The 72,089-nt window shown below is 34.5% G+C and overlaps 3 protein-coding genes across 3 annotated transcripts; all 3 read left to right on the top strand.

The window, feature by feature from the left end:
* Nucleotides 1-9,528: 9,528 nt before the first annotated feature.
* LOC130661953 (uncharacterized protein K02A2.6-like) lies at nucleotides 9,529-9,843 on the top strand. Its single transcript, XM_057461092.1, has one exon. It carries the CDS (start codon nucleotides 9,529-9,531, stop codon nucleotides 9,841-9,843), a length of 315 nt encoding a protein of 104 aa, XP_057317075.1.
* A 13,544-nt stretch (nucleotides 9,844-23,387) lies between these two features.
* Nucleotides 23,388-39,953, top strand: LOC130645455 (ELKS/Rab6-interacting/CAST family member 1-like). Its single transcript, XM_057451454.1, has 12 exons — nucleotides 23,388-23,509; nucleotides 24,228-24,342; nucleotides 28,444-28,606; nucleotides 29,349-29,463; nucleotides 30,871-31,055; nucleotides 33,763-33,918; nucleotides 34,313-34,390; nucleotides 35,039-35,122; nucleotides 35,836-35,994; nucleotides 37,322-37,352; nucleotides 39,045-39,181; nucleotides 39,314-39,953. Exons 1-12 carry the CDS (start codon nucleotides 23,464-23,466, stop codon nucleotides 39,548-39,550), a joined length of 1,506 nt encoding a protein of 501 aa, XP_057307437.1. The 5' UTR covers nucleotides 23,388-23,463; the 3' UTR covers nucleotides 39,551-39,953.
* An 8,127-nt stretch (nucleotides 39,954-48,080) lies between these two features.
* Nucleotides 48,081-50,168, top strand: LOC130662279 (insulin gene enhancer protein ISL-1-like). Its single transcript, XM_057461137.1, has 5 exons — nucleotides 48,081-48,316; nucleotides 48,846-49,057; nucleotides 49,201-49,285; nucleotides 49,521-49,569; nucleotides 49,751-50,168. The coding sequence occupies exons 1-5, from the start codon at nucleotides 48,081-48,083 to the stop codon at nucleotides 50,069-50,071; spliced, it is 903 nt and encodes a 300-aa protein (XP_057317120.1). The 3' UTR covers nucleotides 50,072-50,168.
* The last annotated feature ends 21,921 nt before the right edge of the window (nucleotides 50,169-72,089 follow it).

The raw sequence follows: 72,089 nt of genomic DNA on the forward strand, positions 1-72,089 counted from the left end.
AAATAGTAACGTTGTTAAGCAATCAAAAAATGCTATAAATGCTTTCCCTGCTGCAAGGATATTTTCCTGACAAACTTAAAATTTCAAGAGTTTTACCAGTATATAAAACAGGCGAAATGACTAATGTATCTAATTATAGACCAATATCAGTTCTTCCATGTTTCTCAAAAATACTAGAACGCATAATGTACAATAGATTTTACTCTTTTGTAACTGCTAATAATATTTTATACGACAATCAATTTAGCTTTCAAGCAGGTCATTTTACGGATCATGCAATAGTTAAACTTGTTAATGAAATATCAAAAGCGTTTGACGAAAACAAGTACATGGAATTTTTATAGATCTAAGCAAAGCATTTGACACCGTAGATCACAAAATTCTACTAGAAAAACTCAAAAACTATGGTATCCACAATTCCAACATTCGCTGGTTTGAAAGTTATTTATCCAATAGAAAACAGTACATTTCCTTTGACGGTGGAAGTACAAATTACAAAACAATCATCTGTGGAGTTCCACAAGGTTCCCTATTAAGACCACTCTTATTCCTTTTATATGTAAATGATTTAAACAAAGCTTCGAATATTTTACATTCAATTTTATTTGCAGATGATACAAATCTGTTTTGTGCGTACAGTCAATTATGAACTCTCTAAGCTGGCAGAATGGTTTAAGGCAAACAGACTGTCCCTAAATATTTCTAAAACAAAGTACACACTTTTTCACAGGCATAATGAAAAAGATGATATGCCATTGAAGTTCCTGATTTATCTATTAATAATAAAAGTATAAAAAGAGCACAATCAATGAAATTTTTAGGAGTTATTCTTGACGAAAATGTTACTTGGAGAGAACATATAAATATTTTAGAAGAAAAGGTCGCAAAGAATATGGGCATCCTATTTAAAGCAAAATCTTTTCTAGATCAGAATTGTTTAAAAAACATATATTCTTCTTTCATTCACTGCTATCTAAATTATGCAAATATTGCGTGGTGCAGCACCAACGCTACAAAATTGACAAAATTACAAAATAAAAAAAACATGCAATCAGAATTATTTTAAATGTTGACACGTACACTCACTCCAGAGAGTTATTAAAAAAGATCATTGTACTGAATGTATACCAACTAAACATTTATCAAACTCTTATTTTTATGTTTAAGCTTGAAAACAATATGTTACCAAGAGTATTTAATAATATGTTTCAGAAGATACAACATAAATATTCATCCAGATTTTCAATTGACAGTTTTTTTCAACCTAGGATTAATTATACAATCACAAAGTTCTCTATAACTAGCAGAGGACCTAAATTGTGGAATACATTTCTTGATAACGACATGAAAACTATTATATCACTTAACGAATTCAAACATAAACTAAAACAAAAACTATTGACTGCTGACAATCCATATTTATTTTAAAACACACGACAGTTACAACGTACAACATATAACACAACTCCTCATCATCTTCAATGCTAACCTTATATATAGGTTGGGGGCTTGGTGATAAGGCTATTATAGCCTTCTCGGTCCTGCCATTTTTTACCTCTCTAGCTAATATTTTTAGCATATGCAATCCTATCTTTAGATTATATGATATAATAGCTTAAGATTTGTATTTTACTTATTTGAAGATTTGTATTTGTATATTTATATATATATATATATATCATCAGAAAATTTTCTCTTTAGAAACGCAGAAATGAAATTAGCGGGAATTTCATTATCCATAACCTTTTGCAATTGTGCTGCGAACTCAGCTATGTAATACAAAATTACCTTTTGATTTTGGTTAACTGCAACACCATATACAACAACAGAACTTTAGGCATACCAACAAATTTTGAACGTTTTGCACCGCATATGCTTTGATGTTCAATCCGTAGAGTCTCCCCATTCTTTAAAATTTATATTTATTGGTTCAAACAGGAAATTTGTCTGGTGCTCAACGTGTCCATTCATTGGACCAAAAACTCGCATGAACAACGAACCTGCCACGTACAAAAACAACAGTTTTTGAGACTTGGTTTGTAATGTTGAAGAAATTCAATAATTAGGTTCGTTAAATTATTAGCTAAAGACTAAACTTGGTTGCAGTTCTACTAATACTAATTGGTACTCTGCATGTTTGTCTCATATTTTAGACTTTTTTCTTCTTACACAAATTATTTGCTTGTTTTAGGCACGATTTTCTAAACTGGAATAGCCCAGAGTAATTTTTAATAAGAATGATTAGTTTAGAGTTCGACGCTCGTGCTGCATTCGCTAATGTCTAGCCAAACGAGTGTCGTAATTATACTCTCAAAGCTGTCTGCGTCGCTCGCAGCTTTTTGTACTGAATATTTCCGTCTATAGAGTAAACATGTCGCTAAAGGAAGTTATACTCCGTATACGCATGCCTATACGGAGCCGTACTCAGTATAGCTGCGCACTCAGAATGGAACAGATAGATAGAGACAGCGCAGCTAGGCCGGACGTCCGAAACTTATCCAGGCTAAAGCCTAAATCCTCGTTTTGTCAGATTTTTTTCTGAGAACGAGGCTAAAATGAGTTTTAAGCCAATAAGAATCCTAACAGTGCAACAAATTGTTTTATTATCCAATCAACAAAACTTTATTTTAAAGTTTATATGCTATTGAAAGTTAAAGCTCGTGCAGTGTAGCATAAAGAAGATCGTCTTATAATGCGCCATCTTTGATGTTATTAACGTTTCCCTTTAATAATTACGTCATGATTTTGCTCCCCCATATTACTCAGTCCTCTTCAAAGTTCAGCAATATATTTCGAAGTATTACTTCATCATCAGGCTATAAGTATATAAACAGTAAAACTGCTAAATAAAAAGTGTTCACATCACATATCAACATCTACCTACATACACTATACACAAGTTAAAAGGTATTAAATGATTAAAACTCCCATGATGGATAAGTCATAATTAAACTTTTATTACTAATTCACGGCTTTTAAACTCGTCCTTTGTGTTTATTTTAGGCTTTATTTCCCGAATGAAAAGTGCCTCCAGTGTCATTAAATGATATTCCGACTTAATCGATTTTGCTATTATTTCTGCATGATTGATTGATAGTCTTGAAATGACGTCCCACGGCAGTATATTTATGCTCTTTAATACGGGTTAGAAGATGTCGGGTTGTCTGCCCCACATAACACGATAGACATCGTGAACACGTTATTTTTTACACTAAACCTCTTTGCATAGGCTTCGCCACAGGTGCTTTCAATGATGGTAGAACTGATTTTATTTTCCTAATTGTAGAGACAATTTTGCATGGTGCATTGATGCGTTTTAACGAGCGTTCAAACTTCTCCGTCACCTTCCCTCGATATTGAAGAAAAACAAGTTTTCTCTCCGCTTCATTGTCGTTACTTTCTTCTACCGTAGGGGGTTTTGGTCGGTATATCATTTCCAGGGTCTTCTCGATAATTTCTTCGTAAAACGATGGAGGGTACTGGTTATTCTCAAGGAGAGATTTTGCGTTCAAGAGACTTTGATGAAAATTCTCCCAGGTACTACATGCATGTTCCATATAAATGTTTACCTTCAGTAATTTTATACACAAGATTTTTCATAAAGGACTTAAGAAAACGTCAATCGAATAAACTAAATGATAAGTTTTACAGGCTGTCAAAAGACCAAGAAAGGCCGCTTTTTAATGTCAAAAACACGGTTATTTGTTATGGTTTAACTAAACAACCACCAAAATACGTCATCGAAACTTTAACTTTGGGTCCAAAAAACGCAGTGATGCAAAGTTTTGACAAAAATGAGGTGCTCTCGGAGTTAGATGACTTATTGAGATTTTGCAGAAAACAAGAGGTTAGTGAAGAAGTTATAACAGACATTAATGTTAGAACGTTGACATACATCAAAAACTGCAAAAAACAGAAAACACCCAGGAACGTCCAAATGACTCGTAAATACCTGAAAGAAAATGATTTGCTAGCTGCTCCCTTTGATACGGGTATAGGCAATTGCTTAATGAAAACTGATAATACAACCGAAAACTTGACGAAATTATAAACCTTCCACAATTTGAGAGGCATACGAAAACGCGAAAGAACGAGAAACATCCTGTACTAAAAGAAGAGGAAAAGATAGTTCACATGCTAAAGGAACTCAAAGATCAGAATAAAATAACTGAAAAACTCTTTGACAAACTAAAACCAACCGGAAGTCAACCACCCAAACTTTACGGCTTGGCAAAGGTACACAAACCCTCAACACCACTTAGACCCGTCTTGTCGATGCCCGGTTCAGCGTACTACCGCGTGGCAAAACAGGTAGCTGACTGGCTTTCAGTAGTGAAGGAATGTCAAATAAATTCGTCAACACAATCGATATCACAAAGTTTGAAAGATATACAACTAGATGATACCGAAGAAATGATAAGCTTCGACGTTTCGTCTTTATATACCAATGTCCCGGTAGAGGAAGCGATTTACCTACTGCGCTGACATGTTTTTTTTCCAATAGGTACGAAAAGCCACCGGTATCAAAGGAAACGTTTATTCAACTAGCAAACATGTGCAGTCGTGATGTGTTGCTCCTAACACATGGTTACTACAGACAAAAGGACGGATTAGCGATGGGAAGTCCGCCAGCACCAAATATAGCTAATGGCTCACTTAGCAATTTTGACACACGTATAAAAAATGACGCAAAGTTATACTCCCGGTACATGGATGATATCCTGAGAGATATCAATAGAGAACAAAATAATGACAAACTTATGGAAATAAACAACTTCCATCCCAACCTAAAGTTTACCGTGGAAAGAGTACAAAAAGGCAGTATTCCATTTCTGGACATGCGAATCATACACAGCGGCGATAATTTAACATCAACGTGGTATAGGAAAGCTAGTGACACAGGATTAACAATGAACTTCCATTCGCTAGCTATAAAGTTATAAAGTATAAACGTTCCGTAGTACCCAGTCTGGTGTATAGGATTTATTACGCATGTAGTACCTGGGAGAATTTTCATCAAAGTCTCTTGAACGCAAAATCTTTCCTTGAGAATAACCAGTACCCTCCATCGTTTTACTAAGACCCTGGAAACGATATACCGACCAAAACCACCTACGGTAGAAGAAAGTAACGACGATGAAGCAGAGAGAAAACTTGTTTTTTTTCAATATCGAGGGAAGGTGACGGAGAAGTTTGAACGCTCGTTAAAACGCATCAATGCACCATGCAAAATTGTCTCTACAATTAAGAAAATAAAATTAGTTCTACCATCATTGAAAGCACCTGTGGCGAAGCCTATGCAAAGCGGTTTAGTGTACAAAATAACGTGTTCACGATGTCTATCGTGTTATGTGGGGCAGACTACCCCACATCTTCCAACCCGTATCAAAGAGCATAAATATACTGCCGTGGGACGTCATTTCAAGACTATCAATCAATCATGCAGAAATAATAGCAAAATCGATTAAGTCGGAATATCATTTAATGACACTGGAGGCACTTTTCATTCGGGAAATAAAGCCTAAAATAAACACAAAGGACGAGTTTAAAAGCCGTGAATTAGTAATAAAAGTTTAATTATGACTTATCCCTCATGGGAGTTTTAATCATTTAATACCTTTTAACTTGTGTATAGTGTATGTAGGTAGATGTTGATATGTGATGTGAATACTTTTTATTTAGCAGTTTTACTGTTTATATACTTTTACTTATAGCCTGATGATGAAGTAATACTTCGAAATATATTGCAAAAATAAACATATTACATTGTTGTCTTGCATACTATGTTGACAAAAATTGCACAATGTTTTTACCAAATACTCTTTAAAATTTAGTACTTTTTCAGATTATTACTAATGGCGGAAACCATTAAGCCGTAGGGCTTCTTGTTTCATTTCAGATCCATTTAATTGACATGTCAACCTCAGCAGAGGTAGTTTCAAATGGATTGGACATGTTGTTGACCATTTTAGTAAATTTCATGTTCTTTTTCCAATGGAGAAAAAAGAAGCGTCTGAAGTTGCTTCCAATATGGTAGTTCATGTTGTTACGTATTTTGGCCTCCCATACATAATCCATTCAGACAGAGGAAAGGAATTTTTGAACGAAATTATAAGGAACTTAGTGGAGCAATGGCCAGGCAGTTGCAAGTTGATAAATGGCAAGCACGATCTGCAAGGGTGCAAGGATTAGTTGAAAGAACTAATGCCTGTGTCGAGGATATGATATCTTGCAAACAACGGGACCTTCAAAGCCACGAATGGGCGTCTTGGGTACCACAAATTTAATGTAATTTTTTCTTTTTATTTATTTAGCAGTTGGTCAACTTGGTTTGACAATTAGTCTACTTGGTTTGACACTTAGGTCAACTTAGTTTGACCTTTAGTTAACTTGGTTTGACATTTAGTTAACTTGGTTTGACATTTAGTTAACTTGGTTTGACATTTAGTTAACTTGGTTTGACATTTAGTCAACTTGATTTGACAATTAGTCAACTTGGTTTGACATTTAGTCTAATAACCAATGGAACTAGAAAATAAATGCGTTTGTGTGCGTACAAAAATCACGGGTCACTTTCTTATTTCTTAAGCATGGCGTTACGCTAAAATTTACTAACTTAAAGAAAATCGCAAAACGGGGGTTTATTTGTTGCTGATGTTAAAGCCGTACGGGGCCGTTATTGTTAAAATAATTTTGGTTTTACCACCGGTTTAACTGGCTCGCGTCTTATATGAGCACATGCATTTTTTATAAGGTTTTCTACAGCATGGCGAGATCTCGCCTAAGTGGGGTAGCCCGTTAACCGCGCCAGCTCGCCTCCATATGAACAGCCCCTGAGAATACAAGCAGGAGCAGCGACAAAAAAAAAAATAAATAAAGTGAGTTAAAGGTGAGTTAAAAACGAATAAGTAAGTTTAAACGAAAATAAGAAAAAACTCACTGACTTGCGATTTCTTGCGATTTCTCTTTGTCTTACAAAAAAACCAAAACATTCGAATTCGACAGAGATTCAAATTACGAAAAACAAATACATTCGAAAGTTTTAATGGTATATTTACACTTAAAAATTCGGATTATAATACAGAGAATTCAGCCGAAGGGACCTGAAAATTAGCTCAGATTATAGGTTTTCGGATTACAGAGATTCGGATAATAGAAAGTAGATTATGAGAGTTTCTTAAGGAAAATTGACGGTGAGTTTTAATTTGTTGAGATGATAGAAAGATTCGGATAATAGAGATTCGGATTAGAGAGTCAACTGTTCTTGCTTGGCCATCCCAGAAGTAGACGAGCGAAAATAGTATACCAGACATTAAAAAGTATATTGAAGGCAATCAAAAACCCTAACATATTTCGTTAAGCCAGTATTCCTTGCAGAATTTCTCAAATTTTTTGAAATTTTGTCATGAATATACAGTTTGCAACACATACCAAATTCAGCTATTTAATATATCGCATACAATAAAATGTGAAATATGGCTTTGGTGATCTTTTTTCCAACTGGTCTGAGAAAGTAATTTTCGTAGATTTACCTTTTAAATGTCACACATATACTGCGTTATTGGAACCTTTAATTTTGTTGATCATTTATATAATAATGCAGATTGTAAGAGTCGCACTGCTTTTTTTAATTCACGTATAATTGTTAGATGGATTAAATGAGAAATTAGTGATATTTAGGTGTATGACCGTGGAAGAATCCACTTTATCTCATTTAATCCATGTAACGGACACACATACATCAAAAAGTACAAACACACAGCAGTGAGAATTCTAGAATCTGTTTGTACTAATCCATCCAGCCCAGTAACTTAAAGTTAAAAACTTTTACAGGGGAAATCATAACACCCTTGGAATCAGCTGCTGTAAACGTCTATATCGTACCCGGGGAATCTCCTTCATTGTTAGGTCGAGATTGGCCAAAAGTAATCAAGTTAGATTGGGCCAGTTTGTTCCAGGTCAAGCATTCTAGCAATACCAATCTACAGCAAATATTAGTACAGCATGCCGCCGTGTTTACGGAAAGTATGGGATTGCTGAAGGACTTTAGAGTCCATATTCCTGTGGAATCCTCTGTCGCACCAAAGTTTTGCAAAGCACGACCAGTCCCGTATGCCTTAAAGACAAGATCGACACTGAACTTGATAGACTTGTACAAGATGGCATATATGAACCAGTTGAATATTCAAGATGGGCAGCCCCTATCGTAACGGTAAAGAAAGAGGACGGTACTGTCATAATATGCGGCGATTACAAACAGACAATAAACCAGGCTGCACCTTGTGATTCTTATCCAATTCCGCGAACTGACGAACTTTTCGCCTCAATGTCAGGGAGAAAAGTTCACAAAGCTGTATTTGAGTCATGCATACCAGCAATTCGAGTTGGACGAGAAAACAAGAGAATACCTCACAATAAACACACACCGTGGCTTGTACCGCCCTACAAGACTTCAGTATGGAGTACATTCCACCACCGGCATTTTTCAGAGGGAAATGGATAGGCGACTCCGCAATATACCACGTACCAAAGTGCGAGTAGACGATATTTTAATATCTGGTAAGGATGATGAGGAACATTTGAGAAATTTATTGTCAGTCCTGCAAGTGATTGAAAGCTCTGGATTGCGACTGAAGGAAGTCAAATGCGTATTTCTAGCAGAAGAGGTGACTTATCTGGGTTACAACATTACCAAAGAAGGAATATCGTTTTCACCAGAGAAGGTCAAAGCTATAAGAAATGCAGCCCCTCCAGAGAATGTTACCCAGTTAATAACTTATCTCGGAATGCTCAACTATTATTATCGTTATCTACCAAACCTTTCTGCAATGATTGAACCACTGCATCGTCTGCTGAGAAAGGGGACAACCTTTCACTGGAAAACCGACGAGAAAAAGCGTTTACCGAATCGAAAGCTCTACTATATAAAGCACCGTTTCTGACGCATTTTGACCCCCAACGTTCGATCCTTGTGTCCTGTGACGCCTCTCCTTATGGGATAGGTGCTGTTCTCGCCCATGTAATGGATGATGGTTTCGAGAAGCACGTATGTTATATTTCACGGACTCTTTCTCCAGCAGAGAGGAATTATGCCCACGTTGAGAAAGAGGGTTTAGCCATAGTATTCGCAGTCAAAAAGCTCCATCAATACCTTTATGGACAGTCTTTCAAAATTATAACTGATCACAAAGCTCTTTTGGGACTATTCGGACAAAACAAATCAATTCCACCGCTTGCAGCTGCTCGTGTTCAGAGATGGGCGCTCCTACTGTCTTCTTATAACTACGTCTTGAAGTACAAGCCAGGTGTCAATCACGCCAACGCTGACTGTCTAAGCCGCCTTCCACTTCACATGATGGACCTAGTGCAAGCACCACTAACCCCCGCTGATGTTAAGCTACATACAAGTCGTGACCCAGTCCTGAGCAAAGTGTTGGACCTGATATCGGTTGGAAAGTAAACCGAGAAATAGAAATACAACCGTACTTTTCAAGGAAGGGTCAACTCAGCATCGACAACCAATGCTTGATGTGGGGTTCTCGTGTCATTATACCAAGCTCGTTACGACCACAACTGCTTGGACAATTTCACCAGTCTCACACATGGATCACTGGCATGAAAAGTTTGGCGAGAAGTTTTGTGCGGTGGTCAAAGATGGATTCTGAGATTGAGTTAACCGTCAAAAATTGCAAAACCTGTGAGATCCACCAAAAAATGCCAGATGCAGCACCAATACATTCTTGGAAATACCCAAGTCAACCCTGGGAGCGAATCCACATGGATTATGCGGGACTGTTTTTGAACAAAATGTTTTTGATAGTTGTTGATGCTTTTTCAAAATGAGTGGAAGTAATAGTCATGAATAGCTCCACCTCCACTGCGACTATTGAGCAGCTGCGCAATATCTTTGCCACGCATGGCCTGCCTGGAGTTTGTGTTAGTGATAATGGACCGTGTTTCGCAAGCACTGAATTTGAGCAACTTATTAAGCGAAATAACATCAGACACATTTTTTCTGCACCATACCATCCTGCTTCAAATGGACAAGCAGAGAGAACCGTCCAAACTGTGAAAAACAGCCTTAAAAAGATAGAATCGAATGGTCAATCCATTGAGACCAGAGTAAGACGTTTGCTGTTCACGTACCGCATCACACTACACACCACCACGGGCAGGACACCTGCAGAACTACTGTTCAATCGTCAATTAAGGAGTGCCCTCCATTTCGTTAAACCAGATCTGAAACAGACAGTCAAGGGGAAACAGATGGATTCTGTGAATCGAAGTCATCGATTGAAACCGCTGCGGCAATTTCTATATCAAGAGGAGGTACTGATTAGAAAGTTTGGTCAAGGACCACGGTGGGTGAGAGGGAATATTTCGAGAAAGAGAGGACCTGTGACATACGATGTTGAAGTGGGAGAGAAAATTGTTCAACGCCATATCGATCAAATGTGAAAGGGAATCCTCTGTGAAAGGGAAAAAGTGTTGTAAAACATTAAGATCTATCAAAAAGGGATTCATTGATGAAGAACTTGCTAAATATAGTTATATTGCTGGAGGATATTAAAGTTTTTGTCATTTTTAGGAGCTTTTATTGAAAATGTTTATTGTTATAAGTTTTTTAACAGCTTTTTTTAATTTTAACTTTTTCCGCTTTTCACGAGATTTCAAAACACAATTTCTGAAGATCTATAACTCTAATTGACATGAAATTCTCAGGGATTGTTCAGATGACTTACAAGATTAATTTGACAGATGGAATTTGGGAATAAGTCCTTTAAAACTGATATGGCACTTTATATACTATTTTTTGCAAAATTTTGGTGTTTTTTTCAAAAAAAATTTAAAAATGTCTATTATTTTTTATACAGGAAGTGTTTTACACAACCTCAGCCCTTAAAATTGAATTTTTTTACGGCGGCAATAAAACTGCCGACGTGAGATACATTTCAACTGAGTTGCGTCGGCATTTTTTTTTTCGTAGTAAATTTTTTTAGCTGGCAAAAACTTTCGTCATTCACCTTGTATTGGGGCTAGACCTCACATAAATTCGATGTATTGATTTTCTAAGACGATGACAAATGGAAACGGACTACAAGTCCCATGACCTACTTTCCCGATGATGTACTTCGTTAAGTTAATAGTTCACTGCCAACTGGCTTTCTATATGTTTCGAGACGAACTCATTAGAAAGTACGTTATGCACGTGCTATTTACGAACTGAAGGTCAGGGCATTCAATAAGTTATATATCGCAGAAGTCGCCGGTGACATGTTTCGAAAATGCTTGTCACCGGCACAGTTCACCATGAATCAAAACTGTACAGGAGACTCAATATATAGAGTCTTCGCAGAACATCTCTCCTCACAAAACCGAGGGCAGGGCTGACTCATTGCCTGCTGTGTCGTGTGGGAGAGAGAACTACCGGACTTCTTTTTAATACGATATACAATTTTTTGATTATAGTTATTACGAATCGAATGGCACCACGGTATTTCTGTAACGTGAATAATTGTAGTGATAATGACCTAACTTACTGAAAATCGAGTGTAATTATTCTTCAGTCGCAATGAGTGGGGGAAGCTCAAACAATATCACAATTAACATTATTTGATTCTGCTTGCCACAGTTCCTTTCAAATTTTCATTATTTTTGTTGTTTTGATAATGACATCTACAAACTTTGCAAAGCACTTTAGCAATTTCATTAGAGTCATTTTCCGATTCAAACCCTAACTCAGGAAAATTCCACGAAAGAACCGTTTTTTTTCACCATGTTTACTTTTTTATTTTATTTTCGTGAATTCAGGAAATTATTCCATCCGTTTAGTTTCGAATGAAATAAACCACCCGCCGAATACTGTGTGGATTCCCGTGTGCATTCCCATGTGGAGACCTGGTTTCTTTTAGGATAAGGAACTCGAGAAAAATGTATGCCAGTTTTCATATTACGCCAGAGAAAATGTGATGTAAAAATTCACCACAAAGGCTTTAATATTACAAAGAATAACATGCGATCAGTTGAAAAGTTTGTTTTTCAAAAAAAATGGTAGTAGAAACCTGGTTATAATACGTGAGCAGGTACGATAGAAATATACATGATCACATGTTCTTAAAAGTCCGCCAAAATAAAAATTAATTCTTTGTTAATTTATTTCTTCGTGGATGTTGAAAATAAGTTGTTGTTTTTAAAAATTTCACAACAAAATTACGTCGGCAATTTTTTTGCCGACTCAACTACGGTATTTTCTCATTTTACGTCGGCAATCACGTCGGCAGTGCCGAATGCCGACGCTAATTTTAGGGGCTGAAACCTATCTGTTAAAATGTGAGTTAGCCTATCTGCAATAAGTGTGTAAAGTTTTAAGCCATAATCTTAACCCTGAGTTATCATGTTTTGAAATATGGACCGAAAACAGGGTTTTTCGGTCAACTTTCTGCCATTATGGATTATATTTTAGGGAAAAAAATTTTTTTTTTTGATTTTTTTTCTTTCCACATTATGTATGTTCAAATTTCAGTAAGACATTTAGTATAAATACCAAATATAAAATTTTTTGTCATTTTGGTGTTGTGCCACCTTAAAAGATTTACTGTTTTTATATTAAGGGGGTAATAAATTAAAGCTGCTTGTTTAAAAAAGGTGAATATGTGACCTTAACTTGGCAGCACAACAACACGTTATTATTACTTACATTATACCCACAACAACTCTTCATAGAGGTTTATTACAAAATACTAGTTTTTACTTTTATCCTTGAATGCTGAATCATTCATTTTGTGGTTCAGTATTTTTTACGCATTTGCCAAACTGGTGGTTATGCAGAAACAATATTAGATTTTTCTCTACATTGTGATGGCCACGCTTCGATGATTACACTGTTTTATTAAAAATAATTACACAAGTTAAAGATCAAAATAGCAAAAATGCTATTAGTTGAATAACACGACGAAAGTATTTTTATTTTTATTACTGAACTTAGTAGACTAATTCATGAGTAAAGATAAAGAAAATAAAGATTTGTAAACAAAGCTGAAACCGCGATATTGCACGTTCGATTTGTTGTTGAAAGATTCCGGTCCGTGTATTTATCAAATTTGACGCCATCTCATCACAACAAACTTCATCGTTCGAAGTTAGATGTATGTTTTGACCAAGGGAAGTGCGAGTCTGTTTTTTAAGCTCCTCTTCTTTGATGATTGTTACAGTTTTTTGTCAAACGGAAATGTGAGCGCATGTCTACTTTGGGTGGCGCAAGTCCGTGACGAGGAGCAGTAGTTGAAATATGACATGACAAGCGCACTAATTAAAAGGTTTTTTGCGTGAGGTTAAACAAGATGTAATGGTTCTAATTTTAGAATATTTAATTAGTATTTTTCTATTTATGTTATTAATGTGCTCTTCCTATTGCATTGTTCATCAAAAGTTACCCCGAGATATTTAACTTTTTTTGCTCCTCTTCAAAGGAATATAGTTTTTGTTCTCAACTTTTTAACTGGTTTTGCTTGCCGAAAAAGATAGTTTCAGTTTTGTCCGTATTAATAGTCATTTTGTTATTATTCAACCAGAGGTCGACTTGCGAAAGTTCTAATTCGACCTGCGAGACAAGGGTATCCAAGTTTTTATGGGACGAAATAATTATTGTATCATCTGCATACTGATGCAGATCTGATCTTGTGTTGTTTACCGGAGTCAACTGCATTCGGTTTGTTAAGTAGGACTCGATCCAGTCAAAGGCAGCATCTGTGATGCCAAAACAACATAGCTTTTTTAACAAAATCTTATGAACAACAGTGTCAAAAGCTTTTTTAAGGCTAGTTTAGCACCTACACTGACAAAAAATGAATTAAATGTGTTTGAAATTTCTCTTGGGTGAGATAATTCCGTAACATCGTTTTGGACTACTTGCTTTATTGAGGTAGTATTGCCTGACTTATCAGGAACCACTTTTCTAAGGGTTTTCCAATCGATTTTTTTTGAATCGATTTTTGAGACCTATTATCTGGTTCCTTTTTGTTTGAAAGCTTCCCAGTCTATGACGAATTGTGTTTTTGATGCTTTATGATGCTTTTGATGCTGTTTCATCCTCATATCTGTGATCCATATCTGGGATCGCGGTTGGAGAAAGGTGGGGATGCGGAATATGACCCCCTGCATCAGTGTTCACGCCCCTGCGTCTTTTCCCGAGAAACAAAAGCGCCCTTTCAAATTTTACTGAGCCGATACATCGTTTGACATAGTATGTAGCTAATTTACCTTGTAAGTCGTCCACGTATTACTTCCTGAATATGAAGGAGATAACATATTTGAAGCCCCCTTCTAACTTCCGTACCAACGTGAACTTAATGGAGATAATGAATTCTCATTCTTTATTTGCCCAGCTTACAGCACTGTGTAGTATGGAGCCTATTTTCCTGTAGCACACTGTAGTGTGGCGTATCAATGTCTGTTGTCAAGCGTAGCAGCCCTTTTATTCCTTGTAGTAGAATGTAGTAAAGCGTAATTTTTCGTAGCGATGTGTGGTAGAGCGTATTGCTCTGTAGTGAGTGTAGTACCCTGTAGTAGAGTGTAGTAGCGTGTAGTAGACCGCAGTAGATAGTATTTCTCTGTAGTAGAGCGTATTTCTTTGTAGTAGAGTGTAGTAGCCTGTAGTAGAGTGTGGTAGCCTGTAGTAGAGTGTAGTAGCCTGTAGTAGAGTGTAGTGGCCTGTAATAGGGCGTAGCAGAGCGTATTTCTCTATAGTAAAGCGTATTTCTCTGTAGTAGAGTGTAGTAGCCTGTAGTAGAGTGTAGTAGCCTGTAGTAGAGTGTAGTAGCCTGTAGTAGAGCGTATTTCTCTGCAGTAAAGCGTGTTTTTTTGCATAAAAGCAAAGTAAAGTTGCATTTCTTTGTAGCAAAGTGTGGTACGGCGTCTTTTTCTAGTGCTGTGCAACTTAGTCATCCACGTTTAGAATGTGACTAAAAAGCTACTTACAATTCATATACAAACTCGATTTACAAAAAAAAAATAATTATTTACAGACCCAAGAGTATGGTTAAAAAACGCAGGGGCTTACAGCAGTTAAGCTTCATACAAATAGTTTTAAAAAATATTCCAACTATTCAGTCAATGTGAACTGGTGAAAACGGTGTTTAAATGGCTACCATCGCCATAATGGTTTCGCACTATATAAAAACGAAACAAAATCTGGACATGTTCTCACAAAGAGTTTTTTATCAGTACATCAGTTTAGTTGGTAGATAAACAAGGCATAAAGAGCGGTTCGGTAGTGTTCATCATATCACATACAAAGAAGCAAACTTAGCAGACCCGCTTAAAAATTCCTTCTCAATTTTACAACTTGTGTTCTACTGTGCTCACCCAACGAGTTTGAAATACCTAGAATGCACACCATGGCCCTCCAATGCAGCAAAATGTACTAATCCATACATCATCAGTTTGTTTGAGCCTTACGGAATACATCACAAGCAATGTATTTCTTTGGGATCATGAGTGAACCTGAGTGGTCACTATTACGCTAATGTTTATACACAAATCGTCAATTCTTCACAAGTTATTTCTGCGCAAATTGAGTTTCCCCTTTTGAATGTCTCTTTACTGTTTCACAAAAAAGTCAAAATTTCAGTACATTTAAGCCGGAACTTAAAAGATTGCTCTGTAATGTCATCCATACTTCATAATTTTCCACTAAAGTCATTAGAAGTCCGAAAATTGCTCAACAGTTTTTGGAATTTGCAGAAATAATACCACAAACTTCATAGAAAAAGTAAATAGAGGCTTTCAAACGTGGCTTGAATATCATAACGCAATAATGATGATCCTACACGATGATCCTGTACGACACGAAACTAAAGCTGAACGTATTTGTAGCCTAAGAGGGCTATTTTATCAGTAAATCAATTGGAGTTGGTACATAAGTAAGGCATGGAAGGGAGTTTGCCAGTGTTGATTATAATATCAAAGGCAAAAGAAACAAAGTGGTAGGTCGTCCGGGTTGCCTAGTGCAATATTGTTTGTTCGTCGACCAAAGTTTAGTACCCCAAACTATGTGACATATTTACCCATACATTATCAGGCTACAGCAGCCCCTTGAAACAGTAGCTGCATTTGAAACGATGAAAATGGCCATTGTACCTTACCAAAAATGTTTGTAAGGTAAAGCGAACACTATCCATAACGAATGCACAAAGCAACTAGTCATTCATTGTCAGTTTGTACTGAGAGACACAAATGGTAAAAGTGACTTGGAAATCCCAAAAATACAGCAAAAAGAAATAATCCATCCATCATCAGTTTGTTCGAGCCATGATTCTGCATACATAACTTGTATTATTTATTATTATTGTTTATTGCTATTAGCGTTTATTTTGACTGACAAAGCAACAACCTGAAACTTTTAATAATTAAATATGTGGTCTTGAGGACTTTTGGATATCTTAATCTAAGGAAATGCTTATATGACGATTTTTTTATGTGATAGTTTAAATTAAAGAAATTAAATGTTTATCATTCATTTGTTTTGTATGTTAAAAAATAATCATTTGAGGAAACGTCTCAAATATTTGTAAAACATTCACATAACCATTTAAAAAAATGTGCAAATAGTTCTTAATTTCTTAAGTAATTTTGTTTAGGTTAATGTTATAATGCCAAAAGGAAAATACTGGGTTAGGCAACCAATGGTAGGTTTTTATTAAATTTGATTTTCGATGTGAAATTTGATTTGATATTTGATTTGAAAGAGAATATAAAGGTAACTAGCCGGGAAACCCGGCGTCGAATGAGATAGCTAAATGGCTATATCCTCGACATAAAATTTAATGTTGGGTTGGAGAAAAACCTCTTATACCAAACAAAATTAATGAAAAATAAGACTAGCCTTCAAAATATTCGTTCCTAGCCAAAAATCCTAAAACTGGGGCGTTTAACATCTGTACGTAGCTAAAAAACGTGACAATATATTTATCTTCACATTTTAGAACATAAAAAAAAGGAAAGATCAAAGGAATATCGGTAACCCTTTTGAACACACAAAATACGGCTATTATTATAGAGATGTTATATGGTGGGTTGCACGTACTATCACTTTCATCTTAAAAATCTGTAAAGTCAACATGACAGAACACAATTATATCAACTTCTGAGCATATAAGCATATTTCATTGCTATGTTGTGCTTTTTTGTTTATAGAGAACAAACAGACAATATTGCTGACAAAAACGATAGTGAGAGCATTAGAGAACGGAGAATCCTTACAACAAGTGACGGTTAGTCCTGATATTTTTACTGTTTTTATGTTAAAAAAATGCTCGAATGTTTGTCATTATCAATTTCAAGAAGCCCTTTCGTATTAACGAATATTCGGAAGATTTGTTCTATTTTGGTTTATCTTTTTATTTTTAGTGAAGAAACTTAAAGTCGCGATAACCTGAATCCACATCAAGCATGATGATTCGATGGTGGTTCTATGAAATTTAAAATAAGAAATTATTGATAGACAGAAAATTTGTCAACCAGGACATAGCTTTTGCAATCTTGAAAGTTAAAATCCAATAGATAAGAATTAACAATTAGGGCCTACAAAATATTTTCCTGTTCGATTTCCTTTTAAATCTCTTTAATAATAGCCGTTTTTTGTCTGTGTGTCCGCGAAAGCCGCGTCCCGTAACGGAAACACGAATTTTTTAAAATGCGCACCAATACCAAATGCGATATATTTTTATTCACTTTGCTGCGACGGGTTAATATAAAGGACGGGCGACCCCGCGAATTTTCCGCGGGTTAACGACTAGTCTCTATAATAATAGCCGTCGTCTGTCTGTCTCTGCGCGGACCCCCCGCTGAGTTAGAAAATGATGCTACGGAAACACGAATATCAAATGCGATATATTTTTATCCACTTTGTTGCGACGGGTAAATATAATGGACGGGCGAACCCGTGGATTTTTCCAAAGACAACGACTAGTATTTAATATTTTGTGTGGTAGTGTTTGTGAAGGCAAAAAGTTATATATACGTAATAGTTTTGCATGTTGGCAAAAGCTTCCAAATGGGAACAAATCCATACATCAGCTTGTTTTGACTAACCCTCTAAAAAGCTTAAGGATGAATTTCCCGTATCCAAACGCAATCCATACACATTAGATTCAGTTGTTAGATTCAGCACTTCGTTTAGACCAGCCAATTCTTCGTTGATGTTCTTAACTTAAAATATAAATTAGTTTATTTAGACTTTGACCTGAGCAGTGTCATACGGAAATTAAATACATACAGTTTATATTTTTACTCAATGGTGTTTTAGAATTTAGCAAAAAATAATTTTTTGAGGAAACAAAATTTATTCACTTCATATTCAACTGAGGAAGGCGAGTAAAACAAGAGAAGCGTGTATTTCAAATTTTACGTAAAATTGCCAAATACTGATGTCTTGCTGTTGATTCAATCAGTTTTCGTTCCCCAGATACGCAATTCTGTGTCGTTTTCAGAAACTATTTTCATTCGAGTTGTTTCTTTGGTGAATGAAAAACTGCAGATAGCTAGAACATGAAATGTGCTTGGCTCATCAATCTAACTGAACTTTTTATCCGCTGGATGAAGCTGTTGAACTGTCAAAAATCGACGTATTCACGCCCGCCAAACCAAGAATGGAATTTGAGCAGAATGCAGTGATGGTACGCTTATGGGTGTACCCGTGAAAAACATGAAAAAAGTGCGTGTGTTGGTAGAATCCCGACTCTCTGTTCTTGACGTATTCTCTTAAACTGCACGCGTGATCATAGAACGCATCTAATGGGGCCTTTTCTAGATGTTTGTGTAAAAAAGCAGATGCATCTTTCCTCCTTCCCTATCAGGTATGACGTGAAATGCATAGCAGTAGCCCTGTAACGGGCAGAACCAAAAGAACACAAACATCGCCTTGCTTGGTAACTTGTGGAAATGACTTTTGACAAACTTCAATAGGGACGTCGTCGTATTTGCTTGAGTTGCTAGAGTTGACAGAAAATTTCCTGCCTTGCCGAATTTGTTTGTCATGATTTGAAAAATTAAAAGCACGGCTAAACTTAGCAGGATTGTAAGAACCTTCGATTGGAGATGACTGCTCCGGTGGTATGTCAAAGGAATGAATTGTTTTCACAAAGGATGCAAGATACAAAAGTAAATTAATGACATCGTTGCATGGAAGACCATTTAGAGAGTGTTCTGTAGACTTAAAAATTACATATCTTATCTCTCGACAGAAGAATTGTTGCTGGTAACAAAATTCCAGTACAGGCGAGCGAGTGCCACTACCTAATTGACATGCAAATCTAAAACCTATAATAATATCTAATGCACGGAAAGGTATAAGAGTATCAAAACAAGAATCGTAGGACAGCTGTTTAAAAAGGGAAACTATTGCTCTTTTTTCATTTATGTTGAGATCAACAGATATCATGCGGCAATAAAGATCGACGGACATCGATGGCAAATGTGTGTATAATTGTTCCGAATGGAAACATAATGCATCGTCACTCATTTGATCTTTATCTGAGATCTTTCCGAGAATATTTTGACAACGTACCATAAATGGCTACGAGCACAACGATATAATTCCCCATTATTGTCACTTTTTGATGTTATAAAGCAACAGCCAAGCCCTCTAAGAGAAGTAGGAATAACTTCGTCTGCTTGCGGCATTTCTATTGGTTGTACAAATGCCTTGTTGAACTCCATTCAAATCTTCGTACCGTCACATGCAAGCACGTTAGGCTTCCCATCACACTCTACACATGTTTTTCGGAAATCAATCTCATTGTAAAACGCCCAACCAAACCACCATTCTATGAATAATGGAACCGACATGAATTTCGCATTTAAAACACGGCGACAATATCGAGCTTCCATCATTTTTTACAAAGCCGTAAAAAGTCATTTTTTTGTTATTCACTGCTTCTGTAAACTCCAGCGCAGTGTTATCAACTGAAAACAGTTGCCCATTTTCAATAATGAATTGCAGAAACAGAATTAAATGACCACATAATTCGTTTGTATCAATTTGTCAATTTGTTCGACAATATTGCTTTTGCTTCCTTTCCTTGAAGATATAGTACTTGAATGATATTGAACGACCTGCCGCGAGGTTTTTTCAACGTTGAATATTGATATATATTTCGCTTTTAGCTTCTAGCATCAAAACAGCATCAGCACATGTCGCCATGCATTCTTCAAGAAACTGGCAAAAAAATAAATACAAAATGCGAGATGACCCGGGAGTAAATTCCCTTTTTCTAACCAATGTCGAAAAACAAATGTAAACTAGGGTGACATTATTTCAAATACTTGATTTGTCTTTTGATGAAAATTGTTACCGACTTTCATACAGCGCAGTCTGGGCACTAGTAAAGCCACAACTGCATATGTAGCTATAGCTTTGCTGTCTTAATTACGTGATTATCTATAAGTGAATATTAAACTCCACAGACTACATAACTTTATAGTTTAGCATCTTGTAAGATAACTTTAAAAAATTGTGATTGAACGGGATGTCATCGGGTGAAAAGTGAATTAGTAAAAACATTTAAACATCCTTATAGCTACTATAATTTTGTTATTTCGATGCGGACGAAGACGGGGAAAAAGACATATTTTGATCTACAGATTCATCGTCGATCCCATTTAAATTTTAAAAGCTTTTTAAATTTATTTTAACTTTTTCTGGCTGTCTTCCTTTTTATGAGGAAAAGTTTTTTGTGGACGCAGGTAATCTTCGAAAGAAGTACTTTTGACAAAAAACGTTTTCCTGATTTTTTTAGATTTTTTTCTTTATTTGACAAGTTCACAACAAATTTTAAGAGTTAGTCATGTGTTTAAAAGTTATTCGCTGAAATAAATTCTTGTGAATAAGTATAAAGAGAACATTTTCTTATCTAATTTTGCTATGATTTTTTTCCAACCTTATCCCATCACTGTCAGAGAAGTTTGACCTACCATCCCCTTTTAATAGCAGTTTCCTGACCGATTTATATAAACAATATAAAATTTTGGCTAATCTAGCAATTAGAGTTTTTTGCAAGAATTAATTTTTTTATATGTCTGGTATATATATATGATTTTTTTATTTGCTCGACTCTTGTATGTTTTACGAAAAATAATTATCGGTATTTATACATCATTAACTAAAAGATTATATATGTCAAATGTTGATGAAGATTTTTGCATAAAACATTTTTTCTGATCCTGAAGATTTAGTAGAAATCAGTATTGTCAAATAACGAAAACTTTATTGTGGACAAAAAATGAAAAACTTTGTGGTAGAAATTTTTGTGGATAAGAGATTTTAATTATTTTTGTAAATTTAGAGTTAAGGTAGATGTAACTAACAGATAACATAATGATAATATAACAAAAGTAGTTACAGTGATGTTTTCCTTGTTACTGTGTACTGATTGACCAGACTAACTAAAGCTAACTGGCTTAAATAACTACACCTACCTTTCGTCTGCTATCTAGTTAGCTAGCTAGGCAACTGCACTTGCTTACTTTTGAAATATAATGGTAGAAATTATTGAGGACAATACTTTTTAAAGATATCAATAAAAATTAGCCATGTGGTCAACCAATAACATTTCTTTCTGGTTTAACACGTCGGACAATTTGACTTTTATTAGCTAGGCTAACCTTACGACGGAATCAAAAGTTTTTAGTCTTAATAACCTTGAATTCTGTGTTTTTTGGATAGAATACAGTCCAAAAACCATTAACGAATACTCTTCTTTAATTTTAGTGTTATTTTCTGTTAATGTTGTTGTTTTCTTCTAGTTGCGCTACCATTATGAAATAATGTGTCCCTACAAGCGCTTTGCTAGTGCCCGGACTGCGCTGTATGAAAGTCGGTAATAGATTTAATTTAACAAGTACCCTACAATCGACGTATTCAGGTAAATCGTGCTTTGGATCAATGGTACCAATTTCTGAGATTCCCACAATTCCATGCAACAGTCGGCAATGGCAGCAACGATAATCTTCGTTTTTTTCAATTCGAAATGTAGAGTATGTCTTAGAGGTGCACGTATAAACCAATCGATTCGCTACTAACGACACGGAAATGTGAATGTATTAGAATTGCTAGAATAAAAAATATATTGTCTTTAATTACAAGTATTTTGTTTACACGAATGAATTTTTGTCAAATGCAATTGACGAGAAAATTTCCATTTTCTGGGTCATAATCGTTCATTAGAATAATATGTATTCGCGATAAACAAACTCTCCACCTCCACCTCAATACACGACCACGATTAAATAATAATTTTGAACAAATTTTGTTCTTTAATCCATATTTTTAATTATTATCAAGAACATAATAAGAAAGGAAGTATGTTAGTTTTTGCATTTTCTATGGTAAAGTAAGTATTGTATGTCCAGAATGAAGTATGGATGACACTTAAAAGTACTGAAATTTGGACTGTTCTTCCGTGAAACAGTAACGAGACATTAAAAAATCAAGGGAAAACTCAATTTGCGCAGAAATAACTTGTGAAGAATAGTGATCACTCAGGTTCACTCATGGTCCTAAAGAAATATATTGCTTGTGATGTATTCTGTAAGGCTGAAACAAACTGATGATGTATGAATAGAGTTGGTACAGCAATGAATTTTAATTAGCTTTCTACTCACATTCTAAAAGTGAACAATTATGTTACACAGCACAAGAAAAAGACACCATACTACACTCCACTACGAAGAAAGGCATCCCTACTTTGCTTTTATACAAAGAAATACGCTCTACTACAGCCTACTACACTCTACTACAGGCTACTAAGCTTTACTACAAGCTACTACACTCTACTACAAAGAAGTACGCTTTACTACAGAGAAATACGCTCTACTACAGGCTATTACACTCTACTACAGGCCAATACACTCTACTACAGGCTTACACTCTACTACAAAGAAATACGCTTTACTACGCTCTACTACAGGCTACTACACTCTACTACAGGCTATTACACTCTACTACAGGCTACTACACTCTAGTACAGGCTTACACTCTACTACAAAGAAATACGCTTTACTACGCTCTACTACAGGGTACTACACTTTACTACAGAGAAATACGCTCTACTACGGCCTACTACAGAAAAAATATACTGCTACACATCGCTACAAAAAATTACGCTTTACTACATTCTATTACAAGGAAAGAATGGACCTACTACATTCGACAACAGACATTAATGCGTCTCACTACAGTGTGCTACAGGAAAATAGGCTCCACTGTTGTTTAGATTCTAGGCTACTGTGTGCTAAAAGCGGGGCATATGGAGAATAGGAAATCATTATCTCCACAAGGTTTGAGAAAGTACATAGGTCTAGCGCATGTTGAATATGTAATGGAGTATTTTTTTCCAAAACAACGGCCAACGCTTTTTTATGTAATTTGTAATACGTGGACGACTTGCCAACCTTCATGACTTCAAGATGGCGACTATAAACAAATCGAAAAGTCACAACAAAGCCAGATCAGGTAATTTATAGGAGATCAAAGTTTTTATCGTCCTGTTAACATCAAAGTTAATCTTTTTACGTACATTACACCAAGAAAAAATTTCCATAAACGCGTAGCTAGCTACCTCCTGCAGAAAAAAAAGTTGGCTTGATAATGAAAGAGCTTTTTCTGAAAGAGAGAATCATAATGATAATGAAATCAACTTGTATTGGTACTCTAACAGGATAAAATGGCTATTAATAAAAATTAAAGATTTGTAGTGTAGCATAAGATCCAAGTGGAACTGGAATAAAATTTTAATTATATTCTTCTAATTCTTCTTAAAAAATTTCACTAATTTTAAGTGAATTATTTTTTTTTTTGGATAGATTTTTTTTACTGTGGTCTGTTGTTTCTATTTTCTACTTACAGAAATGCTTGTGCATGTGCTAAAAACCGCAAACTTTTTAACTTCTGTATAAATAAATATATGATTTATATAGCTATAGCTATATATATATATGATTTTGCATAATTAATACTAATGCCTTTGATTAATTTTTAGTGGTAGAATATTTTTATTATTTTAAAAATTAATGAAAATACATAAAGAAGAGATAATGACTGTAGCTTCACTTCTCTAATTATAAAAAAAGCTTAGTTACACAAATTTGTATAAGTTTAAATTTTCACAGCTGGTGGAAATAATTGATTTATATATATTGCTTCTTATTTATTTTTATGGCTTTCCGTACAGCATCATCTATTCCTGTGCACAGTCTCCCATATTTAAGTGGCAACATGCATAGTAGTACTTTGTTGAATCATGGACTCAAAGGAAGATCATTTGATACCTGTAATGCTGACAAAAGGTAGGAAAAAAATATTTTTGCAGCTTAAAAAGCACTAAGCAACAAGTTGCTGACCTGCTAAAATCGAAAGCAATTAAAATTTATAGATTTCAATGAACGGGAACATTCTTAATTTTTTCTTTAAACTGCTTTAAAATTTTTTTACTGCTATTAAGAATAGTAGTTTTGATTGATCTATTTTATGTAACAAAATGCAAAGAATATTATGTTTTGATAAAGCTACATCACTATATATATATAAAATGAAATTAGACAATTTTATTAAAGTGTTGTTGGAATGTTCTTTCATCATTTTTGACTATTTTTAGCATTATAAGCCATAGGTGTGGCTAACATTGATAAAGTTGATAAAACTTTTTACCCCAATTGAGTGATTTTTTGTGTATTAACGACTGCGAAAGGTTAATGTCAGCCAGATAAAATCACATTGTCAAGAATAAAAAAATCAATATGTAGGGAACTTAATAGAGTCATGTCCATAACCAGAACCTTTTATGTGTTTTATTTTTCATATCGTTTCTTTAATTTTTAATGGCTTTTATTTTCACCTTTTTTAGTAGAGGAAAAACAATAAAAATGCAATAAATTCTGACAACAATCCTGCTTTAACTTGAAATTTACAATAAAACAAAAATAGCTAAACATATTTTGTAAGGATCTATGTGATTTTATGTGGTTCACATCCAGAAATCATTTTATGATACCTTCTTTTAAATGACATCCACATGATGTCACTTGAAGGTGAGATGTTTTAATCAAACTTCATTAGCAAAAACCTGAAATTATATAGTTTTACAGGATAATAACGTTATTATGTGTATTTCTGTGGCTTAATATGACAATTCATGTTGGTCAAATTTTTCAAACAAATTGTAGTTTGCCTTTTACAAAAAAAAGAGAAACATTAAAGGTTTGGTTTAAACTATAATTTAGAAGTAAATATAGAAGAATGCTGCTGAAAGGTTTGTGTGAAATTTTGTGACTTTGTGATGTTTGCTACTCCCTTGAGAAAAAAAGCAAGTACAATTTATATTCCATAGCACCTTGGTACAATAATGTTCAGTTGGAATCTTAAAGAAAGAATTTTTTATCTGGAAGATAGAGGCTTTTAGATTTGCCTCCTATTGTAAACCAAATAAAAAATGCAGCCACATTTTTGCACATAAAACAAACAGTCATAAAACGAGCCTATGTAGGCCACAAATATAATAATCATAACAAAAAAAGGGTGTTGCAACAATAATAAATTTAAACTTTTGTTTTGTTTAACCACATAACTATTTTACTACACATAATTGGTCCGATTTTCAAAACTAATGAATAATGAGCGCATCGCGCATTTTAGATTTATCGCAACAAATTACCATGAACGAAGATTCAACTGCAAGTGGCCTTATTTTAATAATTAAAAACAAGAGAAATGTTACAAATGTGGCGATTTACCGTAAACAAAGAATCAACTGCGAGTGGCCTAACTAGCTGTCAATATGAAAAGATTAAAATACTTGCATGCTAACAAACTTGTTTTTAAATATTATGCAGCAAGAATTTTTCTTGTGCTGTTTTGAAAGTTATACAGTATATACTTGTGTTGTTTTAAAAGTTATATACAGCAAGTTATACTTGTGCTGTTTAGAAATTTATACAGCAAGTTATTCTCCTTCAACTTAATAATAAAATTCGACCACTGTTAGTTTATTTTATGTTATTATTGTGTAAAGAAAATGGTAATCAAAGTTCGAGCATGTTTTTGAAAGCCCTACACTGGTACACATATTAATATTTTCATTTTCTTTTTATCCATCTTTCAACCTTTTTTGTATCTAAATGTTTTATTAAATTCTGTTTTTACAGACTTTTTACGTTGAGAATTGAATCAAATAAGGATTTTTTTATCTCAAATATTTTTTTTTTATAAGATTGAGTTTAAAATTCAATTTCAAGTTTGAGTTATTACTACCATTTAACGGTAAAAACACCCTAAAAAACCGCTGATACTTAAAATTTATAACAGAGCGTATTCTACCTTGTTTTTATTATTTATCCTAAATGATATCGACTAAGAGTCTTGTCAATATTACATTTTAGGTAGCGTAATTTTGAAGATATTTATTATATGATAATCATAACAATAATATGTCTTTTTTCTTACTTAAATTATTTTACTGATATAAATCACAAAAAAATTAAACTTTTGTTTAAACACGCAACTATTTTTGTGATGATAAATTTGGTGTATAAATTTTTTTTGCTTGTTTTTTTGTTTGAGTTGTCGGAAAACCAGAAATACTACTGTTTATATGAAAATTTTTCGAAAATAATGACTAATTTTAGTTTCATCGCAACAAATTACCATGAACGAAGAATCATTTTCAAGTGGCTTTAACAATAGTGGTCCTAAAGTAATGTTATTGATTCACCTTGTTTAGTATAATTGTAGATTGGCATTCAACTAAGAAAAAATAACCTCATTGATTATCTTCTATTATATTTTTAGGAGTTGGTATGAAAAAAATGTTTGTTTGTTTTTTTGTTGTTCTTTTTCTTTAAAATTTTCAAAAAAATAAGGGTCTGTAGGGCTTGTAGAACAACTAATACAGTTGGAGTCGCTCAATAATTAAAAATATAACCTTGGGTTTTGCAAAGTTTGCTATTGTTTTTACCATAGAAAAATAGCTATATGTATTTAACAATATTGGTTAGCAATAAGAATATAGGTAATAACTATCGCATACATTCAGGTGCTGATCCAGATATTTATGTTGGCCCCTGTGTGTAGCGCTGCAGGCAAAAAAAAATTTCCAGACTTTGTGGAGGGTGTTTAGGTTGGCTAAAATGGTCTTACCTGAAAATTGGAAACTCAAAATATCTCTATAAAACTATTGATATTTCTCAGCCAAAATACAAAATTAATGGCCACCAATTTATTACTGGAAACTATTAATTTTTAGACATTCCTTTCTCGTTTCGACAGATGTCACAAAAATTTACGCAAAGTTAATTTCTTTGATAGAACTAACAAAATTTAGAAGGGCTAGCGTATTCATATCTTCGATCTATATGGCGTTTTGACTGTTTTTAAACAATCTTTTTTGCTATATACGATGCCGTTTTCATAATTTCTAAATAATCTATGACAATTTTTTCGCTTTATATGATCCCCTTTTCATGATTTCTAAATGATCTACGGAGATCCCATTTTGAATTTTGTTAAATGAACCACAGTGATCTTTACATAATTTGATAGTTAATTTCTTTAGAAATAGGGGATGTGTGATATGTGTTATATTAGAATCAACTTTGTAAGGATTTGAACTGGAACTAATTTAACGAAGTGTTAAAACAAATTAATTTTTTTTTGAAATGATTAGGAACGGATGCGAAACTATTTGAAAATGATTATGAAACAAGTTTCAATTCAACAAAGTGATTTGAAACTATGTTGAAATGAATTTAAAAATATGTTTTTTGAATTTTTTTTTAAAATAAAAACGTACATATAGAGATCATTTCAAATAAAATATTATATGAATTAGAATGAATTTTTTTTTAAACAATTGTGGAGACGATCCCTAAAAGCGTTTGCTTGTCATTTTAAAAGGCATAACAGCAAAATGTAAGCTTGGAAGGGAAGAAAAACCAGAAAAACCGTGGTTTTTATGAAATAATAATTTACGTTTATTAAATTTAATTGGTTTTTAATTGGTTTAACATGGATTCAAAATTTATTTAATAATACTTATAACACTGTTACATCATATTACAAATAATATTTTGATTCTATCAAATTGTTTCAGAACTTCTTTTAAATCCTTTTTAAATTGTTTCAAAATCATTTCATTTTTTTAGTCTGTTATAAAATCGTTTCATAAAAAAATATGTAAAATTAATTCGTTTCATGATACGATTATGAAATAATGTAAAAAGGAAATAATGGTATGATTTTCATACAATGAAAATCAATTTAATTTTTATCAAAAATCTTGGGAACTTAAAGTCCTTAAACCTTATGGGAAACGTCAGATTGCTTAAGCTATGTCTACAAAAACAGCCCGTGTAATATCATTCTTAAAGTGCTTTCAATATTTTTTATTTTTCTAGTGTTAATTTGTCTACAGTGGAAAATGAATACATCCGCAACTTGCAGCAACAAATCTATTTTCTTGAGTTGGAATGTGAATATCTTCGTGACCAAACAAAAGAGATCATTGCAGTGCCATCACATTTAACTCATGAAGCAGAAAAAATGATAAAAAAGATTAAAGTATGTTCTAAATGAGAAACTATAGAGTCTGAATGCAGAAAAATCCTTAGACTTTTTATGACTTAAAAGCCTGTAAAGTAGAGTGAAACCTTCAGACATCATACACCTGCTTACATATGTTAAAAAAAGACAATTAGTTTTAAAGAAGACCTCCCACTTTAAAAAAAAAAAATTTAAAAAAGAATCGTGATAGACCTCTGAATTCTTAATCAGTCGTGATTTGAGATTACATCTTGTTGTGTCCAGTAAAATGCTATTCTTAAAGAAAATTGCTAACTTTAGAGTGAAAAGGAAAGGTTGGCAGGCCCCCTTTAAAGCACACTGTTTTAGTGTATAGTTCCCATACATTTTGATTTCTAAAAATTTTTTTCTTTGTCAATCATGTTCCTATTTAGAAAATTAGTGCAAAAATAAAAAAATTGTCTTGATTCCCATAGGAAGTTTAATAACAATAACCAGATTAAATTTATCCCACTTGTGTCTAAAATCTTGTCAAGATATTGAACAAGAAATACAATTTGATTTCACTTGTTTTTTACGGTGTTGTAAGAAATCAAACAGTGAAAAATGTGATCTTTTATTAATAGCCTAGGTAGCATTTTTAGTTGCCACATCTCTTCAAAACTCATAAATTTTCCTTTTGCCAAATTATATTGCTACTATTGCTAACTATATTGTTTATCACTTCTTTTACTGAGGAACGATCCTAATTTCTATTTTTACTGCCAATTTGTTTTTATAGACCATGCAATCCGAGTTGCAACAAAGGAATAAAGAAATTATCACTAATGAAAGCACCATCAACATCTTGCAACATGATAAAGAAGATACTGTTTCCAAGTTACAATTAGCAGAAGGTTTACTTATTTTTGTTTTCGTTAGTTTCGGGAAATTGATGATTGTAAAAAGTAAATTTGAATGTGTTTTTTCTTCACCAGTGGGAAGTCTCTTTTGTTTATAATTTGCTTTAAAAACTATTTTAATCTTCTCCCACATTCCGCCAGTATCTTGTGAAATTTGAAAAATAAAATAATTTGCAGGGACTTTAGTGCAGCCATATTAACAGTAAAGATGCCATTCCAACTACAGGGTCACGAATCCTGAAATAAAATACTATAGTTCTGGTAACTCTGTTCAAACTGTCAGTTTGAAAAAAATCCAATACCCTAAATAATTTTTTTACTGCTAAGTTATATGGCCCAGGTTTGTCTCACAATTTTAAAAGAAAAAAAAAATTTATTCTACCCCTTGTTTTAAGGGGACACCGGATGGGGTAGAAATAAAACCTTATTTATAAAAAGCCAAAAATTGATATTTTGTTTGAATAAGGCCTTTCTTATACAAGAACAACAACAAGTCAGACAATTAGAATTAAATTTCGTCATGATCAGCAATTATGAAAAGTTCCAGTTAGCATTTACAATGATTGTATTGACAATATGGAAGCACTTTTCCTCACATTGTCAGACTGGAAAATGTTTTAACATACAACCATAAAAAATGATTGTATAAATATGAAAGAGGATTGTGTTGTTCAAACAATATTCTATTTTGTTTTGCATATTTAAATTGCATAGTTAAAATCAAGAGTTATGCAACACATGTGAACTTAACAATACAATTTAAAACAAGTAGTTAATCTGTCTTCTTTTATCGCAGGGGTTATACTCTCTCAATCTCTAACATTACAAAATTTTGGCCTGAATTAAGCAAAAGCTTTATCAGTCATTCCAAATTTATTTTTTTATTTCTAATTTTGTGCAATCTAATTTTTGTGCACCATCAAAAAAGAAATGTTTCGTATTTATGAAACTTTCATGCAGCCAAATGCATGAAAAATTTAGTATTCCGTACAACTAATTCTTCTTACAGTGGCTCTGTAAGAAAATTAAATGTGTGCTATAATTTAGTAATTTATAAGGTTTATAAAAAAGTGATATGTTACTGGATGTCTTTCCTATTGCTTTTAAAATTTTCTCTTGGCTGTTTAACGCACATAAAATATGCAATACTAGTCGTTAGCCACGGGTTCGCCCGTCACAGCTAAGCTACCATTTTGCGTGACAGACAGACGGACGGACGGACAGACAGACAGACAGACATATACGGCATTATAATATAGATATGGAAAATGTCTTTGTATAATTGTTATAAAGCAAGATTTTAATTAAAACAAATAGCGCCCTAATTTAACTTTAGATTTAATATAAATACGAACAAAAATATTACATTCAAACTAATTTAGCTACTATAATCTACTTTAGAAACATTTTCATCTGAGAAAAGAGAATTGATAAGTGAGGTAGTCAATTTAAAAAAACAAGTTGAGCGGCATAAGTTGGATGCAATGCGAAGAGTTACTGACATAGAAAAGTACAAATCTGATACTGATACCGCAATGCTGAAGCTAAATGAAGCAGAAAACAAAATTAACATTCTTCGAAGTGAGGTAAAGATATAATAACTCATATCTGATCATAGTTAGCTACATTTGTGTTTGTTATATGGTACATGGCCTAGCGGTTTTGGAGTTCACTTGTGGTTTAGTTCACAGTGAAAACATGTTTAGCAAGTGCCTTTACAAGGCACTAAAATATTGAGAAAACACTCAGTGGTGTCACTTTGTTATTTGAGAAACCGTAGCAGCTTCTCATACAACTGAGAAGTCATGTAATTTACTGCCTTAATATACCCATTTCCACATCATTTCGTTTCGCAAAATATACATACTAAAAATACCAAATAACATGAAAACAAGATTAGTTATGAGCAAACTTTAAGTTTTCAGGAAAGTAGTGCATAAATGCTTTGTTTATATGCATTATTTGCGAAATTAGTTTGTTATACAATCTAATTATTTAAATGGGGTAATAATATGGTATAATAGCATGTCTCCGCCAGAAACTTGGCAGTTTCTATAGTTTGTTTTTCATTCTTCGTGTTAACTGAGCTAGGTATACTGGCTAGCTTTGAATATGATGATATGAGTAGCTGTGTTATTCACTCGCAAATGCGAAATTTCAATTTGTTTATCAAAATTGGTGGTGTTGCTGGCATATCCTGTGTCTTCAGTTATTGAGTGTATCTTTTTTACAAATATCTGCAAAAATAACATTAACTAGGTTTACTACCAGTTGACCTATATTGTAAGGGGTTTTACCCCATTTATTTTTTCCCAAGTAAAACAACAAGGTTAGTTTTAACAGTATTCAAAGCTCATAAATCACAAATTTGTGATATCAGAAATAGCATACTAATTTGACTTTTTTATTGTGATGGGGCAAGTTGGACTTTAAACCCCTTGTTCTCAGTGTTGAAGTGTTACAGCTTTTATTGGGATGTTCTCGCTTTTTTTTGTCACAGTTTAAGCCATTGGCCTAGGTCGTATTTTGAAGGAGAAAAAATTAATTAAAATTCCAAAATATGTCAAAATAAAACTAATTTGTAAATCATAACACAGCGTGATGTTGACAACAGGAGTGATAATGCTAATTCTGAAACTTTGTATTGAGAGAGTTACCATCTTAGTATATTAAAAATATTTAACGTATGCTTAATAAGTACCGCTAAGGTATAATGAGTTAAGTCAAACAATCGAATTAAATGCAAAACTCCTTATAATTTGTTTCGTAAAAAAATATATGTTTTCTACGAGGAGAAAATTATGGAACAAATTTACCAACAAGTTCTCGTTTTTCAAGAAAACAATAACTTTGCTCAGCGAGTTTTAACCAATCAGGAAAAAAATATCAGCTTTTTGCACTGTAGAATGGGAAAATAAGTAAAAATTGCACTCGTTTTTCGGTAGAAATTAAAATATAGTGTATATTTCGCATAGATTAGCCAATCACAGTTTGAGAAAAACTCTAACCATATGATAACTAGTATTATATAAAAGGAACAAAACTAAATACGAACCTAGTCTTTAAGAGCATTAAGGCTGAAATTTAAGCATTTTGATAGCTTTTAAAAAAAGATATGTGCATATATATAAGATAAGTTAGAAAAAACCTTAAAAAATAGAGTGCCTTTTGAGAAAAAAAAGAAAAAAGGCTTTTTTATATGTGGAGATGATACAAATGTACAATTATTGACAGTCAGTAAGAGAGAGAGAGAGTAGTGGCGGAGGGAGTGTGACAGTTACATAATCGCAACAGCCAATAGTTTGAAAATATTAATTTTAAATATCATTTGATGGAACATGTTGAAAATGCATTGTTAATTACTCATTCAACTAAGCTATATAGCTACAACCCTGGAAAAATATTTGGGAAATTGTGATAAGAACATCTTGCTTTTTTGCATTATTCTTGATGTTGCAATCACTTTCCCCTCTTCCCACACACAGTTCATTTTACTTATACTCATAATGTTTCTGAAGTACATATTCCATCTGCAACATTAACTTTTGGGAAGGGAAGAGCTTAAAATGAAATAGCTAGCTTAGCTGGCTACTTGCTGTTTTGCCTGTAGCTATACTTGCTGGTTACTAGCAAGCTAATTGTACTTTTCTGATCTGATCAGAGTAATATAAAATGCAAATGAGCATTTAGTAAGGTGAAAACAACATGAGTTTAAGTTAGGTTTACCTAGCTAGCTAGCATACAGCAGAAGATAATTATTAGAATTTACAATATTTTAACCTTTTTGTCACACCACCACTACCAACACCCTCTTTATAATTGTGTTAACTACGATTTGCGAACCCTAACTGCTAGTTGAAATCTTCGAAAGTCAAAATTTTATTGATACATTCTTCAAACTTGCATGTAAACAACCAGCATCCTAAAATTTGCTAATCTCGTTTTCATGTTATTCTGCACGTTCACAGGCCTATTTGGCAGATTAAAAATAAACATGGAATTAGGTCTATTCTCCGATTTGCAAAAGTTTGATAGCCATGGCTAGTTCAGGCCGTGGCTATCAAAATTTCTTTAGTGGGCTCCAAAGGGCCTTCTATAACTTTAAGGTCAATTTATTTATTTGTTTGTTTGCTGTTTGTTTGTTTATTTGTTTGTTTGTTTGTTTGTTTGTTTGTTTGTTTGGATTGTTTGTTTTATAGTATTTTGACAAATATTCTTACACAAACGTTGTAGATGATAAACAATCTTATATCATTTTTTTTTTATCTGACATCAATTTTTTTCTCGTTTCAGCTCAATGAAAAGACTGAGCAGTTTAACAGAATGCGGGTGGCGTTTGAAGAGAAAAGAGCACAGTGTTTAAAAACACAAACAGAGTTTAAAGAACTCGAAGAACGTTACTTTCATTCCAAAGTCCTTAATAAAGAAAAAGTTGATGGGGGGCTTCAGGTAATACATAGCGAAATTGATATTTACAAAACCAATCTGCCAAAATCTGAGAAATAGTTAATGGAGGAGTAAAAATCAGAAAATATCATTTACCAGTTGTATCCGTCATTTTTTGCTTAGTTCAGGGGTTTTTTATTCACAAAATATTTAATGATAATGTCGCGTTGACAGATAAAAGTTTGCAATAAATGAATTTCATTCAACAAGCCGTTAGGATGTGTTGTAGTTATGGTTTATATAGCCATATTTGCGAATATAATATATAAATGTCTTCAGTGTAATGACTCTCAAAATTGCGAATTTTGCCTGGGATTTTCTGTATTATGACATAAGTACACGCTCCTGTTTAGTGAGGACCCAACTTTATTCATGTCCTTGTGAATGTTGCATCTAGGCTGAACTAAAAAATCTGCGTTATGATGTTCGTGAGAAAGAGTTACAAGCTGAACAAGATCGCACACTCAGGCTGAAAGTAAGTGTTATGTTTGTTCCATGAGAGTGGAATGGTAGTTTTACGCTGTTGGTAACCATACAAGCTTACACTATCGAAAGATTTCTTCAATTTATAATCGGATATGTAAAGCAAACATACAAGTTTTCTATAGTCTTAGATTTGTGACGTGTGTTTAATCCGTCAGCCTTTGAAAATATGCACGGGAATTCGCCTATCGTACATGGTTCTTGCATTATTATTTAACATGTTAACCTGTTAACATGAAGTAACGAAATTACTCTGCGGTGCTTTACAATAAAACTGTTCCGCAACCATTTTAAAGACACAGAGACGATATTAATAAGGGCGGCTAGTCGTTAGCCCGTAAATATATTCACGGAAATTAGCTCGTTTTTTTGCATAAAATTTTTTTGTATCTAATATATCAGTGAACCATATAAAAATTAGCCATAAAGGAAAAGTCTGACTAAGATCTTATTTTTTGCAAAGAAACCAAAAAGCAGAATTAAAAAGTGACAGACAGATCCATTTTGTCAAACTGACATGACACACCATATTAAGTTAATAACTAGGGGTTGGAAAAGGGGGGAATTTGAAAAAATAAAGAATCAGCCTTCAGGGCCAATTATTTAGCACTTATGGTGCATCACTGTACTAATATTATAGATAGCGGATGATTGTGCGGCCCTGGTAAAAGAAAATGCTGCATTGTCGTCACAAGTGATCGAACTTCGAAAGCAGTTGGATTCAGTAAGTAGCTATAGAGAATTGTTTTCGGGTTTTTATATTCTAGTATAAAAAACTCCAACAATTTCATTAGTTACGTTTCATTTTAACTGGTTAATGAAGTAAAGTGGTACTATATCGATAATAAATAACACTTAAAAAATTTAAGCGGCCTTCTCTAAACCTTCTCTTATTTCTTAATGATTATTGGAATTTATTTTGTGAATTTAAAAATCGAACGATCGTGAATTATTCATTTTATTCAAACGTGGTTTTGCCTTGTGGCTTCGAGATAACAACTTAAAAAATTTTCCAATAGGGTTGTCAATAAAGTTGATTTTTGAGATTAGATGCACTGTAAAATACAAAGCTCTCGTTAAACGAGCACACATTTGCGAGCTCCGTCTGTACCTTTTACCTTGCGTTTTGTATTTTACGGTGCAACGATATATATGTGGTGTGTATATACCGTATTCTCTCATCTCATACGAAAAAACATTCTCGGGAGAAACTCGCTGAATTTTCTAAAGATGACGAAAATTTGGTTTGTCGAAAAATTTTTGTTCAAATATAAATTTATGAATAAATGAGACTCTTCATTCTCTTTGTAATAAAGTTAAGGTAGAGTATAAATTCTAACAAAAGCGCTTCTTTACAAAATTTTGCTCCAATTTTTTGCAAAGAGGATTGTCCTTAAGTTCGGAATGTATAGTTTATAGCTATTGGTTGTATTTTAGGAAAGTGAATTCAATGAAAAATGCTCGTACCGCACACGAGTAAACATACAGGAACTTGTGACGTTAAAAGAAGAACGTCGACATATTGAAAGAGAACTGGAACGATGGAAAGAACAAGTTCAAATTGAACAGGAAAAATACAGAAAATTATTAGACAAGGTAAACTTTTTCAGGGTTTTTCCCTACACGACCATCTTTCTCTACGATTTTACATTCGAGCATCCATTTTAAGCAAATTTAAAAACAAAAAACTACGAAGAAGTGACATGCATAAAAAAGCGAGTTATTGTTATAATAACACGCAAAATATGTCCATGCCTAATAGAATAGCAATAACATATACTTTGTTTATATATTTTGTAACTACCAAAAATACAAGAATGCGAGTTAACAATTAACACACAAAGATTTGACTTACAAATAATGTAATACGCAAAAATGCTACTTAACAAAAAAATGCGTGTTAAAAATTAACATGCAAAAAATTTAACACACACAAATGCCGGATATTAAAAAATTCGTGTTAACACTCCCTCGTGGTTGATAAAAATTTTTGAGATGAAGAGCATATGATAAATCATATAAACAAATATGAAGGAGCTATTCCATGAACCGACCACAGTTGGTAAACAATTTCTTTTTATGAAAAACCAGACGTGAAGTAATCTTTTATGATATCTCGACAAAACCATTCCACGTTGCAAGACGAAATATCTCTTCGACAAAAAACAAACACTTGCTTTTCGTGTGTCTCCACCAACAATCATCACCATAAGGTTCCACGTGCGCCGAATAAACGGGTACCTATAAGGAGGAGCGTTGTACCATTTAAGAAAGACACTTAGCAACAATAGTTCCATTCATGAACTCGCACTTATGTGTTAGCAATAACTCGCATTTTTGGTTCTTAATAATAACAAGCAATTTCGCGTGTTAACAATAACTCCCATTTTTGCGTGTTAATAATAACTCGCATTTTTGCGTGTTAAATATACTAGTGAGTGAAATATTTGCGTTATACTGATTTAAATTAAATCTAACATTCTCATATGTTAGTGGTATATTTGCATGTTAATCATATAACTCATTAATATTGTATATTTCGCGTGTTATTATAACAATAACTCGCTCTTTATGGGATGTCACTTATGGACCACGGTAAGAAACCCACGTTTAAATGTTTAAATGTTTAAAAGTAATACAATACTAAACAGATCAACGCGAAAATTCGCGAGTAAAATTAAATCTTAATGCCGACGCTGTAGAGATGTTTCGCCAAAAAACAAATATTCTACCAATGTAAAACTCGCAAAAAAAATTCGCGAAAATTCTCCTATACGAAAAACTTTCATATACAGAATTTTCGTATGCGCTAACTTTCACGAGTCGGAAATTATCTGTATTTTCGCGAAAAAAAACTAGCAATTTTTGTGTTTAAAATGACAGCCTAAATAGGATTGCATGAATTTATTTATTTTTCATTTAGTTTACCTACGAGGAGGACAATTATACGAAAGGTATTAGATAACATCTTGAATAAAGTTCTGCGATTGTGTAATACTTCTAAAAATTTTCCATAGTAAAATATAATATTTCACTTAAAGAATACCGTAAATGCTTGCTTAAGTGCCCACTCGTATAAGCGCCCAACCTTTTTTGTAATTATTTTTATAAGCACCCTTCTTGTTCAAATATCTCGGAAATTAGAAAAAACGACTTTTTACTAAATATCAGCTTTCTGCTTAAAAATATCCACAGCATGAAATTTCATGTCAAAATGTTTTTATCCATGTTTGTTCATTATTACATTGACATAAAGGAGATTTAACAATAAACATTTACCCTCAGAGACATGTTATTTATACTTCTTACATATACAGTACAGTAAAGGAGAGACGAACTGTGCTGTGGCGCGGCTACTCAATAAAAGTTCACGATCAGTGTTAATTTTGAAAACCAGACCTACTTGCATGGTCTGCTCCATAAAATATATTAATCAAATGTTACAAAAAAAAGTTCTAAATAAAGACTAAGAACGTTTTAATATTGAAAATATTCGTAAAGAGTTAAAAAAAAAAATTTAGTTGAATTTTCACCAAAAAACTCTACAAAACAGCAACAGAGTAGACCCAAAAGATAAATCAGTCTGTTCGAATAGTGCTGAATTATGTTCATTTGCCAAACGGATGGCTAAATTAAAAAAACAATGGAATATATTTCTCTTTATTGCAATGGTCACGTGTCAATACACAAATTAATTAAACAAGAAAAAGTTGAAGATCAAAATAGCAAATGTGGGCTAAACAATATGTGACGAAAATATTATTTTATTAGTTTACACTACTGAACTTACTGAACTAATGGTAAAGAAAGTAAAGATTCGTGAATAAAGATGAAGTCACCATATTGCGCGTTCGAAATTTATAAAATGCTGTTGCCACTATAGTACGTAAAATATTCTTGGTTATCTTAAGTCAAAGAACTTATTTTTGATGTTTACTGGTTGGTACATTCAAAACATACTTATTTGTACCCCTTGCAGCCATGGAAATTCTGTAAAACTGTTGTTAGGAAGATATATAGATATTGTGTTGTGAAATATTGTTTTTTTTTTTTTTGTTATTAAAGTAGTTACCTTAGTAGATTTTAGGGTTTAGAAATCTATAAAAAAATCTCCCGCTTAAAATTTATTTTCTGGCAACCACAAAATAAATTTTTGTCCGCCTCCCCAAACAAATCTTCCGGTGCCTTGAATTTGGTCTTATATTATATATTATATTTTGTGCCGGTTAATTCGAACTCTGTTTTTAACATTTTGCTAATTCGAACAGATTTTTGGTCCCTAGATTAAAAAACGCTCGTTAATTCGAACTTTTGGCACTCATAATCTAAAACTTTAATTGAAATAAAGACATCTTTAATCTTTTTAAAGTCAATATTTTTAATCATCGAGCGCTTCACCGAGCATTTACGGTACGCTCGGTTTAGAATTTAACCCCCTAACCTGGGTTCTCTAAACCAAACCTTTTAAACGTTTTAGTTCTTTAATCCGAATCGTTTAAGCGAAAGAAATTATTATTACACGTTTTGGAAATTCTTACACTGTAAAAATGTTTTACGTAAACACAGAAAGCTGTCTCTTTGACCTTTATTTATGAAGTTGTTTTTTTGGAAAACGTATTAATTTTTTATTTTTTTTCAATCGATAGCAAAATTGCAAAGAAGCAAACTAAAAGCAGAGCTGGAGGAATTGGAAGGTATAGAATCAGCTGAAGCCAAAGAAAATGTTCACTTGCGAAGAGATAATATTCTTTTAACTGATCAAGTTACTGAACTAAGAGATAAGGTAACTATATCATCTGTATGTAATTGAGAACTGCGTTTTCAAGGTGATTGCTTGTTTTGTTTTTGTGAGGTTTTTGTTACATTTAAATTACATTTATTTTTAAATGTTTAACGTTTTCATGTTTTGTTTTAGTTACGCTCAAAAACGGAAGAAGTAGAAGATTTACAGGTACAGATGCAGCGCTTGGAATCCAATTGCGATACATTAAAGACCAAGTTAGACTACAGGTCAAGTTTTGATCAAATCAAATGGGAGGAATTCGAGCGTATGGCTGATCATATGAAACAATTCTCGCGTAGTATTTCGCCAATTCGACACAGCGTTTCAGGCACGCCTTTAAAAATTAAGACATTAGAAGTAGATTCTTGATTGTGTTAATATGCTTGTTTTATGTGGTATTTTGAAATAGCTACAACAAACCACGTGATTTGAAGCGAATTTGGCGTTGTCGTCTTTTAAGGCTATAATATTTATTCCAAATTTTCGATTTTGATAGTTTTTTTATTCGTCTAAAAATATATTAATTTGAAATTTGATTCGGTTTGGCGTTTTAAAAAAGTCTTTGCCAAAGTAACGCGAGCCTGCATATTTCCATTACATTCAACTGTGGCGTTAGCAAATAGACAAATTAATTGTCGGTGTATTTCGGGCGTATTTTTTAAAGACGTGTTTTATTCGTGTTAATAATTTTTAAACGGTTTAATTTTGTGACATTTTTCAGGATAACTTGATGTATTTGTAAACAAATCGTAATATATACTCAAGTTTCTTATAGATCGTATTTCTTCCACCATGCATTTTTTCTTTCATTCCAATAGACTAGTGTAGATTGAGCAGAATAACATTTGCATAGGTGGTCATTTTGAACTTCAGATTGAGCGTCCACTGTATTAAAAGAAAAGTTTTGATTAACACAAGTTAATCAAATTGGTGCAAATTTAATCTGTTTATTGAAAGAAGTTTAATATTTATTGAATACCCACTAATTAAATTTCGGTTATTTTAGTCAAATGATGACGAATCGAAGTTTGGCATGAAATTGTGGAGTCGGTTCGAAATGGAATCCAGACTAGGTGAATTTAGACTTTTTCACACAATCCGCAGGAATGTGTGTTTGGTTTAACCTTTCTTCGTCTCGGAATAAATATGAACACATTGGTGAATATTTTACGCGGAGCCAATTCATGTGCGAGATTACATAAGAAACTCGCCGAGGCGGTGAAAATTTTATTTATAAAGCGGTTAATTCTCTCAATTGACATTGATTTTTAAATGAATGTCTTAAGACCTAGTGCTCATAATGTTGTATTTATTATAGTGTAGTTAAGTCTAGCTTAAGATAAACGTATTTCATATTCCTGTACAAGTTACCGACTCACACCTTAGGTGGCTAGTGTTTGGAAACGAAACTTCAGGAAGGAAAAGTTGTTTAATGGCACGCCGTTTAATTCATTTTTGTGCAAAAGGCGCATATTTCGCTTTCCGTACAAAAGTTTGACTGATTTTTTCTGCCATTATGAGTCTTAACCTACATGTGTTGAATGTTGGATGGTTACTGACTGGTTACTTGTCGTGGATTTTATTGTATGTATTTAGTCCTTATCTTAGTCTTTCAACTATGGTTTTACATTGATTTAATATCATTTTGGAGCTTAAAACATATTGATTGCATCAATTAAAAGGAATCGGCGATTCGGTTTGACGTCATAACAATTATTTTGGCAGTACGGCACTTTTTTTCCCCGATCAGGTGAGTCTCACCCGATCGGGGGAGTCTGCAACTTTCAAATTAGTTGAGACTTACCCAGATCGGGTGGGTACTTTTGTGAAAAAAATTGTTTTGTAAAAGGGCAAGCCGCTGGAGGTTAAAAGTTTCCGTATTTTAAGTGAAGAGAGTGTAGAGCTAGACACATTTTGGAGTTTTAAGAACAATGTTAGGAAGTTTGAGCAAAGATAATTCTTCGGAGCAAAATCTAGATAGCTACAATCATGGCCAAAACCTTATGAAATTATACACAATATTGACAAAATCTAGCTAGCCCCCCCTTCCCCCAAGCTACAAAGTTGATGTTGAAACAAGACCAGCTGCTTATCTCAACTTTGTACATGGGGGAAAGGGGGGAAGGTAGATTATGTCAATATTGTGTATAATTTCATAAGGTTTTGGCCATGATTGTCTGCAAAATGTTACTGTGTTGACATATACTAATATCCTTAATAAAAAAGATGAGTTGCCCTGAAAGATAAGTTTTTACTTATTTTCGTGTGAGACAGGGAAGTGTGGGGTGCTTCTTAATCGGAATAGTTCTAAGTGAATAACACTCTAGTTCCTAGGCTTCTGTATATTGTAGGTAAACAAACGAATGTACATGTACATAACAATGATATGAACTTTACTGTATAATACTATTTTCCTTTCCTTTACAGCTGAAAATAAAAATGACAACAAAAACAAAAAATCAACGTGAACCGATGCCACAGGCGGTATCTTTGGTTTTGCGGTACCTTCACCAAGAGAAGGGTGAAACGTTGGCCCACCTACAGACACTGTACCCACAGTACTCTCGAACAACAATTTACAGACACATGAAAAAACCTGTGGCAGCGATTCCCGCTGCTAACATAAACACAACGAAAACTAATTGTGGTGGCCGTCCTCGTAAAGGGACCGACAGAGACGAAAGAAAAATAGTTGCTTCACTATTGAAATTACGGGAAACCAAAGGAAATTTCTGTTCGACTGACATCCAGCATGAAGCGTGTATATCAACTAAAGACATATCAAATAGAACTGTTAGAAGGTATTTACCCGAAATAAGATACACATATGCACAGTGTCGGCGTAAAGGACAATTGTCTAAAAAAGACTTGAGCGAACGGTTGAAGTTTGTTCGAAGATGTAAACGATTACCGTCTACTTTTTGGAAGGAGGGAATCGCATTTTATTTGGATGGCACATCGTGGGTACACAGAACTATTCCCAGTCTACATGCGCGCACCCTACGTTCAAGGACATGGAGGAAACATGGTGAAAGTTTAAGTCGTCATTGCACTGCGAAAGGAAAAAACGAATGCGTTGGAGGCAAAGTAGCAAGATTTATGGTCGCAATTTCTTATGAAGCTGGCACTATCAAATGCCATCACTACACAGGAAATGTAAATCCGTAAGCATTTTCCAAATATGTTCGCAAAAAAGAAGTATGTTATTTTTGCAAGATGGGGATCCATTCCAAAACAGTGCCCTTGCACGTGCTGCAATGGATGATATAGCGTGTAGATTATTTAAGATACCTGCTCGATCCCCAGACTTGAATCCAATAGAAAATGTGTTTCACTTGGTCGTTAAGCAATTGAAAAAGGAGGCAATAGACACTGGCATCACAAAGGAAAGCTACGAACAGTTCTGCAAAAGAGTAAAACGTACCATTGTGAACTTTCCAGCTGACGTGATAAACCGTACAGTTGAATCTATGCCGAAACGTCTGGATATGATAATCAAAAATAAAGGAATAAGAACAAAATATTAGCAGTCACCCCTTGGATAAGACAAAAGTATGTTTGTTTTGTTTTGAAACTGCCCATTTAGAGTTTTTTTTTGTTGTTTTGGAGATGCTGTATTTGTGCATCAACTTCTGTTTTGTACATACCTTTTAATATCATGTTTATATAAGAACTTAACGTATATAACAAAACCAATACAGGATGAATAGCTTTGTAAGTTTAACAGAAACGGTTCGCGGGCGTGAACCGTCGTTATATAAAAAAAATATTTATTTTATTATTATATTTTGACGGTTCACAGGTGTGAACCGTTCACATTACAATGTCAACTGAGAATCAGGTTTGCAAAGCAACAGGGACAAGGTTTGGTTTCTTTTGGGTTCATAATAGGCTTGACAAATTCAAAATACCTCCACCGTGTATCCATCATACCTATCTCAATATCATTCACAACACCACCATCATATTTGCGAATTCGCATACTGGAGGTTGCCAATATCGGTGTTTTTCCGGTCCACAACATGTCTTCTGCGAAGTGTGTCTTTGGTGCCGTCAAATGTACTGGGAGGCCTTCAAGTAAATTTAAAAAATCAGACCATGGCATTAACTTCTCGGTCCACCTAAAATCGTTAAGAAAAATTAATTCCGCGCTTTCTGCTCCCACCCAGGCAAATGTCCCTGTTGCTGGCGAAAGGAAACATTTGAATATTTCTGTGATTGGTTGTAACAGGAATGTTTTTCCACAATTGGATGGACCTACGATTATCACGTTGTTGTTTCTTTTACGACCGTGTTGTATTGCATTTTTTTTTACTGTTTTGAAATGTTCAATGTCTATGTTATTTTCATGTAGAGTTTCTATAGCGTGAATACTCCACTGCAAGTAGCAAACACACTGATTCTCTGTTGCCTTTTCAAGTATTTTCATGTTTGTTTGCTTCAAACGTTGAATTTCCTTTGTTGAATTTTCGATCCGCCATGCCGTTCTAATTAATTCTGCCCTCCATTTGTCTGAAATTTTTAGTACGTACTCTAACAGGTCAATTTTCCCCTCTTCTTTTTGTGAATGAGCCAACACAAATAGTTCGCGTTCGTTATGAATATTATTTTCTAATACTATGTTGTAAACAGTCACTGTGTCAAGCCGCTGTCGCTTCTTATTTTGTTGAGCTGGACGTACGCGCAAATCTTAACCAGAACCTACTACTGTTGCTCTTTTTGCTATTGATGCTTTTTTCGTTTGAGGTGAGTTTGCGAGCATAGGATGGCCCTCTGAAGTAACGTAAACTAAGTCCTCTTTAGTTACATAACTATACGCGTCATAATAATTTGTGTGAAACTCTTGAAAATTGCAAACAATCTCTTGATTACGAATAACCTGCTCCCGAACCATTTTCCATCGCTTCACCCTTATCAGTTTCAAGGCAAGATGATAGTGTACAGCATCATCTTTTTTATCTTTTTCACAGGAACACACCCACTGTTTGACAAGATCCGTGCCAAACACATCAACCTAAATGCCTGCGAATTTCTCTCTGCTATCTACTTTTGCGGGATCTGCTTGGCTATACGTAATCAAGTAAACACTACGTTGGTCTGAGGACAAGGACATTTTTATTCTGTTTTGTTGTTTATAGCTGTATGTAAAATGTAATTTATATATTTGTGGTTATATACTGTACATTATCAGCAAAATCTGTTACCTAGTACCTTTTAACGTGTTAAAGACACAAATTGAGCAGTGAAAGACCCCCTAGTAGCTTTGAACACACGCACCAGACTTTGTTTTGTTTACATCTTTCATCAGAATGAGGCTGGGAATCAAAAAATAGCACGAGAATGAGGCTAATAATCAAAAACATGGCCAAAAACGTATGAAATTCTACACAATATTGACATAATCTAGCTAGCCTCCTTCCCCCCAGCTACAAAGTTGACGTTGAAACAAGACCAGCTGCTTATCTCAACTTTGAACATGGGGGAAAGGGGGAAAGGTAGATTTGACAGAAAATTCCAAAAATTTTGGCCATGATTGTAGCTAAGCATTATTTCCAGACAGATTTTTATTCTGGTTACCTTTCGTTAGCTAATAAATCTTCCATTTTCACATTTTTTAGCATTCTTCTCCCCACGAACTAGGTTTGTTTTCACCCAGCAAGATTTTAAAAATGGCCGATGTTGCACAAATGTGATTTGTCAATTAAGCAAAATGTCAATCAACACTACGGCAACAAAGCTGAAACGAATCACCGAATAGCTATCTAGCTATAGCTAAATTAGGTGCATTTTGGAAATTCATTCTGCAGACTTCTGCAGATTCTATTTTTTATTCCATTTTATTCTATTTCTAAAGTTTTTACCAGTGTTGCTAATGATTTTGTATCTCCATTATGATGATACGATCATCTTGAAATTTTTCATTTCAGATGATTCTTCACCCCAAAAGTCTTGACATCAATCAAATAGAATTGTAAACAAGGTTTCACTTTATTATAGACTTATTTATAGACAAATTTATCGCCAATGAAGTCCAGAATTTTGCATTTGTTATGTTGTTGAGATTTTTCAAATTGAAAAGAAATAAGCTGCGTAGAAGCTTTTATATTAAATAGTATGTAGCTATATGTAGAGCCTAGAGTATCTCACATTGTAAAAAAAACATCACAGAATTAAAACGTAAATCACGAAATTAGGGCGTTTTAGCTAATTCATCTTTTGTTCAACCGGGAAAAATTTCCACTTTGTTTACCTGCATTTTTGCAAGGTTATTTTATGGAATAAAAACCACGAGGGTGCTGATAAGCCGCATACACCGTAAAAAGTGCGTGCATTTTATGGCGAGTTCGGCGTTTTGCAAAAAATTTAAGTATTCACCTGAAAAAACCCACATAGAACCGAACAATGTCCGAACAAAAAAAAAAGATTCACCACAAATTATTTAAAAAAGTATAAAAATTAAAATGAACCATGTGGTAGCGCGAGTGCTTAAAAGAACTGTTTTTTATGGTTTTCAATTAGATTTACTTGATAAATAACTTATACATAAACTTTATTAACTCATTTCTCTTCAAGCGCATGCTGAAAACTGTCGTCCGGCATGTTTATGTTGCAAGGTGTTGCATTTCGGGAATGCTTCGGGCGAGTTCACGCGTGTTCGGGAAAGTGCGGGTGGTTTCGGCGGACAACGGTCATTTTAATTCGAAAAGTCGCCCAAGCTGGCCTTTATATATACGGGGCGTTTGCGGCTTATCGGAACCCTCGTTAAAAACCATGAAGTTATGTGGCGAGATGAGTCACCAGATCATCGCTGGAGTAATAAAAGGATGGTAGAGGACAGATATTTTTTTCACTTTCAAAAAATGCAATAAATATAAGAAAGAAAAACAATGTGGTTGCCTATTATATTTTATGTATATACATTAATTATTTACATAATATTGTTATAAAGATTTATGAGAATAGTTTTCGGCTCCATTTTCTCAGTTTTACCGTTTATTGTTGTATTAAATAACACAATTTTTGAGGATTAAATGTCAGAAGTACCTGTACTTTTTTTTCCTGATGTTACTTCTATTCCGATATGTTTGTGAAGATTTTTGAGAATCACATCCAAGCTGCTACTTTTTATAAATTTCTTGTCTTTCATAAGTGATATTTTTTCTCATTTGCAAATTTGTTACTTAAAATTGCAGTAATATGATGTGTTGATGGTACAAACAGAACTTGTTTATTGGGTTTTACAGGAATTAATTTTTCGAATACCCAGTGTATCCTTGTTTTTATATTATATGTTCTTATATATATAGTTAATTGTGTATTCTTTTGTTATTTATGGTTTTTGAAAACAATTTATTAAAAGAAAATAAATAAAAAAGTATTACTGATATTCCTTTATACTAAAAGTTCTTTATATACAGTGTTTTTTTAATCGATATCACCCTCTATATGCAAGTACTGATGCTACCCCTTATAATAGAACATTTCCACAAATGCGTAGATAGTTGAAAACCTTCTTGTTTCAACTGACAGAAGGTCAGAATAGCCTTATGGCAGTTGTAAGTGTTTAAGCTGTCCCACTTTCTTGCATAGACAGATTTTAACCATGTTCTAATTGATTTATTAGGATTGGATTGTGTGTTCAAACCGACAGGTTTTCCTGTTATTCTTCAGTTAAACTTTCGCGTTATCTCCAAAACATTCTTAAATGTGCGTAATTTAGACTTGCACGCGTTAATTTGCACTAACAAAGAAATTTCTACAGGATATCCAATCACTTTCGGTCTCCATGGAAACTAGAAAACAAACCAATCGGCAGACCTCATAGATGATATTTTTACGTAAAACGTTAAACATTTAATTGGCAAGGGTGTCACGTCAAATTGCTAAGCCTCTCATAGTACCATTTATGAATCAAAACGATTTTTCCCGATATGTCTAAATCAGCTAAATTGCTCTGAAGGATAATGTTAATTACAAATCTTTTATTCTGCAACATGAAATTGTCTGTATGCATTTAAAAGAAAATGCGGATGATTCCCCCCCTTGACTTAGTTTAAAATTTGTATAAGTAAGAGCAACCACAAACGTCCCCATAGTAAACGTAAGAAGAATTATATAGAGCCACTGTTTACCTGGACTTTACCTAAAGTTTCACAAAGAACAAACTGAAATATCTCTTTCGCGGATTTTTCTGGTGTGTTTTTAATTTCCTTGTCCAAAACTCCAAATGAGAATCTAATACCCAAAGCCAATAGGTAAATTAACCGTTTTTGTCCGTACATTTGAAATTAATTGGTTGGCAAAATATTAACTGCGATGCTAATAGCTCTGTTAGGCGTTAATTGCTTTAAAATTAATACAAATTGATTATGGCACGAAACACGTGCATGAAATAATAAGAAATAATCACGGATTAACCTATTAATAAAAACATGCAGCTTACGCAATATTTAGTTGGCCATCACACCAATAACATCTAGGTGTAAGTATCAATTTCTTTGAATTTGTTTTTGTATCTGCTTTATTATTTTAGCATGTATATACCCTGCATTTACTCGATATATAAGGGAGAATATAACTGTAATCAACCGTTTGCCTAGGTCTTTTAATCTTTATGATAGGCCTAATGACGCCCGTGATAACAACTCTAAGCAAGAAGTGCCTGGAAAAAATATGAGGTGTTATCAACACGGCCTATTTGCTCATTATTTAACTTAAAATGCTATTACCTTTTAATGCTTGAGAGGGTTACATTTTTGAGTTTCCACGAACTAAGAAACGGTGGAATATTTTAACTCCAATTGGTACTTATAATAACGTCATCTAACTACTGCATGCAATATAATGTATCATCATAAATTTCAAATTACAAGTACTTTTAGGTAGCTTCATTTTCAGTATGAACGTGTGCAAGGGATGCAAAAATCTCATCACAGATTCTGTGTTTATGAGAGTAACACCAGACCAAGAATGGCATACCGAATGTTTGAAGTGTTTTCGATGCGGTATAATGTTGAACGATTCCATGTTAACACGATGCTACATACCAGATGGGCAACCCCTTTGTGAGATGGACTATCTAAGGTATGGCGGAATCTTTTTGTACATTATTGTGTTTCATAGATACTGTGTTACGTCACTTTAGGCAACAAAAACTTCCCTTAATTCTTAGGGGCAGTGGATATTAGGTTAGTTGGCAAAGATAATTTTACCTAACATCCATATGACCTTTATATCTCACTTCGCGGGCTGGAGAATGTTGTTTACGTCACGTGATGTTTTTATGCATGCGCTTATTTCCAAACTTACGCTTAGAGTTAGACTCACAAATCTTATCCCACCTTAGCGAGAAATCAAGGACGATCTCTAATCACTGTATCTTTATGGAGATCTCAATAGGCTGATCCACTTTTCACATAAACACAATTTACTTTTATAAAGATTTCTTATTGACAATATACACCTCGGCTTATTAAACTAATCCGGAAAAACGGGCCAGCTGAAAACAAAAAGAACAAAATTTTTTCGTACATGCAAAGTACAGTATGCAAAGTACATGCAAACAATAAGTATAATTAAGGCTGACTTTTTTTGATCTAACGATAATGAGTTTCAGAATGACACAACAAGTTTTTCTACCTCTTTGATCCTGAAATACTTTTAGGTTATTCTTGAAAAAATGTGCGGGATGTGGGATTGAGTTGGAAAAGAACGACTTAGTGATGAAAACAGAGAAGAGATTCTTTCATGTCAAATGTTTTACATGTCAAATATGTCATGCATTGCTGACGTCAGGTGATCAATTTCGTATGACAGAGAAGGGAGTCATATGTCATGTACATAATCAGGACTTGAAGATTCAGATGAAAAGCACTGGTAATAATTACATTCTCGTCCCGAGAGCTCTTTGACGATAAACATCGAAAGTTTATCCTAAAGAGGGTCGAGAATGTTATAACAAACTTTTGTACGTTTTCATTTCGAAAAATAAATGAATGAAAGATTATGAGATCTTAAAGGCTTTGTACCTAAAAATATTTTGTGCGCATCTGAAGTAAAAGAATATCTTATCGGGGAAAAAAAATCGGGGGAAAATTTCGTCAGGTTAAAATTCAGTTGGGGAAAAATTAAGTCACTTTTGATAAATGAGTCACTTTTCCCCGAATAATTTTTCAAATAAATCACTTTTCCCCAACTAATTTTTGTTATTCCTGTAGATAAACTCCAAAGGGAATTTAAATCAATTTTTTTTTTATTTGTCTATGTATGTTTTTCAAAAACAACTTTTTTGTAACCTTTCTTGCAATTTATTGGTGGTAACAATGAAAATAAAGTTTAGAATAAAAGAAAAAGGTCGGGGTAAATTCTTAGTCGGGTATAAAAATCGGGTAAAAGTACTAGTCAGGGAAAAAATATTCGGGGGAAATTTTAGTCGGGGAAAAATTAGGTCATTTGGAAAAAAATTTAGTGACTTTTGCCTGACTTTTTTCCCCTGATAAGGTATTCTCCATACACCTTTAAATTCATAGCAATCAAATATTGAGAAATTCAAAGCTCTCCTGTTGAACACATCGACATTTTTTTTGTCTAGCAGAGCAACCAAACTCAAGAAGTCACAACACTACTGAAAGTAAGGCGGAACAATTAAAGTCAGCCAGAGAGAGGACAGTCATAAACGAAAAACAATTGCTGATCTTGAATGCGTGGTACGCTGACAATTCTCGGCCGGATGCTTTGTTAAGGGAAGAACTGGGTCACGTAACTGGTCTGTCAACTCGTGTGATAAGGGTGTGGTTTCAAAACAAAAGGTGTAAAGACAAAAAAAAATCCGCAGCTTTGAAGAAACAACAGAATGTTTTATTAGTAAGTGAAATCTTGCCGGCTCGTTAATTTAGCATTGTTTCAAATCGCTTTATTTTTTCGCAGTAATTTCTGACTCGGAGTTAACCCGGAATTGATTAATTTTTTTGAAGAAATATGCCTAATAACTTCGATAAAAACATTTTGTTATGGATTTTCATTAAGCGAATAAAAAGTAGAAGGTAAAAACACGAAAGTTTCGTTGGGCATTAAAAAATTAACTTCGATTAGCGCAGCTGCCTAATGATGTGAATTAACACCAGCTGGAAACCAAGCTTTAAAAGCTACGAGGTCCATTAAATTTCGATGCTGTTGCGGCCCAAGCAGATATTTTTTGTGTCGGAATGTGTGATACAAATTTGGTACATATGCGACCTCAAAGAATTGTGTGTGATTATGAACTCAAAATCCATATATGCCATCGGCTTGGTAGATAGAAATGGTATAACTGATGTTTGTGCGTTGTTGTGATTTATGTGGTATTGCGTCGATTCCAAGCCACAACGTCTTTGAGATTGTTTTTGCAGATACAAATTTTATGTGTCTGCTTTCTTGAAAATTTCTGATGATGTTGCGTCAAAAATAATTTTTTTTATGATGTGTTAAAAACATGGATTCCACTGGAAAGAAAAAAGAAGAACATAGAAAAGTTTATGTTAGGGTGCCCTCTAAAGCCCCTAAAGAAAGCAGGCGTTTATTTAGATAAGGGGAGGGTCAACTCATAAGCTTGTTACTCACTAGTCTCCCAATTGCGCCTAGTATCGACACACTTGACACGTGGAACAAGAAAAATTGATCCTGCAGTGTAAAAAAGAGAACAATATTACTTTCTTTCAATGTATTTTCCAGTGTTTTTGTTTTCTTTATTGGCTAAAGCAGAAGAACCAACATTATAGTTCGCTTCTTAAAATTTGTAAGAATATTTTGTTTTTATTGCGTCAAAATACATTTCCATCTTCGCGCCCACCGTCCAGGTTACCGCAAGTGACAAAATAAACGCTCACACTTAAGTTACTCGAGAATTCCCAAAATGTTTATGTTTTTTACTTTCATTAGTGGAACTTCGTGAGGCCACTCTATAGGATACTTTAACTTGTCTTGGCTTAGACTTGTTCTCAGCATGTAACACACAAACAATAAATAAGCATAACATCAGTCAACAACTTCGAAAAATAAGCCGTCCCGTGATAATATTATAGACGTAGAAAAGCCCTGGGAATGAAAATGGACATACCCAAAAGCTTTTGTAGGGAAAACAGCTCTTTGAACAGTATGTAGTTTTTAAAAATGAATATTCTAATCTTAATTCCGATAGATTTTAAAAATCCTCTTTATTTTTACCGACATTTTTTGTCCGACAAGTTATTGTCCAGGAGAAGTAGAAACATATAAACAAAGCAGGAATATAAACATGCATGTATATTTTTTCCTCAGGACTTCACGTACAATTAGTTGCTGTAAAGAAATTATCTTCTACACATTAAGCAGAATAAGTTTGGAATTATGGCCATTGGAATAGAGGTGGAATTGGAATAGAAAATTTTATTGATTTCTTTTCCTCGTGGATTGGTGGATTGATCGAGAGATGAAAGAAAAATTATATTGCTTATTTTATAGATGCTAGCTGGCTTTGAAGTAAAACACAAAAAATAGATCCTTCCTTTTTAAATGGAACTTTTACTTGCTGCAACAAACTATTTTTCTAATGTATTAGGAATAAAATTTTATTTAGGTTTTTATTTTATTTTGATATAAGATTGAAATCCAGCTGCTTGAAATGGGAGCAACACAAAAACTTTAAAAATTGATAGTACATATCTCTTAGCATAAAGACATGAAACGTATAAATACGCATAGTTGTTTGTAAACATTGATTTTCGTCTGACGTAGGAGGCTGCCTCCTAGTAGGAGGCTGCGTGGTTTCCCGTGTGCGCTGAAAGTCAAGAAGTCTGGGTTCTAAAACATCTGTGACGATTTTTCGTTCATACACAGATCAATATTTACAACATAGTAGGATGGCTTTGAGTGAGCATTTTGCATCCGAATCGAGCGGTGATGATTTTATTGCAAATATTAATAAACTAAAGCCATATGATCACGAACCAAGGATTCCACAAGACGAATTAGATTCATTATCATCATTTTTTAACGATAACAGCTCAAGTTGTAGCAAAGAATCACAACAATCTCTGGCAATACTAAAGCTTGGTTTTCGTCTATTGTTAAATCGGGTTAATTTTTTTGCGCTAATTTCTAATCTCAGAGTTAATCATATTGAGTATTTAGTTTCCATTAGAAGTAAAATTATTTAATTAATTTTGTTGATGAAATGTGTCAACAACGGTACTAGGAGAATTCTCCCTCCCCCCCCCCCACTTCAGTGAATTGCATTTCAGTAAATTGCCCCTGAGAGTCCAGCAATATTCATCCTGGACAGTTACGTTGAAATTGGTTAAAAAATGCTGTAAAAAATCTTGTGTATGATGATTTTATTTTATTCTGCCACTACGCCGAGCATTATACAACTGAAAAAAATATTTTAGGGCATACTTTGAAAGTTCCATCAGAGTACCAAAGTTCTGACTCGAAAAACAACTGCAACCCTTGACATAAATAATCAATTGACATTTCCCACTCCACTATCGTATAAAATAAATTGCTATCCATTCTCTGTTTTTGAAAATTAGGAGGAAGTACTGGTATTGCTGCACGATTACCAGAATGTAAAGGAAAATCTCTTTCTTGTCGATTTGCACAGATACTTTTGCGCATCGTCTCCACCGATGGCAAGTTAACAGCACTAAATTGAAGATATGTTACTGAGTTCTTAAGCTAGGATTTGCTGGCTTGTATCCAGTCGATTCCTCCGCTTTCCGTCCAATAGCGGATTTAACTTTTGCCACTCCGCAACTGATTTGAGACGGAGGATGAGTATGCTATACTCTGAAAGCTTTGTTCTGGATTTGCATTTTCTTTTTCTTCTGAAGACACATTCTTATGGCGTTAGGCCGTTCCCTAGATTTTTTGGAAGGCATACATGTAACTGTTTCTTATAAATTTTGTTTCAGTAGTTACAAGACGTATGATATATTTAACTAGCTCACAAATCACAGACGTCATGATGAAATGAAATTTTTCGATCAGTGTAAGAAATTTTTATTCAAACGGGTTTCACTTCTGTTCCGCTGATACTTTAGAACTGCAAGTCCCGCAGATCCAATGTGGCTTAATAGTTTCATCACTATGTGTGTAATTAGCTAAGTGGTAACGTTTCCGATTGGTAGGTTGATAGTCCCAAGATCGAAACCGATGACGTTACATTTTCCCGATATTTTTATACGGAACTTTCTCTACATGCAGCTGGCGAGACTCTTTTTACTCTTTACTATTCCCAGTTAGACGAACCAAGTCTTTGCGTATCGAATAAAATTAAGTTAGCTCAGTTGGGTTTGATCACAAGGTTAGGCTACGGCATTCCTTCGACTAGCGCGTGCTACTCTTAAACCCAACTTTGTTCCCCCTTACGGCCCAAGCTGTAAAAGAAACAGCATCCAACCAATACAAACGCGGCCTTTAGTGCCAAAACGTTGTAAATATTTTGACAAAATTTGAAAAAAACAAAAAATCCCATTGTGGAACAGACACCTCAGCTCCTAATCAATATCTACCTTATTCCATGAAATTAACGAGTCAATAAAGTAACGCGGTTTTTCAAAATTCGCGTTAATTTATAACCGTTAATTAAATGCAGTTAATTTATAGATTGTTTATTTCATGACTCGTTAATCAAAATACTGGTAATTTGGTGACTTTTTTATAATATATAAAAGCTAGAAAACGTAAAGATATAATTTTTTTACAAATTTTCTACTATTTTTTCCTCATCGGACGATAGCTCAACGGTGTTCTCTTTTTTAGCAAACTTTTTTAAAATAGCTTTTGTATAATCTTCATACTCTGATTCAAATAGAAAATTAACTGAAAGCACTTTTTTTCCGAAATATTTTATATTTTTAACATTGTCTTTCCAAACAACGAAAATTTTAATTTCGATTTCCAAGCTGCCTTGTAATAGAGGAGACCGCTTCATTACCGTGGATTCGACTGTCGCCGTAATTTTTGCTTCGTGTGATATTGCATATTCTCAAATTCGTGTCATAAATTCATTTTTGAAAAAGAACTTGCTTAACCGCCTTAACTAAATGCCTTTTTAAAATAATTTCATTGAACTGCGGTAATTTCATGACAGTTAATTTAATTCGCGTTAATTTGGAATAAGGTAGACTCTACGAGCTAGATAATAAACTCCATTGTGATTGCAAACTCTACAAATCCAACCTGACAAGTTCTTATATAGCATTTCGATAAAAATATGTGCATCTGTAAACTTGACAGGTCAGGTGACCCAGTAAAAAAATGGGACAGAGTATTTCTGTGTGTATTGCGCAACCGTTCCTTTCGTTTTAAAAAAAGGTTATAAATCTTTTCAAACATCTCCTATTTGCATATAAGGCAATACCTTCACTTAACCAGCTGTTAGAGCGTGTACAAAAAATAGTAAAAATAAAAACTTAAAGATTAGGCCTTGAAAGAGGCCTAATCAAGTGGCTCTTATATGCACAGTTTTTCTGGGCGTAATATTTGTCTCAACGGACCAAAGTTTCATATATAATCTTGCAGAGTTAAGCGAGCTCCGCGATTTACGTCACAGATATGTGCAGCGAGTTGTTTTTTTCATATTCCTTTTATACAAAGCAAACAAACTGCTCGCATATTGCCCTTGATTATTCACCAGAGAACATTCAAGGGCTTGGAGCTCCAAATGCTTTAAATGTACAATCATGTTATTCAGGCTCCTGTTTACTTGAAGTTCAAGCAATTTAGTTTGAGTATTTTACTGAATTGGTTGGCTAGCAAGCACGGTGTTGCAAAACTTGTAGCTAGGGGAAACTTAGAAATTGGTAAATGATTTGTCCACCTGACTATAACACTTCGTTGGTTCTCTAAAGCTTACCTCCCACGTTAATTTCACATGAAAGAACTTTGAAAGTTGTCTAGGAATCTTTTTATTTTTTTAAAAAATCTTTATTGGTTCTTAAGATTTTAGACTTAAAATTTCCACTAATTTTGCATGACATCATATATTTCTTGCCTAGCTATAACAAGGCAGAAATGCAACTTATTATTAACATTTTTTATTCATTTTAAATAAACTTTAGAATTCTGATATTCTGTAAATTCATATCGTTAACTGAAACTAAATTCATATATCGTGAACTCACTGCTTGCTGTTATATTTAGCAGCTGCTATAAAGTCCAAACATATGTGGATAAAAAATTGCTTCAAAAAGCATTTACTTAGGAGTCTTTTTGCATTTACATTTTGTGGCCTTAACATTCCCAAAAAGCCAACCATTAATTCATAAACAATAGATTCTGCTTTTCCATTTCCTAATGAAATGTTTTTAAAACGCTATAACTACAGCTTTTTATGTTTTTCACTCAACAAGCACACACTTTATTGCACATACATTGGAGATACAAAAACAATATTGCTTTCTTTAAAATAATGGTAATAATAACAAGAATTTAATCAAAAGCGTTACACAGGTTTGAAAATTGCAATTGACAAGTCCACATGCGATCTATTTTGTCGATTTAATTGTTTGAATCGTGTATCAATGCTTTAACAGTATAAAAAGTATTGGTAAACAACTTTACGAACATCAAAGTATTGTGTGCTATCGTAGGAGAGGTTCAACAAAATTAAACTTTTTAGAGCTCATGAAATTCTGCTGTTGTTCAAAAACCGCTTTTTATTGATACATACTTCTATGTTTATTGTCATCATTTTGCTTAGAAGATTTTCAAAATGCTAAAAGAGCATCCAATCACAAAAGAATATCAGCAAAAAGATGTTTCTTGCAAGTAAATCTTTTATTTACTGGCAGAATTGACTACCTAGGTTGAATCTTATCTGACCTATTGCTAAGGTAAGAATTGCTTTTAATATCTTCGGAACCAAAATTGACATGCTGTCGAAAACGAATTATCGGAGTCTCTGGGCTAAATTCGGGAACTTAGAAAGTATGATGATAATAGAAATACTTTTTTGGCTAAATTTTATTCAACCAGCCTAAAACCGTATCATACCAAATCTCAATCTCAAACCAATATTTTAATTTTTACTTAAGTTACAGGACTTTTAACTGAAAAGGACACTATATATTCTACCCGGTTTAGACTTATTTTGTGAATTTTTATGTTCACTGCCTTGTAATTAGTATTAAAAGTCTCGAGTAATGAGATAAGTCTTGAGATAATATATTACAGTGGCGAGCTGTTTAATATCTACATCTTTAGTGGATCCTGTATTTAAACATATGAGCGCTTAATCAAAGTGTGACTTTAAATATCATTCTGTTCAATTTGTCTAAAATTTCTTCATAGCGTGTTTTAAGGCCTAGCAAGAATCATTTTAAAACAAATATCTTTCTACCTCAAGATGACTGTGTAATCTTTTTATGCGTCATGCAAAATTATCTTTTATCGGATTGGTATAAAAGTACTCCTAACAAGTTTTAAGTCAATAACTTCATTTCTCACCTAAGTTATTATTGCACTTTTAATTTCCCTGAATTAGGCCGGATAAATGTGCATTTAATGATAAAATGGTCCTGACAAATAACCTACTGGCTTTTTATAATTTTTGTGGTAACTTAAACATATAAATAATAAAACATTCTTGCTAACCATAACCTGAAATAAATAAGTTACATTTTGTAAAACAAAATTTTCGAAATTTTGCATAAAGCTGCAAATTAAACCTCGCCACTTGGAAACAAGCTGATTTTTTGAATGTGCCTACTTAGCTAGTTAGCTACTTTTCTAGTTATTGAACTTTGCCAGCAATTTAAATATTTCCATGTAAGTACTTTATGATATCTTTCTTCTTCATTTATTGCTTAGTAATGGTTTTTATTAAATTTTTTAATTTGAAAAACATGCTACAGCTCCTCCGCCATTATATTACAAACAGTTTTCTCCTGTTCGTCCCAGACTTGCCACCTCGCAAAAAAATGTGACACATCCGCGTCAATCAGGTTTTATATCTGACCAGCTTCCTCCGGGGCCATGTTTGTATCGCCGTCCCGATGTCAGAAAAGATTCGAGCGCCGTGGGGACGAGGTTGCATTTTATTATGAATTTTCATGAGGCGAGTTAAAAGGAAAATAGCTAGCTAATTAGCTTTCGCACACATAATATGCTCATTTTTTTTTATATAAAGTGTGTTCGCGCTAAATCGCGTTAAAATATATTTTTTTTCGGATATTTAGCCCGGGCGCTAATTCAAATTACAACAAATGCGCTAATTAGTCATCGCTCTTTTGAGACCCATCCTTTATGCACTGCTTTTGCTGTATTTTTACATGCCGTTATGGCTCTGTTGAACTACAAAAATTATGCTGGTTTATTTTCTCTACTTGCAAAACGGTTCAGCTGATATTTGGAGCTTGTATTGTGTAAATTGTTGCCCAGAGATATGACATAATTTTATACCTTGTAAATATTTCTGTATGTTTCCTCCTAGCGCAGCGTCAGTTCAAAGATTGAAAAACTTTTAAAAAATATTACTGCAGGAGGGGTTGCATATTGGTACATATTTTTTTCTTCAAAGTTACTTAATTTTTGGTATATGTGATGGACCCCAAGGGTCACTGTATTGCGCTTATTTATCTGTTACACGCTTTTTTAAAAATGTAACAAGGTTTTTAAAAATGTTTTACGGTTTAAAAAATGCAACGCGCTTTTTTATTCGAATGTTACGCGCATGTATAAATGTAACGAGCTTTGTTTTAAAAAATGCAACGTGATTTTTTTTCTTTCTAAAAATGCCACTTTTTTAAGCCCGCTACATAGCCACTCTTTTTAATTTAATAACTAACGAACAGCAAAAGCGACAGGCAGTAGTGTTTTTAAGCTCTTTCTTTGTGCTTGCTTGACAAGGCAAGATGAATGTTCTAAAAAAAACCATTCGAGCAGAAATAGAGCGATATAACAGAGATAGAGATACATATGTCGAAGGTAATTCCAACCCAAGTAGCGGTGCTGTTACTAATACTGTTACTACTGGTTCTACTTCTGCTATTGTTGCTAACAACAAGGGCAAATCAGAAAGAGCAACAGACTGAGAGGGAAATGACCAGCCTTCTGAACAAAATAAGGAGCAAAGGTAGTGGTAAAAACAAGAGTTCTTCAAAGCTTTTAAAAACAAAAAAACTTCAGGTTAAATACAAACGTTTTGATGGTGGAAGTAAATGCTACAAGATGGTTAGACAAGGAGAAGATATTCCATGTGGTGGTTGCATAACATTTAAAGAAGTTTTGGAGAGAGCAAGAGAATTTTGACAACAATGGCTCAAATTTTTTCCTGGAGCTTAAAGATGAATGCTACATAACTGTCAATGATGTCACAGGTCAAACACTTGAGGAAGGTGTATGGAATTATTTTGGCAGAAGGATATTATTATATCTAGAGCATGCTTTTAAATAAAGTGTAGCAGAAGATACATGTTATGATTTTATTATGTATTTTTTTGAATATAAAACTTTATATACTTAATAATATACCTAAAGGGAATAATATACCTAATATTCTTTGATCTTTTCCATGAGAAATAAGTACAGGTGTAAAGCCTCCCATACAGTGCTTGCTGTATTCCTGTTGCTATTCCTTCCAGAGTCTCGGCGATCTGTGAAAATTTAACTGAGTGATCAGGGGGGATGTCACCAACCTATACGATGCCTTTGCAGTGTCGATCAAAATGACTGGATTCGTTGATTATGCTTAAATGTTATTATACTAAAATTATTAACGTTTGAATCTCCGTTTAATGAGGACAAATACAGACAAATACAGGATAGATATTTCATTAAATGTGGCAAGTAAATCACCATATGATAGGTCAATGTTGTAAACGACTTTTAGTGTCCTACGATGAATTTTCTCAATTTTTTTATAAGATGTTTTTCTACAAAACATCCAGATTATCGGAGCATAACTGAATTGACTTTTGATGAAATATTGTCTTAACCTACGGAGAGCATGGAGTTTATAGTTAGCCGTAGAGCATATATTTTGAATATGGTCATTAAATAGTAACTTATTGTCAATAGTAGTTCCTAACAACACCACACTATTTGTCTCTTTGATGGAAATTTGATCTATCTGTAATGTTATCGGCTGCCTCACTTTTTTGCATAAAATCATAAACTGAAATTTTTCAAGATTTGCTTTAAGTGAGTTAATTTTAAACCATTCCAGTAAATTTTTTGTATCGTGAAGCAGGCGGTTAATTACAACGGATAAAATTACATCGCAAGAATAAAGTGAGTTGTCATCAGCGAAGTTACATATATCAGTTTTTTCGACGAAAATAAAAGGTCGTTAATGTAGATTAAAAAGAGCAGGGGACCATATATAGACCCTTGTGGTACTCCGCGAAGTATCTGAAACCAATCACTCAAAGAAGCACCGATTTTTACTCTCTGTTTGCAAGAGGATAAATAATCAAGTATAAGTTGAAGGCTACTTTTACTTAGACCATAAGCTTCAAGTTTAGCTATGATTAAGTCATGGGGTAAGCAGTCGTAAGCTTTAGACAAATCCATTAGTATTGTCCCCACAAAGCCTCCATTATCTAATTCACGTTGCCAAGCTTGTAATAATTTAAAGAGAGCGTGTTGTGTCGAATGCGCTTTCTTAAAACCACATAGAAGGTTGTTTAGTAAGGGTTCAATATAATTTGATAGTTGTTTGTATAAAAGTTTTTCATAGACCTTCGACAGAAGAGGTAAAATACTAATTGGTCGATAATTCGATTTTACTGTCTTGTCACCCTTTTTGAATATGGGAATTATATTTGCCTCTTTCAGGCAATTTGGAAAGCGACTATTTTTTATATCCTCGTTTATACAATCACACAGTCTTTCAAAGCATTGACCAAACTCTTTCAGTATTTTTACAGGAATATCACTACTTGTAGCTTTGTTTGTAGGTAGATTTTTAATAATTTCTTTGACTTCGTTTAGTGTTACTGGATTAAATGCAAATTCATGATTTTTGGAAAAATTCTTTTTATAGCTACTATACTGGGATGCTTCGCATATTTTCTGGTGATGTTACCTATCTCATCTGAAGGTTGGTTTTCTGGAACTATGGGCCATTTTCCAAAAAAGGAATTAAAAATAACGGCAATGTCTTTATTTTCCATTATAATTTTATCGTTTTCAATTAATATAATATTAGCATCACCCTGTGCGTGCTTATTAGAAAAATATGGTTTATATGTTTGCCAGAAAGGCTTTGTGTTTTCACGAATATCAAGTTTACTAAAGTAGTCTAATTTAGCGAGTTTGTTAAGTTTTACCACATAGTTACGTTGTTTGTTAAAGCTTATAATGTCCGACGTGTTTTTTGTTTTATTGACACGATTTTTCAATTGAGACCGTTTCATAATGGCCTGACGTAACGCCTTGTTCATGTGTGGTTTTGATTACCACGTATCATTTTAGTTTTTTTAGGAGCATGTTTTTCAAGCACAGTGACATAGTTTGTTTGGAATGTTTCATATTGTTTATCTCTATTATTCATTGCATTTTTTAAGTCTTGCTGAAAAAACTCCTTATTAAATTTCTTGTAACACCTGTAGGTTATAATTTTAGCCTCTTCTTTCTGAAATGATGTTTTCAACATTGAGTAAATCATGTGGTGATGATCACTGATACCAGTTTCATAAGAAGCAGTATTTTTAAACGAATACTTTCGATTTGTGAGGATTAAATCAATTTTTGAGTCTGAGCACTTAAAACATGTGTTTTGTTTGTTGGTGCTACCTCTAACCATATCAACTTTCTGGAAAAGCCATCAATACACCCATTGATGCTGAAACCAAACAGCTTCAGTTTGTTGTGGCCATCTAAAAGTTCGGGCCATTTGCAACATATTTCCGACGGTGTAATTTACGCCTTCTTCTCAGTTTAACTCCGTCTGGATCTAAACGTTTTTTGATTTGTCTCACGTCTTCTCGCCTGCAAAAGTATCCCTTCGATAGTAATGATTTATGAATCCTTCTGTAACCTATGTTCGACCACTCAATCGATCTGCAACAGTTTTCACTACATCCTTCCAACACTTCTTATATAATGCAAAGGACGTCTTCTCATACCTTTCTTGCGGAACCATCTTTTCAAGATAGAAGAGCTTATGTTAAGATTTCAGTGTATGTCAGACCATCTTCAAAATATCTATGAATTGCTTCCTGTATATCCGCTATCTTAACATTGTAGCATGGCGAAATGACATAAAAAATACCGTTTCTTTCACAAGATAGTAAACGTTGTTACATTATGTTGGTAAGTTATTTTGTATTTTTATAACAAAAAAATTTTTACGTAAAAAAAAGTGCGTAGCAAAAAATTTGTATAAAAAAGATATAAAATGCGCGTAGCAAAAAATAATGTGTTGTAAAAATAAATGTGCGTTGCAAAAAAAAAAAAAAAAAAAAAAAAAGAAAACCTTGAACACATAATTGCAATCTTTTCCTGGCTAGGAAGACCTTCTCGAATGGGTCGAGCACTACGATGTAAATTGCTAGCACTCCGGGTTTATATGGCTAATAGATCAACCAAAATATGGTCATGAAAATCTGTCGATGCAAGAAAAAGAACTTGTACAGGAATATGAAATATACTTCATAAGATAAACAATTATTAATACACTATAATAAATACAACATTTTTTCGCATTGTAACTGTATGTTATATTAAAAATCAATGAGCACAAAAGCTTCTGTTCAGAAATTTGTGTGGTGAAAAGGTACATATTGTAAAATAGTCAAATAGCAAATAGCTTATAAAACGACAGAAGTTAATTTCTAAATTTATAATTGTAAAGGTTACATCATTTCAACATCACTGTATAAGAACTACTCAAGTCAAGTATTATTTTAATGAATTTATAGGTATAAAAGAAAATATAAATAACAGATCACCAGATTAAAGAAATCCAGTTAAAAAAAGTTAAAAAGAAATCTACAGTCATTGACGAAACTAGGGTACAATTTTCAGTTGAGAGAAAACATGGACGTTTCACGGCCAAACTCTCACAAAAGAGGCTTTTATTAAACAAGAACTACAAGTATCTGAATTAAAGTAAAGCTAAAGTAGATATATATATATACATATACATATATAAGTGTCAATTCGACGTTAGGGGGTGGGGTTGGTTCTTTTCGACGTTAATATCCATGGCAGAAAAAAAATATCGCTTTGGGCCCAGATAAAGGAGAGATATATTATATTTGATAAAACGATCGTATTTTACAGTGCTCGGATCTTGTCTGTTTACAGCGGAAGAGAGGGGGTCAAAGTAACGTCGAATCAACGCTTAGTTTGGCAATGTGAGCATATGGATGCTTACCCTAAACGAAGATGGCAATTTTTTTTGCCCGCCCACCACATTTTCATTATGCAAAAATGACACGAACCGAACATTTTATTGATGTCGGCTTTAGCAGTTAGGACAGTAGGTCATTAACTAGCTATATTTCAGTTAATATATAGCTAGCTAGCTAGCTTATTATATGCAGTGCGACTGGCAAAAATTAGAAACCTGTTGAGGTTTGGGAATACTTAAATGCATTAACGGTAGTTACCTAATAGCTAGCTAGCTATAAAACAATAAATAGAAAAGTAGATTAACTTGCCTTGAAAATGTTCAACGAACAACAAAACCAGTGAGATCTTCAGTGTACGGAGACGTACCTACCAGTGAGACAGCCAAAACCGGAAATATATTTTGTTTTATTTATATTTTAGCTGTATTTCAGATCTGATCTGTGTGATAAATTTTTCTGTACCCCTGATTTTTTCTGTACCCGCTCGGGTTTTGGCTAATGGTTTTTAGACTTGGTATATGTCCGGAACTTCAAAAGTCCATAATGGTAGATTGACAGTGACTATATTTTTTCGCAAAAGAGAAGAAGAACATGGCTTTCATATGTTGCACAGAGCATTTTCCATAATAAACTTATGTTTCCTTTGTGCAGCTTGGATTATTCTAATATCACTAAATGGAACAGACACTAACTAATAACAAAAGCAATAGACGGTAGTGCAGCTTTCTTATATAAAAAAACTAAGAAGGTAGGATGTTTTCACAGTTTTTATCCAGCTAGCTAGCTAGCTAGCTAGCTTGAAGTTACGTACAAAGTTTAATCAAGTAAACAAGAAACATATGTTATTCCTAACAGTTAAATCGATACCTGGATATATATATCAAAGTAAGTTTTATTTGCATATATGAACTTAATGGCTTTCTAATAATTACCATCATACACAAACAAACAAGTGCACATTTTCCCTTAAGATAGGCCATAACCAATGTAATATGCCACAGTATTTCCCATAACTGTAATAATACTCTTTATCGCCTTAACAGGCGAAAGTCCTAATCTGAGGAGAACGTTGTTTTATCAAGTAGACAAGTTTTAAGGTTGGATACATATCAACACACAAACAGAAACGACATTTTGCACAATACACTCTCGCAAAAAGACTTTTGAAAGTCCTAATATCAGCCAATCTAAGGAAACACGCTGTTCTATAAATTAGACAAGGTTTGAGGTTGGATACACATCCATACACAAACAGGAACGATATTTTGCTCAAATACCCTTTTGCAAAAGGACATATTAACGGCCTTATTGCAGGCTAAACAAAGAGACATTTTTATACTATGCATTGAACAGGCTGTAGTATTCTTTACTTATTCATACAGCAGTAGAAACAAGTATCCTCTCTGGAAATGACATATCAAAAATTCTAAATCAGACCAATAAATGCAAAGACCCAACTCAGTAAAATAAACAATAATTAAGGTTGGACACACTTTCATACACCAATAGAAATAAGGGGTACAGAAAAAATCAGGTACGGATGCCTGAATTATTCTGTACCCCCCTACAGTTCTGGGCGTACATATAACTAGCAAGCCATAGGGTACAGAAAAAATCAGGTATGAATGCCTGAATTATTCTGTACCCCCCTACAGTTCTGGGCGTACAAATATCTGGCAACGCCATAGGGGGAACAGAAAAAACCAGGTATGGATGCCTGAATTATTGTGTGCCCCCCCCCCCCCCCTCACAGTTCTGGGCGTTTAACCAACACATAATAATATTAAATGATAGATACATTAAATACTAACACATAATCATATTAACACAAATAATAATATAAATGACGTCATGCGCAATATGCTATTATACAGAATATGAGTAAGGGAAATCATGACCGTGCCAAAATTTTGTTGAAATCAAAAAATTATATATAATAAAAGAGATGAATTTAAATTCTAATACCGTAAAACAATTACATGTAATTGCAAAATCCCGTGGGATTAAGGGATATTCAAAATTACGCAAAACAGATCTCATTGCTTTATTGTTAGAACCCACTCCAGCACAAACTCCCATAGAGGATGCACCACAGAGACCACTCAGGACTATTCTACCAACACCAGAGGCCATGGACATATTCGAGCTCCAAGAGATGGTGAGGACTCTTCCAGTGGTAAAAAGTAAACTGCGAGAGTGGTATGATTGGTTAGTGGACTATGTGCCAGACTCTATAAAGAAGAGTGTCAATAGCGCATATAACACGTTCAAAAACAATGTGATGAAACTCTACAACAGGGTCATGGGTGCAACGCTTTATGACGAGGTCAAGGAAGAAGCAAAAGAGGATCATGCTTCAGAGCAACCGAACCAAGATTTTACGCCTCAGGAGCATAAGCATGCATTACATAAAACATTCAGGAGTTACCGCATAGCTGGCATAGATGGAACAGATATTGATGTATATCCTGATATGATACGATCATATGTAAAAAATTTGATAGAGAATCAGGTAGAGGAAATGTGGTCTGCAAAGATACAGTGCTCTTTATGGATACTATGGAAAAAACAAATCGATTGTACCAACGAGTTTATTTTGTTCCACAGCAATATGACACACAGCAATATTGGCAATATTGTTCCACAGCAATATGACATCAGTATTTCAGGGAACAATCGTGGATGAAGTGATGGATACAATGTTGGCACAAATAAGAACGCATGTGGAGAATCCCGCGCTAGCGGTTTTAGTATCGGTCGTATTCAACAACTTGATGTAGACTTTCACAAACTGAAGTTAACGCGGGGCTCATCATATATTGAAACACCCGAGTGGATCGCTACCAAGCGGGCCATAATTAATCCTAATAACAATGATCAAGAATGCTTTAAATGGCCAATTATCGCCGCTATACATCACGAAGAGATAGGCACAAACTTTCAGAGAATAAGCAAGCCTCGACCATATGAGGAGCGGTATATTTGGGTTGTTGATATCACAAAATTTGAGCGGAACAATCCCGACATTGCCGTGAACGTCTTGTATGCAACAGGTAAAAAATTTAATATCTTACGGCGATGGGCATTTAACGAAAGTGATACTCAGGTTAATCTGCTACTGCTTACCGATGAGAAGAGGAACCATTACGTATCCATCAAAAATCTATCAAGGCTACTAGAACGTGAGATATCGAAGAATCATGGGAAAATGCATTTCTGTCTGAATTGCCTGCAGGGTTTCAAAACGATAGAATCCCGCGATAAACACTATATTTACTGCAAGGACAACGAAGCGGTAAAGATCAAGATGCCCAGCGAGAAGGAATAATGGTTATACTACCAGGATGGTGAGCAGCAATTTATGGTCCCATTCGTCATCTATGCGGATTTTGAAAGCCTACTGATACCGATGAAAGAGAATGCTCGGGATACAAAAACCAAGAACCTAAACAAACATGAACCATGCGGTTAGTGTACCTACAGTACCTTTACTTATGGAGAAGTGCCGGACCCCCTATATATACATAGGGGTGAGGTGTGCGTTCAACGATTCGTTCAATATATAGAGGACGAAGTGAAGAGGCTATACTCTCTATTTCCTCAGAAGCCTATGTCGGAACTAACGGAGGAGCAGAAGAATGAGTATGATGCCACGGAGACATGCCACATATGTATGAAGCCGTTCAACGATGAAAATAGAAAAGTAAGGGATCATTGCTATTACACAGGATTATATCGGGGAGCGGCTCACAACACCTGCAATTTGAAATATAGGATACCTAATCACGTACCCGTAATATTCCATAATTTAAGTGGCTATGGTGCGCACTTATCCATCCGTGAACTCGGTGAAAAATATGATACTCAGGATATAGGTTGTATCGCTGAAAACACTGAGAAGTACATCAGTTTTAATGTGAAGATCAAAGTACCCATTGCAGGCATGGGGTATGGCGACGGCGAAATGTATAAAAAGGTTAAAATACGATTCATCGATAGTTGTCGATTCATGTCATCATCATTAGAAAAATTGGCAAGCAACCTCGATGATGAACAGTGCAAAAATCTCCGTTGGTATTTCACTAAAGATGACACCTTTAAACTCATGCGACGCAAAGGAATTTATCCATACGAGTATATGGATGGCTGGCGACGATTCGAGGAAACTGAGCTACCTCCAAAGGAGGCTTTCCATAGCAAGTTAAACATGAAGGGGATTAACAATGAAGAATACCAGCACGCTCAAAAAGTGTGGAATGCTATCAATCCCAAGGGGGATGAAACTACCATGGGGGACTATCATGATACGTACTTGGTTACTGACGTTTTACTACTAACCGATATATTCCAAAACTTTCGAGGAGTGTGTAATGCTAACTATGGGCTTGATCCCGCCCATTTTTATTCCGCACCCGGCTTAGCTTGGAAAGCAGCACTCAAATACACGGGTGTAAAGTTGGAGCTACTGACGGATTCTGACAGTCTGTACACCGGTACGCGAGGACGAACAACAAATATATGGGGGATCAATATGGCCCGGAGGTTGAGTCAAGTTACCTTCAGTATCTGGATGCCAACAATCTATATGGATGGGCGATGCAACAGCCTCTACCAACCCATGGGTTCAAATGGGTATCAAATGTAGAGATAATAGATGAAAAGAAGATCGACAAGCTGGTATCTGATAAAAAACATGGGTACCTCCTGGAGGTAGATGTTGATTACCCGAAGGAGCTCCATGACAAGCACAACGAATTACCCTTCCTGCCGGATCGCAAGTTTGTACATAGAGTGGAGAAGTTAATCTAGAACATAAGCGGAAATACATAGTGCACATCGGAGCTTTACATCAAGCACTAAAGCATGGGCTCGAGCTTAAAAAAGTTCACCGAGCTATCCAATTTCAACATAGTGCCTGGCTCCGGAACTATATAGATCACAACACGAAGCTGAGAACTACCACCAAAAACGAGTTCGAGAAGGACTTTTACAAATTAATGAATTTGAGCGTGTTCGGTAAAACCATGGAAAACGTACGCAATCATCGCAACATAAAGCTCGTTACGAATGAATCTGCCTATACAAAGCTTACAATGTAACCAAACTTTAACAGCGGTACATGCTTTAGTAAGAATCTCATGGGTATTGAAATGGGCAGAACGGGAATCAAAATGAACAAGCCAGTCTATATAGGTCATGCTATTCTAGATCAGTCAAAAACCGTCATGTATGAGTTCCACTATGACTACATGAAGCCAAAGTATGGTAGTAAAATACAACTGTGTTACATGGATACGGTCTCGTTCGTATACCACATTCAAACCCATGATTTTTTCAAGGACATTGCCGATAATGTTGAAGCACGTTTTGACACTAGTGCCTATACGAAGGATGATAATTGACCCCTGCCCATCGGCAAAAATGAGAAAGTCGTAGGATTAGTGAAAGATGAGCTGGGAAAAATTATGACGCATTTCATTCCATTAAGACCCAAAGCCTACGCCTACAAAGCATTAACTGAAGACGGCGGCGATAGAAAGGCCAAGGGCGTGAAGAGGGCCGTGACCAAAAAATGAATCACCTTCGAAGATTATCAACGATGTCTGGAGGAAGGCATCAATATTTCCAAAACTTGGCGTTGTATTAACAACAAGGGTCATAATATATACACGCAAGAAGTGAATAAAATTGCCCTTAATGCTGCTGACGATAAGCGGGTCGTACAAGTTGATCAAATAACAACGCTTGCGCGAGGGCAATATAGGTTGAACGAAAAATGGAATTGATACTGATCGCGATATTGCTCCCATATATATTAATACTTACATTCATCTATAGGTACCGCTATACAATAAATAGAATGTCTTAATTAGCAGAAATATTTGACGATATTGCCAATACACCAGAAGCGCCTGAGCAACCCATAGATAAGTGCCAGATTCTCAAAGATGCTCGTAAATCGAAATCACATCTTTTGCCGAAAAAATGTACTGAGGCATTCCTGGACAAAGCATCACCCGAGGTTATCGAAAAAATATACAATGATTTTACTGAACGAGAGTTGGTTGAGAAGGGGCAGAATACTGCCAGAGCTCTTTCATGTCACGCTATTAGCTTATACACGAAGGCTATAGGCAACGTGGTAACCCTCGATAGCCCTGAAGGTTTGAGGAGAGATATTGAAAATGACCCCATAATTCGCGAAAGTATGACTGACTTGGGCATTCTCGTTTATACAACATTTGGTAAATTTTTAGCGCCCTTGTTTGTTGCCGCGCATACGATTAATCAAACAAAACTTTCACAGTCCATTGAAGAGAAGAAAGAAATAGAGAAAGAAAAGAATGTTTGACGAACTGAAAACAAGGCTTTCTGAAGAGATTGTCATTCCACCTTCAGGTCTTGGCGACATAAGAGGAAATTTTTTAACCCGGCTAAGGCAAATGTATATAGACACATCTTCCCACATCCTAGGCATTGGATTGAGCATTTCGGATGTGGATATTGGAGACGTTACTATTGACCCCAGCGATGGCGAGTGTATGGCCAGCGTGGTATTTACATCGAAACATGTTATTCCCAAACTGGGTCAAATCATATCACGCACCAAGGTGCAAAATTCTAATCCGGAGTTTATCTCATTTGATAATTCAGACTATAAAATAGCAATCCGGTTTAATGGTGATGATGATGAATATGAGATTACACTCTGCCAGTACGTGGATCACGATTGGAACAACCAGCTGCTGTCTTCCATCAGATTTGTATGTGTTGCCACAGGTCCCTCGTGGTTAGGAAAGTGATTTTTTAAGTCTCACGACTTATAAAAAATGAGTGAAGAGTCTACTAACCAAGTAATTACCAAGAAAAACAAGGGCTGTGTTGCTGCTGGTAAGAGACTTGCCGAATGGAATCGTAAGAACAAGGCCGACTTGAAGAAGAACGTGGGCAAAAGTACTTACCAAGAGAGTCAGGAACCTGCCACAGGTACCTCCAAGTCCATGGGAAGTGGAATATACATTGCTGGATGCCTTATCCTCGCATGTATCGGATATTTTATCCGTAAATCTGCGAGTATACAAAAGATTGCCAAAACACATACACCAGCGGCTCAGGAAAAACCTTCAAGGCCCGATATTGATATTTTTCACATGCGATGAACCCTATAATAAAGCATGTCTACAAACGTAAGCCCTCAGCAAAAAGAGGTTATTGATATGATATACGAGACAATCGTGGACCTCGGGTTCACATTTGGATATGCCATGATTGGTAAGAGATTCCTTGGGATCTCGAGTCCTTCAACCAAATTGGATACCAGCGCTGTTATAAAGATGATCGCGTATTTCACCGCAGGGCGAGGAAGCCGCGAGATGGCAGTGAGCAAATGATGGTTGCCCGCTTCCATCGTACCAAAAAAGTAAGCACTGGAAATGTTTGAGTACAGAGGACAATTCCACAATATCGTTATACTCTGCCCTACTCTCCGATGGAATGCCACTTATCTCGATAGACCATCGCTTTGGAAAGATCCTTATGTATTTCTTATTGATCCAGGTGATAATTTGTTCGATTGGATAAGCAAATTTCCAAACCTCCTGGCAGGTGAAAAAACATTATTCATCGTCGACGATATGATCGCTGATGAATCCATTGATAAACGGAGGCAACCATTACTTGAGCTCGCAATCTCTGGGAGACATCGAAGGCACAGTCTCTGGCTCATAACTCAAAGTTTTACCGCTTCGCCTAAAAATTTGAGGAGACAAAAGAAGCAGTTATTCCTCTGGTACCCACACGAAAGATCTGATATGAAACTGGTCGATGAGGAAACGAATATGATTAGCGATTGGGACACCATTAAAGCCCAGTTGAAAAAATCCAAACATGCCTCTTTGTATATTAGGTTGGAATATCCTCAGACTTGGATTGTTATATAGAAATAAATGTCATACATCAGAACTTTAGAAAGGCAATTGAATTGAAAAATTGCCATGAAGAAATGGATAGGATCCCACATTTAGAGCGGAGTCTGGAAGCCCTTCAGGAGGAGCTTCGTGAATCACTATATAGGGAAAGGATCCACAGGAATATTAATTATTTTTTCATAACCGTCCTACTCATTGTGACCCTGGTTGGAGTAATGTAAATAATATAATGTCTTGACTTGTTGAATTTAACACATTGCCAGCTGGGGCCATCGAAACTCTATTCGATCGCAAAATCAGCCTCTTTTTAAACGTGCAGATCTTGGAAGGTTCTTGGGTATTGTTGATATAAGAACATCCTGTAGAGCGCTTAATATAGCGGAGAAGACGCGTATGGAGCTAAATGCTCAGGACCCGGCATACCATGCCGGGCCAGAGGAAACTAAAAATCCTCACCATGTATTCATCTCTTTGGACGGTGCTCTTGACATTTGTGTACATTCAAGAAAACCAAGGGCTTTTGAAATTATGAGATGGCTTGCGGCGAAAGGGCATTGAAAAATTACAAGAAACCATCGAAGAGCATCATCAAGGTCTTGCAATACTCAGCGATGACCTGAAGGATAGGGACGTAACTATAGCAAACCTTCAGCAGGATCTTCATGAGAGAGAACACCAGCTTGATCTCCGAACATTGGAAATTGTAGGACTCCGTCAAAGATATGTACCACATGCCAATGATGCGGGCAAGGATAATGTTATTATGATTTTTCAAAAACACACTACACTGGAAGATGATAAGTACCACCATCTTCCATACTATTGAGCACGCGTTCAAAGGCGTGGTATTTTAAAGAAAAGGAGATGGATCAGTGTTTAATTTCCTGATTCGGAAGAAATCGTTGTTATTGATAATGCAAATGGCATGCATGCCTTTAATCGGTTTGAAGAGGAAGGACATATGGAGCGCTATATGTGCCACTTCCGGCTTATTGACCTTACCAGAGACGACTTATACGACCTGGGTGATTCAGCATTAGAAGATTAGATGCTTTCGTGACCACTTCAATTGTTAACTATCTTTTAACACTTGAAGAAAAAAAATGGAAAAGTACTTACAGAGTTAACAATTTACAAAAATTTACGATGTGAAAGTACCGGTTCTGCGATGCTGTATCAATGCAGGTTCCACTACCGGTTATTGTTCACAGTGTTTGGAGAATTTTAGTTATCGAATTGGATATTACTATGAGGGGTTTATACATCCGGATGATGATGAGCTTTTAGATAGAGTGCAATCAGGAAAAAAGCCCTGAGCAACAATTGTGTGGAAAGAGGATGAGGAGGAAGAGTCTGAATACGATATTGAGGATTGCAGGGGTCTGCATATTGTCTCAGTGAAAGAGAGTAAATGTGGGTATTTTCACTTTCAAATCATCAAGGATAAGGACTTAAAGCTCTCTGATCTAGCCGATTTGAATAAAATTGGTGAGATATTAAAAATTTAAATTGAGGATAGGCGCCTAGTTGATATCAAAGACCTTGATATCGAACCAAATTTTATTAAAGGTATAGTCTATGGTTATCCATTCTATACACTACATCCTTCTGATTATACACGACTTCGCCCTATTAATGATTAAATGTATCTTGCTCGGTAGG

The sequence above is a fragment of the Hydractinia symbiolongicarpus genome, chromosome 1 (assembly GCF_029227915.1).
Source record: "Hydractinia symbiolongicarpus strain clone_291-10 chromosome 1, HSymV2.1, whole genome shotgun sequence".
In the NCBI taxonomy this organism is placed as follows: Eukaryota; Metazoa; Cnidaria; class Hydrozoa; order Anthoathecata; family Hydractiniidae; genus Hydractinia; species Hydractinia symbiolongicarpus.

Bases quoted from the DNA above. Each gene is read 5' to 3' on its own strand.
- LOC130661953 (XM_057461092.1), top strand. From the start codon at position 9,529: ATGTGGGGTTCTCGTGTCATTATACCAAGCTCGTTACGACCACAACTG.
- LOC130645455 (XM_057451454.1), top strand. From the start codon at position 23,464: ATGGCGACTATAAACAAATCGAAAAGTCACAACAAAGCCAGATCAG. The intron at 28,607-29,348 runs GTATGTTCTAAA...TTGTTTTTATAG, and splicing joins AAATGATAAAAAAGATTAAA to ACCATGCAATCCGAGTTGCA. The intron at 34,391-35,038 runs GTAAGTGTTATG...CTAATATTATAG, and splicing joins ATCGCACACTCAGGCTGAAA to ATAGCGGATGATTGTGCGGC.
- LOC130662279 (XM_057461137.1), top strand. From the start codon at position 48,081: ATGAACGTGTGCAAGGGATGCAAAAATCTCATCACAGATTCTGTGTTT. The intron at 49,058-49,200 runs GTAATAATTACA...GAGATCTTAAAG, and splicing joins GATTCAGATGAAAAGCACTG to GCTTTGTACCTAAAAATATT. The intron at 49,286-49,520 runs GTTAAAATTCAG...AATAAAGTTTAG, and splicing joins TCGGGGGAAAATTTCGTCAG to AATAAAAGAAAAAGGTCGGG.